Raw genomic sequence first — 72089 nt, 5'->3', positions numbered from 1 at the left:
ATTCACTCAATGAATCCTATTATGATATGTCTCCATTAAGTTACATGGAAGTTGATATTATCTTTTCATTCAGTTTTTGGACATCACATCTCACGTTTGTGGGCCTTAGCTATTGCATTGAATGGAAAAAAGAGCCGGCCAGCTGACCAATCAGAGCAGACTGGGCTCTGGTTTCAGACAGAGGGTGAAAAGAGGGGCTGAAGCACAGGCAGTATGAGAAAAATAAAGAGCTTTTTGAACATTAAAGCACGGAGACATGTCACAGTAGAGGTACAAAATACAAATACGGAAATTTCGAAGGTTACATAAGGTGAGTAATTGATATACACATGGCCATTTTGAGAGTGAAGTATTCCTTTAAACTTCTCTTAGGCAATCTGCGAAAATGAGATGAGACACCCAAAAGTGCCATGAAACATTTTCAACCGGAAATCAGAAAAGGAGGAAAAATAAGTAAAGATTGAGGAGAAGCAACCAAAACATCTTAAGAGAGCTTTAATCAAGAGTGTGAAACTAAACAGAAAAGCATAGACACATAACAATGAGCAGTGCAATTAATTCAGACAGCTCTGACACTGCTGCCATACATACCAACGTTTATCATAATGTACGCTGAATGCCTTTTCCAATTTATATTTTTGAATATAAGGGAAACAGTGTGATGAATCAGAAGAGATAACTGCATTTTCAAAAAACCACCCGTGCGAACAAATGCCAAACTTCATTGCATCTCATCAAAAGGTGTTAGTCTGGGGAATAACTGTCCTGATGCATTGAAATATTGTACAGGTCTATCTAAACTGAAAGTATTATTTAGGAGCCAAATCATGAATGGTTATGAACAGGACCTGTAAAATCCCATTTGTTATTTCTTGTAATTGTAAAAGTAATTTCTTTCTGATTGTTTTGTAAAAAACAGAAAACAAACAAACAAATTAACAAGACAAACATGTCGCTGATGACGATGACCTAATATTTTATTTATAAGGAAAATGTATGCTAGAGGGGGTAGGACCAGAAACGTTTTTTTAAGCTTCTTCTTGCCCCTGTTGAGCATGACAGACTATTTGAGAATAAATTTTTTTAATACTTTGTTATAATTATTATTATGAGTGAGGAAAAACAAAAAAGAATATATATTATTATTGTTGTATGTTTTGTTTCTGACATGTTCAATAAATTGACTAAAAAATAAATAAAAGATAAAACTATATTAAAATGACAGGACAGTGACTGATTGAATGTTAAGGATGTATGTTAAAGCATTATTTTGAAAAGTCACTGCTCATGGCATTGTTTTGTTAAATAACGTCATGAATCCTTTGCTAGATTCAACATAAAAATCCTCTCATAACAGTATCCTTGAATATGTTTTATCCATATACAGCATTTATCGATCAATGGTTTTTGTTTCTTCACCACAAACAACTTCCTTATAACAACATCAGTATTGATTGTGTTTTTCAGTCCCATTAAACCAGATCAGGTCTGTTGTTGTTTACTGATTCTGCTGCGGGTGTGATCTATCATTCCTGTTGACTTCTATTGGAAAACGATACATATTCATTTGAAAACACATCCTCACACTATCACCTTTCAATATCTTCACAACATAGAGGAAACCCGTGTGAGATAAGGTTATCACGCTGGCAGTGATGTATGGCTCTATCGGCTGATAAAGGGGAATGACAAATTACACTTGATCTCATTGGGCCGAGTAACTTTCTCTAAACTTTTAAACTAATTAAAACCAACATGTATTTTTGAGGATATCCATAGGCATTGATGCAGCGAGTGGTTAATTAACTTTGTATCATATCTGCTTAAAAATGAAAAGTAAAGTAGATATTTTTTTACTTCAAGATTGTATCCCCATTGCTAATGTATGTTAGCTTTATTGCCCTCTATTTGATTTAATAATAACAGTTATCCTGGATGGTACATTTTTTCAGTAAAGACAGAATAATACAAGTGCAATGATTAATTGAGTTTTGATTACTTGACCTGCAACTTTTTGATATTCAATGAATCGGAGACTTTTTATGCAAAAAAGGCAACAACAAAAACTGTGTTCAGCCTCTTCTACATTGAGATTTCCTTTTTTTTCTCAGTTATTTATAATGCCAAGAATAAATATGGGTTAAGAACTGACTTAAAAATACATTTGAAAGACATCACCTTGGAGTGATATGGAAATATTTCACTTACATGACACTGACATTTAGAACAAAAGTATTGTACACATCAATCAATCCATTTGTTTCTTTGTCAATGGTTTTAATGTTGCTATTCAAACATTACATTCATCAGTCAATGAGTCTGCATCATTAAAGCTTTTAAGTAACGACAAAAATACTCTTTATTAAACTTCAACTGCACTTATCCTTTAAAAAAAGGAGGAATAAAAGACACACCTCAGCTCACTGAGTGACTTTAAGGGCCTTGTTCTACCTGCACTATCGGTGAGCCATTTACCTTCAGACACTTTCATAACGTTTATATCAAAGTGAAATGTCACCATCACAATTTATAGCCATGGCCGAGGTGAAGGTTGTTTCTGAGGCTGTATTTAACTCGCTGCACTTTATTCTTCAGGAGCTACGTGTTGTGGTGTTCTCTTTCTAAACCACGTGTCAAATCGAAGGCCCGGGGGCCAAATCCGGCCCGTGGTGGATTTAATTTCGGCCCACAGGATCATTTCTAATTACTATTAGATCTGGCCCACCGGTATATTGCACGCACACCTTCACTCAATCCTGAGGGTTTCCTCAGCTCAGAGCCTGAGCCCAAACATTGATGAACTTGCACCCAAGATGAGATGCCAAGTATCTGACTTGAACTAGCATCACAGAGCAGCACACTGAGTTTAATGGATGTTTCCTTCTGCACTTTCTTTCTTGAGACAACAGGGCATGTTTGGTTTCTCTTTGAGGGAAATAGTTTCTTTGAAGCTGTTGTTGTCCTGTGGAAAAATGTACTCATAAGAAATGACTCCGGAAAAGCTGCAGATAGAGCCATAAGAAATGAATGCAACTGATTATTTAATGTTTAATGTTGTTTTTATAGGGAATAATTTAAGCTTTGTTAGTTCCAGGTTTAATATGTGCAATAAGTTCATTTCAATAAGTTCTGCAATAAACATTGAACCAGTCCGGCCCTCGACTAGTACCTATTTTTTTATTTTGGCCCACTGTGTATTTGAGTTTGACCCCCCTGATCTAAAGGTACAAGTTTAAAATGTCATGAAAGTCATGGCACTGATTTCACAAAGCTTTTTTAAAAAAAATGTAAATGGTGGATGTGAAATAAATTAAATATTGATTGATCTTTTCTTCTTCGCAGATAATAGAAGTAAATGCAACTAATTTAAAAGAGACATACATATGTTTTAAATACCTTAGAGAAAAACGTAATACCATTTTCAAACTATTAATACCAGTTATAGAAAGAACAAGGAATACAATTAACTAAAAACAAGGTCTAACAAATATTTGCACCACTTTTATAAACTGTGTCATATTTGATGTACATAGTTATGTGTACTCCCTTAAGAGAAGGATATAATATAACAGCTTAAGGCTATTTAGATTATTCTAAGACTATTTAAAAATGTCTCTCCAACAAAAAATGTACGACAAACTTTACGATAACTAAATACGAATAATAACAAAGCTTTATTTATATAGCACTTTTCATAAAGCACATGCAGCTCAAAGTGTTTTCATTTCATATCAAACCTTTATTTAACTAGGTGAATCCTGTGGTGTCTAGACAGTTGTGTTAAGTTAATTTATTTAGTTCAGTCCTTTTGTCTTTTGCCTTGTCTTGTGATTTCCTGTTTTATTTTGTAGTAACCTTTCCCTCTCGTTTCAGAGCATTCCTGCCCTGGTGTGTTTTTCCCACCAGTGTGATTGTCAGCCCCTCCCTTAATTGTTGCCACCTGTGTCCCCTTACCTAGTGTGTATATATAGTCTGCGTCTCCCTTTGTCTTGTGTCAGTTCGTCTTGTCTCGTCAAGCCTGCCAGTCATCCCTTGATCGTGTGAAGTATATTTTTGATAGTCATGTAGATGTTTTTTGGTTTAGAGTTTTTGATCCTCCAAGTGAGCGTTTTGTATTTGACCTTAATTAAAAGACCTTGTTAATTCTAATCTGTTTCTGGTGTTGTGCATTTGGGTCCTGAGCCTCGTGACATTCTTAACAAATCCCATTGAGATCATCGATCTCTTTTTCAAGGGAGACCTGCAGCTTTACAAAATGACACATCACAAGTTAAAAACAAAAATCAATAAATTCCCCTCAGATTATTTGTTGAGAACTTTAAAGGTACATGCAGCGAAATATAACATTTGATCAGGTTAATAGACACAAGGAGGTAAAATGTATTTTATTTATTTATTCATTTATTTAACAGGGACAGTGCACATTAATGAACATTTCTGTAAACGTGCCAGAGTTAGCCAAGAGGCTATTTTTCATCTGTAGTCCCTGGACAGATTTTAAAAGTCAACCTAAAACACATTTCATTTTAAACAAGTATATACAATACATTTAAAACATGCAACAATCATTACTTGGATACTTAAATAAAACTATTTAAAATACAGAACATTAAAACAAAACAAATAAAACAAAACAAAAGAACATGTTAAAACACAGGCGGTGGATTGTAAGGAGCAGAAGATTGGGTCAGTGTTGGCAGAGCTGATTCCTCACTAACCAGGTTTTGAGTTGGGATTTAAATAAAGTGAATGTGGTCTGGTCTCTGATTGGAGGTGGGATTGAGTTCCATTGCTGAGCAGCTTTAACAGAAAATGAAGACTGACTGAAAGAACTTTTTTTGAATGGAATAATGCAATCTCCTCTCGCTGCACCTCTTGTTACCCTAGTTGCAGTTTATGATAATAAAAATAAAATAAATAAATAATGGTTTCTCTCTGACAGATAAGACACTGAGTCGATGCAACAATATTAAATATAATTAAAAAAATTAAATATTAAGACATATAAAATAAATAAAACAATATAAAGTTAGGTGCATAATAAAGACTAAAATAATATTTAAAGTGGGGGGTTGCTAATAAAAAGCTAATCTAAAAAGATGAATACATTAAATCAATACATTTGATTTTTGGTTTAAGTTCCCTACAATTCCTATTGCTATTTTCTATGTCCCATGGCTTGTCATTTTACCTTTTGATAGTGTTAAAGGTTTGATTCAAGACGTTTAATTACAATTGAGGGGCTTATTGTTAGATTAATGAATTCAGTGCCTGTTTGAGACTTTTTAAGCATCAACAGGAACCCTGTTTGACCTAGAAAATGTAAAAGAAAATAGACAGTGAACTTAACACAGCAGTAGCTCCAGCACCAACCTTCACTGGCTTTTACCAACTGCATTATTTTCCAGTGGGAGCTGGTTAGGCTCCATTTTGAGCTCAGTAAGTATATTACTGTCATGACTGTGGCCTTGACTCTTTGTCCATAATCAGGTTACACAGTGTTCAACCTGGACGACCTGCAGTCGCTCAGCCTGTTGAGCACAGGAAGCTTATTCTGAAGACACAAACACTGCTATTGTTCTGAGTTTAACCGCATTGCATTGTGGACGCAGTAATAGTATCAACAGAGTTTGTCGTTGCTTTTGGTGACCTTTTTTACTTTGAGCTGGTGGGGATTGCTTCATTTGTTACGTAACTTTCTGCTCCAGAAACAAGAATATGTGATGCCCATGAATTATTAACAACAAGCTAATTTAACAAATCAAGATTAATTATTCAAAACTCGACACACAGGGATTTCTGTATCAGGATGTTCATTCTCTTAGAGCTCTCTTTCTCAGAGTGCATTTCGGGTGTCCTTCAATGTACAGTGTGTGTGTGTGTGTGTGTGTGTGTGTGTGTGTGTGTGTGTGTGTGTGTGTGTGTGTGTGTGTGTGTGTGTGTGTGTGTGTGTGTGTGTGTGTGTGTGTGTGTGTGTGTGTGTGTGTGTGTGTGTGTGTGTGTGTGTGTGTGTGTGTGTGTGTGTGTGTGTGTGTGTGTGTGTGTGTGTGTGTCACAACACAGCTGCTGTCACAACACTGGATCTGAGGAGACACGATGCGGATACCTGCATATCTGCTCAGTTCTCATTCATAACACTCCGTTCGATGTCTCACTATGGGATGCGCCTCAACGCATATGCAAACAGAAGCATCAATCTCATTACGCCAATCCTGATTGGCTGGTGATCTTGACGTCAACGTCAGGGAATCCACCCACCCTTTAAGTAGCTTGCGCTACGACGCAGCGTCTTTCAAACACCTCTTCTCGCTTCAGAGCACATCTCGATTTATCAGTAACCGGGCTAGCTTAACGGTCCACAGACTGAACCCAAAGCTAACATTCGGTCGACGGGCGCTTGCCGGTTACTTTTTTGCTTTGCAAGAAGATTGAGCAATATTAACACACCAGTTAATATTGTAATCTGCCTCGCCGTTCTTTCTGTCGAAATAACGGTAAGGTTTGATTTTGTCTTCAAGCTAGTAACATACCTGTTGCTAGTTTGTTCTTCCCTCCACACCGACACCACGGTAAAGAGGACGTTCTCTTTTCTCTCTCACACCAGAGGAGACAGAGATAAAAAAAAAAAAGGTATTAACACACCAGTTAATATTCTTTAAATAATAAAATCTACACCGTCGCCTTTTTTCCTTTCGGACTAACGGCAAGATTGGATTTTTTTCTCAGTAACGTACCTGTTACTAGCGCAGGGTTGCCAACTTTGGGTACCTGGCTGGAGTGAGATTTTGATATGGGTTTAATTACACATACGCTATCGTGTCAGTAGCGGGACCTTAGCATATTTATACAGGATATATCAATATATACAAATACACAATATTGGACACAGACTATAAAGGACACACAGTTTCATTCACTAATGAAAGTCAAACACATGTTTGTTTCCACTGTTTTATTGTGTGCCTGTCGCGATAAGCAATTAATTGACTTATCGTACGATAAATAAAAATGAACTCGATAAATTGCCATTTACATGAGGATGTGACTAGCAGTTTGAAAGGATGTACTTGAATTATTATTATATATTATTATGTCAGTGGTCTAAAATGGTCATACAACGGTGCCGACAATAATGTCCGGGAAAATGTATCCAACAAAATTAATTATCGTGAGAGGCCTATGAAACACACACACAAATCTACAGACTTACTCCAAACTGCCAAATATATTAATTAACACACTCTCACTCTCATATACTCTTTGACTCTATTTTGGCCTAGAACAATAAGCAGCAGACTTTTACTTTTTTATAATTTCTACTGGATCTTAGATCTGCGCATGCGCAATACGGGTCGGCAGTTGCGGCTCCAGAGTATTTTTGTTGAGTAATCTATGGTAGGGCTAACCCATACAGTGGTGGGGCTCAAATCAGTATTTGCAATGTAATTACACACTCCCCTTGACAGTGAAACGCCATGCGTGAAGGTTAGATTATTTCCCTGTCTCAATCCAAATTGAACTGTATGAAATAAAAAGGCACATTTAAATAAAAAGGGCGACCTGGAGCCAATCCTGCAATTTCCCAACAAGTGAAAGAGTTGACATGCTGAAAACCCAACCCCTGCAGGGGGATCTGGGTGGATTCTCCTCCAGGAGATTTTTTGAAATACTAACATAAAATACACATTCTGGTACTCTCTTGAGAAAAAAAATAAATACATCTATTACTACCCGACATATTAAAAAAAAAAAAATGAATGCCATTTTAATTTTGTGTTACTTTGTTCTGAAAGCTGAACCTGCTGATCCCAAGCCCCCAGGAAGTGCACCGGAGTCTGATGAGAATATTCGTTGTGGCCAAACGGCGGTACTACACTTCCTTTAGGTTGCTGGGCCCGGAAACACTTTTTCCCATTGACTTACATGGGGAAAGAGTGGTCTGTAACTCGTTGGATAATTTTTTTTAAACTAAATAAACAACCCAGTATGAACACTTGTATATCCCTTATTAAAAACATTCGTTCCTCAAGTTGTAAACATGTGCTAATAACGTTATTCTGAGAGTTATTTCCCTCTGCATTATGAACGTGCATCTAACCCACGGGACCGCGCCACCCGGCACGTTCAAGTTACGTGTTCAGCACCATAGATATATATAAACACTAGATGGCTCATGGGAGATTTTCCCATAGATATATATAAACACTAGATGACTCACCCGCGCTGCTGGCCAATGGAGACCGACGTTGCCACTTGGCCGCCATCTTGCTACAGGCAGTGCTCTCATGAATATATCTAAATAATATACCAACATATGCTATTGTCATTAGTTGTGTCCCTGTTCTTCAAGCTAAGGCATTGCTAAATTAACAACTCTTGGCTTACAGAGTGGTAACATGAGACCGATTTGTATATATAAAATATAAATATATTTTAATTTTATAATTTATTTATAATTTATTTTAAATATTAACAATATAATAAAATAAATGGAAATATATACACCGGCAAATATTTAATATAAATACCTTGTGTGTGTGTATAGCTATTGCTTTATCTGATTAATGTTAGTCCATGATTATAAGTATGCAGTATCATAACTACATCTTTGATGTTTATAAAAAACCAAACCGTTTGAAAATTGGTTGAAAATTGAGCAAGCTATGGTTATTTAAATAGTAAACCATAATGTTATGAATGAGAGCACTGCCTGTAGCAAGTTGGCGGCCAAGTGGCAACGTCGGTCTCCATTGGCCAGCAGAGCGGGTGAGTCATCTAGTGTTTACAGCCTATATATCTATGTTCAGCACTACATGCATTTGTCTTTATCCATGGATGCACAATAACAACGGACCCATATCGCCTTACTGCCCACGGAGCTGTAAAAATGGATATATTGCACATGTTTGCTGTAATTCATCATTTGTAAAATATTATACTTCATGGGCTGAATGATTAAATCTTGTACCGTAAATGTTGTATTAAATAAAGTTAATATTACCGACGTTAGATTAACGTCCCTGTAGCTTATTGCACTAAGAAGCTTATTGCACTGTGTATATATATATATATATATATATATATATATATATATATATATATATACAGTGCAATAATTATTTCATGCTAAATGAAGCTCTGTTGGATATCACTAGATCCTGTTACAGCGTAATATAAGTACATAACGATTGATGTTCACATTAGCATAATTACTAGCTAGCCGCTAGCTGCTAACTGCCGCCTCGTTAATATCAAATCCATCATAATAACAAGCTATTACCATGCTGTCATGAACGCACGGTGCTGTTACGTGTACGCAAATTGACGTGCTTGATGTGAACGAGCATTTTGGTTAAAGTTGCGCATGCGCTATGAGCGCACATACGGGTACTTCTCAGGCATGCCGGGTAATCTGTGACGTTTCGCTCTCTCAAAAGTTGGGCCATTTTATCATCATGCGCTAATGAGCAACTCTCATAGGAATGAATAAGGCCCCGCCTCCCACGCTGTATCCAGTTCTTATTATACATCCATGGCTGATCCTCACAGAGAGAAGAGGGAAGAGGCTGTGAATTACTTTACATTGTGGATAAGGGTGGATAGCCCCCATTGTTCTGTGTGCCTAAATGAAAGACAGCCCACACACCTATCAATCATCAAACCGTGGGGTCTTATTTCATAAATCAACATGTAATGTTGTATCGATGTATATAGAGATGTACTACAGCAAAAGTATTCTCCGTCGGGACTTCCTGCAACAACACCACGCCGTTATCTTGATTCTGATTGGCCAGAAGACATTATCAAAAATGTTCTATTGAGAAGACGATCACTACGTGACAAAAGTTTTCAAAACCGTTTCTAGTCTTCGGTATTCCTGTTTTTGGCGTGAGAATAGATTGGGCAGTGTGAGAGCGTGCGATTGAGAGTGAAAGCGTGTGTCACACGCCAGATGCGTGAGAGTTGGCAACCCTGTACTAGCGTGTCCACTCCACGCCGACACCCCGGCGATCGAAGATGGACCCTTCTCTCCCTCACACCAGAGGAGTCAGGGACTCGGAGGCTCGGCTATGCGGCTGCGGGTTTAAAATGTCAGGCACAGACTCGCACCAGGTCTGCTCGTCCTGCCTCGGGCTAGTACACGCCCGGGAGGCTATCGATAACCCCGGCTCGTGCGGGCATTGTACCCGCTTCACCATGAAGAGCCTCCGCCGACGGTTAGCACGCCAAGCTAGCTTGTCGGGACAGGACCCCCTCATGTCCGCTGATTCGCCGTCCGGCAATCAAGACATGGTGGCGTCCGCCGCAGAGATTGAGCCCCGCGCTGTGTCAGACTGGGGCTCAACGACAGCGACAGCCGCTGAACCGGAGCCCCACGCCGTTTCAGGCTGGCACCCGGTGGCGGCAAGAGCCGCGAGAGCGGAGCCCCGCGCTGTGTCAAGCTGGGGCTCCCAATTGGACCTCACTATGGTTCCACCCGCGGAGGATGTCCTGGAGTTGGACTACATGGAGGACGAAGAGGATACCTCTGAGTTCCTCCTGTCTGACTCGGATAGAGATGACATCTTCGTTTCATCGGCTCAGGCTGCAAAGCCGGGAGCGATGTCCTCTCCCCCGGGCGAGAGCACACCAGCTTCGCCCGTCCTAAGCATGGACTTGCAGGCCGTGTGTCACCGCGCTGCGTCCAGGCTGGACATCCCATGGCCTGAAGTGGCCAAGGAGACCTCCAGATCTCGCTACGAGGGGAAGAACTTGCCCCAAGTAGCGAGGACGAAGAGGCAGCTCCTTCCAGTCTTTCCGGAGATGCTAGACGAGGTGTCGGTCTTGTGGAGAGACCGTCCCTTCAGCAACAAGGCCCCAATCCAGGGTGCCTCCTCCCTGGACTGCAACGGTATGGAGAGGCTCGACCTGCTCCGCATGCTGCCCATGGAACCGCTGGTGGCAGCCCACCTCCAACCGAGGCTGGCTTCGACACCGAGCAGGAACCCCATGCTACCGGCAAAGGCAGACCGGTTCCAGTCAGCGATGACCGAACGGGCCTATAAAGTCGCAGCTTTGTCCGCCAGGGCTCTCAACGTCTCCTCGCTGCTGACCGCCTACCAGGCGGAGCTTTGCGAGGACATGTCGAGCAGACCTGAGCCTGCCGTGTGGGACGAGATCGCAGCGATCACGGACATTTGCCTTCGTGTGCAGCGCTGTGCAGTCCAAGCCACGGGCAAAGCACTGGGAATGATGGTGGTACAGGAGAGAGCCAGGTGGCTCAACCTGACCAACCTTCCAGACCGGGAAAAAGAGGATGTTCTGGACATGCCTAATGTTCCCGAGGGCATTTGGCTCCGCTCTAGCTTCAATGCAGCTGAGGTGCGAGTCAAAAAGGAAGGGAGACGAGGCTCTCCAGCTCTGTCTCCCCCGAAGGGTCCAGCCGTCACCTCCAATGGTCCCGCAGCAGGCCTTCACCCAAGCTGTCTCACGTCCTGCCCGGTTCTAAATACCGAAGTAGCAGAGACCGCAGCCCGTCCCGGGTCCCCAGCCCAGGCACGAGGTAAGAGGGAGCTGGCCAAGAAAATCTCCGGTCCCGGCAGCTGCCGCTCAGGCGCAGCCGACCCATGTTTTCAGCCTTCCAGGCGAGGAAGAAGAAGCGGGCGGCCTGACAGCCTCCTCTCCTCTCCTCGATGAAGGAGCTGGAAGTTCCCTGTTCCCCAGCTCCAGAGCACGTTCCAGTGTTGGATGCTCATGTGTTCTCGGGGTGTCACCATGCCCCCATCTTCCCGCCGCCTCGAGTGATGCCAGAACGTCATCCTCAATTTCACGCCATCAGGGAAATGGACTTAACATCAAAGACAGCAAGTTCTGCTGCCTGTTTAAGTCACACAAACACATGTCATCATTGTTGTTTCAAAATAAATCATTTTCCACTGTCGTTTCCAGGCTTGAAGCCAAGGGCGCAGTCAATAAAAATGAAAAGAAAAACAATAAAAACAATAAACAGTCTGTCGTCTGCCCCTCTTGTGAGAGCGGCTAAGGCCTCTCTCAAAAGGCGGACAATAGACGGGATTGTGAAGGCACCACCGCCACGCGCATGCACAGTGTCGGCCGGGGTTGTCATGGGGTACTACCGTGTTCAGACCATATTGACTGTATATATAGGTTCTCTGGGGAACAGCCGGGAAGCCAACGTACATGCCATGCCATGTCAGCTAACAGCAACTTGTCCACTCTGCTAGTCTACAACCATAGAGGCTACAACGTTAGTTAGTCATAGTACTGTAGCGACCCTGTATAGGATGCTGAGGGTGTCACTCAGGCATCCCCCGTCTCTCTGCCAATCATAGAGCTGCACAGTCATGCTGGTTGAGGTGGCCTGTGGTTGGGGGAGCAGACGGGGGAGGGCGGGAAGTTGTGAGGTAGACACTGTTATATATATGGGTATGTGTAGGAGTTAGTGTTAGTGTGAGGTTGAACCCACAAGCTGTTCCTGAACCTGTGATCATCTGTAAAGAAGAAGAGTTATTAAAGCCTAATAACTAGCAGCCTGTTTCCGACTCCCTTTGTGATCGTTACAGTACTGTACTTGACCCTTTAGCTTTAGCCGTGTTCGTGATGATTGTGCCTTTTAGGGAATATTGTTACAAATACCAGACAATTAAAATGTCGTGCTGTGCGCTTGAATGTACTAACAGAACTTCCAAGAAATCTAAAATGATAATATTATACATGTTAACCCCGTTCGCAGGTGTTTGTGTGCTTGGTAGCTTAGCTTGTTACTTATTAGCCAGCTAAGGAGTCGGACGTAACCCTTTATGCATACATATACATGTTAGTTTATGATTCAGCCTTGGGTAAGACTTTTATAGTCTATGGCTATGACGCCCATAATGCTAAACGGGAGCACATGTTAATAGGGGACCCAATTATCCCAGTGGTGGCCGCCGGAGCTAACGGAGCCGCAGGGGGCTAGCTCCAGCCGGCGTCCCGGAGCTAGCCCACTGCGGCTCCGTTAGGTCCGGGCGGTGGAGTCCGTCTTTTCTTAACGTGTGAATGACAAGCATTAAGAATAACAAAATATAGCTAATTCTCTTGCAGATTGTCTCATTTGATTATGAATGTAACGTTTATATAGGGGAACTACACTGTTAGCAGTAACTTGGTATGCATGTATTTCATGTTAGCTTAGCTTCTTAGCCTGAGCTAGCTCTGTTTACTTCCAGTTCGGAGGCAGCAGGTCCCGCCTCGGCTCCGCCTCTTTGCCCTTATTTGGAGCAGGCGGGATTAGACTCTGACGTCACAGTCGAGCCGTTAGTGGCCGACTCCGCCTACTAAGGGCTTCACGGCAACTCTGCAGAATCCTATGGGTGACGTCACGGACACTACGTCCATTTATATATACAGTCTATGGTTGAGACCATTGGCGGTTCTACGGGGTGGCACGGGGTGGCAGCTGCCACCTCAGAAAAATGCCTTGCCACCCCAGCTGCCACCCCAGTTGGCAGCTTTGTTTTGAAAAAAAAGTTGTGGCTCATCGGACATTTATGAGAGAAAATCTCTAATGTTCGAGTACAAGTGAATGCAGCACAAGACTCGAGCCTTGTAATCCCTCCCCCGGCCCTGGCGCGAGCGTGGAAATATGATTGGCGGCGATTTCATTTGAATCCCCCATTCAAACTTGACAGGCTCTTCTCCGAAATGCTTCTCGTTTTACGCTGTCCCCCCGACAGCGTAAAACGAGAAGCATTTCGGATCGAAGTAGACGGAAGGAATGAGGTATTTGCGGAACTGCGGTCTACAATGACAGAGAAGAGCCTGTCAAGTTTGGCTGTACTCAGCATTGAATCAAAACGCACCATAGCTTTAAATCTTAATACATTTGTGAGGCGTTTTGCTGATCAAGATGGTAATCGCCACATTCAGCTGTAATAGGCATGCCAACTTGATGCTCTGCTCACGGATGAGTCGATGAGAATAATAAACTGTTAAGATGATGACCTTACGTATGTATAATATTTTTCTTCTTTGTGGGGGTCTGCCCCCAAAAAACTGTTTCAAGTCCTGAGAAAGTCAAATAAGACGGTGTGTAAAACTTCACCCAAAAAAAAGCAACCACTTTGATTTAACTAGGCCAGTAGGTAAGGACTTTCCACTGGATAATAACTGCAGCGATGTATATGTTTTAGCTGAATACACGTTTTTTAACCCTAACTGATGCAGTTAGTCACTTCTTTAATGTGTGTTCTTTCTGATGTAAAGTCAAGGTTGTAACTGTTTGCAATGAAGTTGTGGGGCGCTGAACGGTTCTTTTTATTCTTTTGATTTATGATAGTAATTGCTTGTCTTTCAAATTTGAAGGAGGGTGAGCAAGCATCTTGAGGAATATTCATCATTAACTCCTCCAAAAAATATAGTTTATTTAATAATAACACTGAATATGTGAACCATAACAGTGATTGACAGCTGATAGGAATAATATGATTGTTAATATTATCATATTCATACAGACAAACATCGATGAGACAGTTAATTAATGTACTTATTGCAGCAGTCTGCATAGATTTGGTACCCCTGCTGGTCTAAGAGTGAAAAAAACTCATTCAGTTATTGTTCAGTTAAAATTCATTAAATGATGTCTGCCACCTTATATATTTATATTTAAGGCTTTACTGATGTGCCACAATAATGTCACCTAATGTTATTGAGTTAAAATATCAATATTGGTGCTTTCCAAGTTAACATTGATTGATATGACTGTGATTAAATTAGGGCTGCACGATTTTGGGAAAACATCTAATTGCGATTTTTCTGACAAATATTGCGATTGCGATTCGAATTGCGATATTTATTTTTAAGCGACCCAACGGAAGTTTATTGTAAAATGCGGCCATAACTCCGGCTAGGAAGGTCGTATCAACATACTCCCGTCTCTAGCCCCCCCGCAGCCCGAGCTACGAGTGAAAGAACTAACGGTACGTCCACATAGCAGCTTTAAACAAATCTTCCAACGCTTCTCTGCCCATTGACTTTGAATGGGGATGACGTCACTTTGCCTCGCTTTTCGCCGAACTGCATTGTGGGGGAGCGAAGCGAAGATTTCCAGGATTTTCAGGATTCAAAGGTTGAGCAATGTTCAACTTTTGGAGCTGGAAGCGTCAGCCAATCAAATCCCGTTTATGCAAATCTGACAGTAGAAGCGCTAGCCAATCAAACCGCGTGTAAGCAGGGAGAACCAGACCGCAGTTCATTTCCTCATATTCCAAACGAGAAATTACGGTAACAAATCACCCGGTTCTTTACGACCAGAACTATTAACGGGATACAAACCGGAGGAACCAGGCATGGTGGGAGGTGGCAGAGACAGTGGGTGAAACTGGTAGGTTTTCGTCTGTTTGGGGAGTTTATATATATATATATTGCTCGCATAAAATCCAGGGGTTTTTTGCTTTGTATGTCGGGGGCGGGAGATTCATGTGATTGGTTGTTGGTCGCGTTGCTCGCAAAAAATCCCCAAGCTTTCAGACACGCCCAGCTCCAAGATTTTCAAGATTTTTGAAAAGCTGCTGTGTGGACGTACCGTAAACTTACATGAAACTTCCGTTGGATTGCTTAAAAGTCAAGCTTCAGTTAAAGATTCACCCTTTTATATGTAGAACATGTGATGGAGCATTACTAACCTGACTCAGATGGTTTGTTTCACCAAACTATCTAGGAAAGCTCCATTGGAAGCCATTTGGAAAGGGCAGGCACTTTCAAAAGCACTTGGCAGGTGATTGGATCAATCTGTCTATCACCTTCTATCAGCCACTTCTGATTGATTAACAATGGCTGGTACATGTGGAGCACAGCACTTCTGATTGGTGTGGATGAATGACACACAAGAAGAAGAAAAAAAAATTGTAAAAACAAAAACAAAAAAATTGTAAAAAAAAAGTTTTAAAAAATCGCAGGCTTTGCGATTTGATAATCGCATCATCTCGAATCGCGATTTTGATTTAAAATCGATTAATCGTTCAGCCATAGATTAAATCAGCACATACTTCTGCCAGGGGATGCCACCCCTGAAATTCTCCTGCCACCCCATGAATATTTTTCTAGATCCGCCCCTGGTTGAGACAAAGTTCTACCTGTTAAGTTCTGGTTGTTTTGGTGATTTTCGAGATAAGCATGTCTAGCAATACGGGAGTTTCAATATCCCATATGTGAGACATCGAACGGAGTGTTATGAATGACAACTATAGGTTACTTACATAACCCCAGTTCTCAGAGTAACATGAAGTGAGATGTCTCACCGGCCCTTCTTGCTAAGGCGAAGCGAGAAGAGGTGCTTATTTTGAATGACGCTGCGTCGTAGCGCAAGCTACTTAAAGGGTGGGTGGATTCCCTGACGTTGACGTCAAGATCACCAACCAATCAGGATTGGCGTAATGAGATTGATGCTTCTGTTTGCATACGCGTTGAGGCGCATCCCATAGGCATAGTGAGACATCTCACTTCATGTTACTCTGAGAACTGGGGTTACGTAAGTAACCTATAGATTTATCTTCAGATGCATTGTGTCCATCGGCCGATATCCTTGCTTCATGTAGTTTTTGGGTTTTCTTTTAAATGTTATTTTTAAAAGGGCAGTATGAATTTTGATTTTTTGTAAAAATACAGCTTCTTTTTTTTTTAATATGTAAAACGTCTAACTGTGAATTTATGTGAAATGCTGTTTTGCATGTGATAACACACAAGTGCATATATACTGTATGTATATTTTTGTAAATAAATATTCCCATATATTCACAGAAGCAGAGAGTGCAAAGTGAAAAACAAAGTGCAAATAAACAAAATAATGTATTAAATTAAAGGTTATGAATAAGGTGCATAACCCAATGTAACAAATGACAGACAATCACGGAAAAAGGTAGTATTATGCTTTTACTAAATGATTATGTTATCCTTCCTTTTGGTTGCCTGTTTGGACAATGAAAGCCACATTTCCATCTTTCATGCAGCTTAACTTTCTGTATCTCTCTCTGGATACGTGTAACAAGCTAACCATGAAAACATAAGAAACACAAAATATAAAACATTAAACTAAAGAAAATGTGTCAGTGAAAGAATATTGTATCATGATCCCTGGTTCTGTCTATTACAAGGAACATTAGTCCAGAGCTCAATGGCGGGTGAAGGAGGTTTATGAGATGTTCCCTCTGGGGTAACTTGCAGCCATCGTGAGCCTCCTGACATTATGCAGTCGATTGTTCAGTGTGTGTGTCTTCTGAATTGACTTCCCTGAAAGAAGGGAGGGAGTGAAGGAAGTTGGAAATCTATAATAAAGGCAGTTTTCGAGCCACTCCATCATCTTTCACCCACACAGGGGGCGAAGCCTGCGAGCTAGTTCAGGCAGTCAACTCGAGCACTTATGCTGCATTCATATTGCCACTCTACAACCAACCAAACAAACACAGTCTCATTAATAAGCCGCTCTATTTAACCTGCCAGATATCACTCTATGCATTGCTTGCTGCTGCTATTGCTGCAGCTACTTCCACGTCGCTGCTGCTTGCCTGCCCCACCACCACCACCCCAGCTTCCACCTGTAGGCCCGGGGGGTTAGTCATCGTGCTATGTATATCTGTGGAGTGATGAGACCCGAGCCTACCTAGACGCCAAACTCAACTATATGCTGCTTCTAATAAACATGTTAAAGAACACGTGAGTTGTCTGACTGAACTGCCCTCATGTAATAAAAGTGTGTGTCCGCAGTGACCTCCAAATTGAACAACTACTGTGTGTTATTAGGCAGTGCCACAGCTGCTCTGTGATGGGTTTTAGTGTAACAGGCATGGCACCGTTCATCAAACATTCATATTAAGGGAGTCGATCTTGAGGCACTTAAGACATTTTTCATGATAATGCAGAATTCATTAGCAGCCTCTTGGCACCGCACTGCTCCAGTAAACACGGCGTTAGAGAACGCAGATTATGAATGATTTGTAAGAACAATCAGGGAAATGTTAACGTCACAGACAGAGGGACAAGGGTTGTTAAATAAAACGGTAGCTCTCTGCTGCCACCTGGTGCCTGGGAGAGGGACTACCACACTCATTGATCTTTAAAAGATTCCCATGTTGAAATATGCTGTCACTGAATCATTTAATATTATCTACGATTCTTCCTATAGGACAAATGTTCAGATAAATTAAAGAAAATTACATAAAATCATGTTCTTGTAATAGTTATTTTGAGTACATTGTTCTCACCACGTTCTAACAGGTACAAATAAAATAATTTGTTTTTGGTTTGAAAATAAAAATAAATCAGATTTTTTATTTTATTTCAGAAGGGCATACATGCAAATTATCAAAGGTCAGCTGTTACTACAGTTCCATCAAAGAATAGGACAAGTCAGGGAAACTGAGAAATAAGACTTTATTTTGCTCGTACAGGATAAATTGTCCAGTAAAATATTGGGAAGCAGTCAAAATAAACTCTTTAGATGAATGTATAGTCAGTGTGTCACAAATTGAACAGCAGCTGGTTGATTCTTAGATCTTGGACCGCAAATCAAAAAGATTTGTCCTCATGTCTCCACAAGTATTTGCATGGGTCTATTATACCATTCATCTTTACAACAAGAATAAAACAAATATTGATTATATTAGCAAGATATGGAAGTTGTCACTGTGACATCTCACATTAGAAACCTTGACTTAATCATTTTGGCCGTCAGCGTCTTCTTTTTTTTTCAACCATTTGCTGTCACACTAAAAAAGTCATCTTAAAATACAGAAAATCTAAACAGGCTACATTGGCTCTTTTAAAGTTTCATGTGTCTGGTTTTAAGTCAGTGCTATAAAAGCGTCTGGAGAGGAACAACTTTGTATTCAAAGGGGAGGCCGACTGCAGGTCAGTGATTCCCAGAGAGAGCAGGGTAGAGCTAGGTTGCAAAGCTGAAGGAAAAACACAATGCAAAGTCTTTACCTGCACAGAACAAAAGCAAAATTAGGTTGTTTACAAAAAAATACATGTTTCACATTATGACAAATCTTAAAATAATTTATAATTTCTTTATTTAAAAAGGCACAGTGTAGTCCAGCTCAGTGCTCCTGACTTGATTGTGATAAATATAGCAATGAAAACTAACTTTTTGTAAACAGTGTGTGGCACCACACTTTATGCATCAGCTCATCAATAGAGTGTGTCTAACAGCATTGTATTGACTAGGTATTGATTGTCTCTTTTAAGCAAAATGTGCCATTAAATAATGTTATATTAAGTGTAAGTAATGCAAAAGTATATGGTAATGTTTTGTGGTAATTATAATTTTGAAATTATTAAAAGTGCACAAAAAAGTACCTGTTGTTAATATTACTACTTAAAAAAGGCATTAATTACAAAGTTTTACATTTCAATTTCCTCAAGTGAACTTTAGATATGACTGAATATTAATAATATTACTGTGATCTATAGTTATTAGGAAGACTTATAGATTACCAAGTTTGTGCCCATAACAACTACATTAGGTATGTGTGTACAAACAAACGAAAAGTATCATTGTATAACAAGGTAAATAATAAACATGTAACTGTAACAGTACTTTGTTATTTATTGAAAAATGTTTTGAAATATTCAGAGTCTAACTGATCGGACATTTTACAATTGAAGATTAAACGTATCGTCATTGAACTCTAGTAGATAAACTCTGTAATGGTGACACTGTTAGAAAATGAGTCATTTCAGCACTCTGTGTTTGATGGCACTTTATTCCTAAATATACTTTCCCTGACTAAATTATATGAATAAAGTCTACATTTTTTAAATTTAAAATACTTTAACTTTAAAGCTATATATTAATTAAACTGGAAGATTTGAATGTCGAAGCAGTTCTATCTTTTTTTAGGTCATAGGCAGAGCTTAGATACTTAAGGCACTTTACAACATCAGCTGTTCAGTTGAAGGAACTCAACTAAACTCCCTTTCAGCAGCGTTCTCACTTTCTGGAAATACTCTGCAAAGTTTAGACGAGGCTCAACTTGAGGCGGATTATACAACCGTGCTGTGGTTGGTATTTTTGTGATATAATGGAGTCTTTTGCCGTTTCTTGAATTCGTCCGATTTATTTCTTCGTAGGCACTTACGAACAGAAGGTCTTGAATCCCGTTGTCTTTCAAGTTAGATATTTGTGATTTGTAGAAAACACCTCTATTTTACACCCTCAAATGTTTATTTTCTTCCGTGTTTTTGCAACAGTTTTATACCAACGTCATAAACACATACATTTGCAAGCTGTAAATCCTCCGGTCAATGAGCAGCTCCATTCACAATCGACATGACATAGTCTTACATGTTTCAGGGATCTTGCAGGTTAAAGTCAGTTCAATGTCCAGTCTGATATTCAGTTCTCTCACACAGTTCCTCCAGGTAATGTCATGTTTAGTTCAGGGTTTTCAGTGTATGGGTGAAAGGGCTTTAGATTCAGAGCCCACACTACTGATATAGTCCTCGAATGGTGAGCCAAACCAAAGTGGGCTGGAGGTAATCACTTTCAGACTAACATTCTTTGATGTCCTGCTTCAGCCACCGTGTCTTTAGAACTTCACCTTCCTGTCTGACCTTCTTGACATTGACACCAACATGTGCTCCCCCGCTATGCTAACCTTTTTGTTGCTGCGCTCCTTTATTACGGTGCGTCCTCTGTACGTGTCTCGCCTCCTCAGAGCTCCACGGTGCGCAGGTGTCCGCGGGGGGAAATCGCAGCTATCACGCTCTGAGGCAAACACTCCGACTGCTCCACGAAGCTGCTGCAACACGACCAGTGAGGCTTCCCCGGGTGTCCTTTGTGACCGTGACCGCAACCTTTAAATCCTCCTGCAGACACACAGACAGACAGGTGGAGACAGATATGAGTTTAAGAAAAAAAACTCCTGGGTTTGTACGTACATCCGGGCTCCAAGAGAGTGTTGATGACATACATGTAATCATTAAAGCACAGTTGTTCAATATCAGAGACATACAGTATTTGTCCTGTTTAAATAACAAGGAATCAGTATTATAAAAGGATATGCAGTTAGAAAGTAGACAGTAGGTGCCAAAACATCATCTTGTTAAAGTCTATGGTTAAAGTACATATTTCGTGTTATACTACTATATGACTTCATATCTATTGCACAGTGCAGTTTTTTCCATCCATTCAAATTGTGCATCCTTAGTCAAAATACAGCATGTCTACTGGCTGCACAATTCATACAAATACATAATAAACACGTGTGACACTGGTATGTGTGATTGTATCTTAAGCATCTCTGTTATGGAAGCACACAGAGAGTAAAATAATCAGATTACACCCATACTGAAAAAACCTGGACTCACACCTGACATGATGTCCAACTTCCGGCCCATCTCCAATCTCCCCTTCCTATCAAAACTACTTGAACGTGTTGTAGCCTCCCAACTGAAATCCCACCTTAGCTCCAATAACCCTTTGAACCCTTTCAATCAGGATTCCACTCAAAGCACAGCACAGAAACAGCCCTCCTCAGAATCACTAACGACCTCCTCCTCTCCTCAGACTCCGGCAATCTCAACATCCTCCTCGACCTCACAGCAGCGCTCGACACCATCAACCACACCATCCTGCTGTCCTGCCTGGAATCATCACTTAACATCACTGACACTGCACTCTCCTGGCTGAAATCATACCTCACCAACAGGCACCAGTTCATCCACATCAATAACTGCACTTCCTCCACTGCCCCTCTGTCCCAAGGCGTCCCCCAGGGTTCGGTGCTTGGTCCCCTCCTCTTCATCCTCTATATCAGGGGTGGCCAACCTGCGGCTCTCGAGCCGCATGCGGCTCTTTGCCTAGTTCCATGCGGCTCTTCAGTTCATATCGAATTGTGTGAGTTTGGGGGAGAGACACTGACTCCTGACAAGTGTTGCACGGTGTACCGATACTTGAAAGGTACCGCGATACCCTGCCGTTAAAAACGTTACGATTCCTCCGTTTCATTAGTATCGGTACTTTAAGAATGACGGGGAAAAGTACTCCGGTGAGAAAGCGCCGTTTTACTATAAGAGCCGTGTGTGTTCAGCTCTCTGCTTCCACTCCCTGCATTGCAGCCGTGCCTGCACTGCAGTCCTGCCCCTCTCAAGCACGCTCAAGTGCCTCCCCTCTCTCGTGCACGCGCTAGCTGCCAGAGCATGTGAGAAAACGAGAAGCATGGCTGCAAGTGGGAGTGCAGCTGCCGCTGCGCCTCAGCCTGTTGACAAAAAAGACTCCAGAAGCTACATTTGGATGTATTTGAGCTATATCTCTGACAGTGAGGGCAAGCCTACGGACACCACGAGGCCTGTCTGTGAGACATGTATTAATTGTATTTAATACGAATTCTTGTCATTTATTTTATGTATCGTTCTCATTGTTTAAAAGTTTGTGTTATGGTTCTGGTGTGAAATAAAGCACAACAATTACATTTAAGACTGTTTCCCTTTTTTAAAGAAAAGTATCGAAAAATAATCGGAATCGCAATTCTTGATCGAAACCAAAATGTTGGTATCGTGACAACACTAGCTACTCCTGACAGTTAAACCTGATATTTAGTAGGTCTGTTAAATATTGAATGCTGATAATTCTGACGTAATTTGGCCGGTCAAAGTTGTTTGGGCTCGGATAAAATCGCTCCGTTACTTTCGTCCCGTGTTACTTTCGTCCCGGCTCTCCCTATGTGTGTATGTGTGGTGTCAGGTGTCAGTATGAGAGGATGACAGCGCGTCTAATTTTCCTGCGATGCAGTGAACCAATCACCTTTGAGGGGGGGAAACCTATCGTTGATTAAACACTATCAATTCCCCTACCATTGTCTTGGAGGGGCGCTGCACCCCCCAACGGAGCCCTGCGCCCCCCTGAAATTCAAGGTGTTTAAAAAAAAAAATATATATATTTTTTTTTTAAATATATATATAGCACCAAATTGCAAATAATCTATAACTACTGTCACTTTTCACATTGAACATGTGCTCTTTTATTAAATAAACTAAACGCTTTCATTTTAAGTTGTGAGTTTAGTGTTTTTGACCCTAAGAAACACTGATGCATTAATCAATAACAATAATCCACAGCTCCTCTCTCTGCTCCAGAGGATTTAAAAAATATATATCCCAATGCCACAAAAATGCATCAGTGACGTGGTTGAAATCTTGTCTCCAGAAAACAAAAAACTGAAACAAGCGGTATCAGTGACTGTGTGTTTGATGTGGCTCTTTGCAGTAACATAGAAAAAATGTGGCTCTTAACCTCTGACTGGTTGGCCACCCCTGCTCTATATGCTCCCCCTTGGAAAAATCATCCGCCGCCACAACCTCCAGTATCACTGCTACGCGGATGACATCCAACTCTACATATCCACAAAAACCATCAATGCCACAACTCACTCCACACCAACTGTCTCTCAGAAATTAAATCCTGGATGCAAACAAACTACCTTAAACTGAACAGCGACAAATCAGATATCATCATAATCGGACTCACATCCCGCACCAACACCACCCAGAACTTCAACTTCACTCTTGACAACACCACTCTAACCCCCTCTCCTCACATTCGCAACCTTGGAGTAATCTTTGACAGCCAGCTCAAATTCGATAAACAAATAAACCATATCACCAGGACTGCCTTCTTCCATCTAAAAAACATTGCCCGCCTCCGCCCCTCACTCTCCTTCCCGGCTGCTGAAACCCTCATCCACACATTCATCACTTCAAGACTGGAGTACTGCAACAGCATCCTGTTTGGTTCATCATCCAACATTCTAAATAAACTACAATACATCCAGAACTGCGCTGCCCGCCTCCTCACCCACACCCGCTCCAGAGACCACATCACCCCCGTCCTTCAAAACCTGCACTGGCTCCCTGTCCGTCAACGAATACACTTCAAAATCCTCCTGCTAACACACAAAGTTCTCAATAACCAGCCCCCCCCCCCCCCCCCCCTCCCTATTTTTAGCCCTGGAGTGGTACTGAAACTGAAAATGTGAATGTGACTGAAAGATATTTTGTACTGTATTATAGTGCGAAACTAAAAAAATTAAGTTCTAAAAAAGTTATTCTGCTCAATAACAACAGATGGAAGTAATACATTGTTCTCTTTCCATTGCCTACTGAATGAAAAATGTGTATATTTTAGTTTGTTTATTGTGAAAACTGTCTTTTATACAGTAGCTTATACTTCCGGAGAGATGTCCTCTGTGTACCTGGCATGGTTCCTGCACAGCCGCAGCGAGCCTCTTTGGAGCCTCCGCCGGAGCAGAAGGAGCAGCAGTGGAAGGTCCCGACGTGATGCCTGAACTTCCTCTTCACATTCAGGGGAAACGGAGAGCCCTGCAGGGAGAGACAGAAGAGAGACGGGAGAGAGGAGAGAGACAGGAGAGAGAGACAGGAGAGAGACGGGAGAGAGACAGGAGAGAGACAGGAGAGGGAGAGGAGAGACAGGAAAGAGAGAGACAGGAGAGAGACAAGAGAGAGAGAGGAGAGACAGGAGAGAGAGAGACAGGAGAGAGAGACAGGAGAGAGACAGGAGAGAGACAGGAGAGACAGGAGAGAGAGAGACAGGAGAGAGACAGGAGAGAGACAGGAGAGAGACAGGAGAGGGACAGGAGAGGGACAGGAGAGAGAGAGACAGGAGAGAGACAGGAGAGAGACAGGAGAGAGACAGGAGAGAGACAGGAGAGAGAGAGGAGAGACAGGAGAGAGAGAGACAGGAGAGAGACAGGAGAGAGACAGGAGAGAGACAGGAGAGAGACAGGAGAGAGAGAGGAGAGACAGGAGAGAGAGAGACAGGAGAGAGACAGGAGAGAGACAGGAGAGGGAGAGGAGAGACAGGAAAGAGAGAGACAGGAGAGAGACAGGAGAGAGAGAGGAGAGACAGGAGAGAGAGAGACAGGAGAGAGACAGGAGAGAGACAGGAGAGAGACAGGAGAGAGACAGGAGAGAGAGAGGAGAGGACAGGAGAGAGAGAGACAGGAGAGAGACAGGAGAGAGACAGGAGAGGGACAGGAGAGACAGGAAAGAGAGAGACAGGAGAGAGACAGGAGAGAGACAGGAGAGAGACAGGAGAGAGACAGGAGAGAGACAGGAGAGGGACAGGAGAGAGACAGGAGAGGGACAGGAGAGAGACAGGAGAGAGAGAGGAGAGAGAAAGTGAGTCTCTGTCCGGGTCAAAACAAGCCAAATCAAAACTGAAAAGTGACAACACCTCAAACTGTCTTTCACTGATCAAGCATCCCAGACGATAAATGTTACATCTGAGGCATCCTGTTGAATTATGTTTTCCCTGAAGAACATTTAGTCCACGCTGATTTAATTTGTCAGGATGATGTTAGAAGCCCTGAGGCGGTACGCTGTGAGCTGCTGAGCCTCACTTCATATTCAAATATTCAAAACATGCCCTCTCCAGCTGCAACACATAATTAATAACTGTTTATACAGTTGTAATCGTGTGAAATGCCATTGCATTGATTTGAAACATTAATTGTTATTGGTTTATATGTTGTTGTGACATCTCATCGAGTCTGTTTCGTACGGAGCCCCCTAGGGGACATGGAGAACAAAAAAAAATGTATTTGAAAGAAATAATAATAATAATGTTTTGCGAGATATCGCAATACTTTTGCGAGATCTCGCAATACTTTTCATTTAGCTCAATGTACTTCCTGGTCAGTTCGGCTGCTACGGCAACACAGAAACCACAACAATGGAGCGGTTCATCGATTTTACTTTGAGCTTGGCCTTAAATATAATGATATAACATCAGTGCTTGGCAATAGGCACGGGTTTCACACATAAACTGTATATATAAAGGGTTTCACATAAGTGAAGACACCTCAAGAGAACACTCAGAGCGAGGGGACATGCACGTTCCTCTGAGCTGAGTTATTGACAGATTCGAATTTCGCGGATCAATAACTCATGAACATAACGTTGTAAAAATACAAACAACATGACTTTACAATCATAGCAAGGTAGACAACGAGCTACAGAGTCGTTTTTATCAGAACAGTTCGATACGCGCCGTCATCCGAGCTAAACATCAAGAATTGGTCACAATCCGCAGCTGGAGGAGGGAGAGGAGTGCTTAGGGACCGTCTACAAACTGCAACGGGGTTTTGCAAGATCTCGCAAAACATTTATTTTTTTCAAATAATTTTTTTTTTTCTTCTCCATGTCCCCTAGGGGGCTCTGTAGTTTCGTACCTTGACATGTTGAGCTTTGACACACACCCACACTGAGTAGGCTCCCATCTCTTCAGGTGTGTATGAAACACTGTAGGATCCATCGCTGTTGTCAACCACCGTGCTCTCCATTGTGCTGAAGGAAAGGAAAACACATCATCCTGTTAATACTACACAATATCATGGAGAACATTTTACAGATTTGTAATATTAAGAGCTCTGATTTCCTGCATTTTATCCCCTTTCATAAACTAAATCTTTGCTGAGATCTGATTCTGAATCAGCTGATTCTTAGATCAAGGGAGATTTTTGAAACAAGCTTTAGAAAAATTATTCTCCAACAATCAACCAGTGAACAACACATAGATTCATATATATATTGATATCCTATTTGCACAACAAATCAGCTAGTACATAATGCTTTTGATAAATTACAGTTCAAATGACTTAAACCGTTTTCACTGTCTCCAAATGTGCCGATTATTTTTACTCCAAAAAACGAGGCGCCTGGGATGAAACTGAGATGAAACCAAGTGTGACTGTGTGCTTGGCAGTAACAGCTTGGCACTGGTTGCAGTATATTTTGACTAAAGTAATCACAAGAGATGTTGTGTGAGTAATTGTGGTTTAATAATGCACGTCACTCATATTACACACTGTAGATGGAGCACATGGCTGTGTGAGAGTTAATAAACTAAAAGGGCAGGCAGTCATGCATGCAAGCTGTTGTGGATAACTGATGAGGGTAATAACCAGATATTGATCAGACAACCTGGCGTTACCACTAATGGAATCAAACAGCTTTTTCTCTCGTTGATGAATGTTTAATTAAAGTGAAACATGATCAACAGTTGTTATGTGCTTTTGGAGAGGCTGAAAGGGTGAAGCTCCTCCAACCAAAGTGATAAATATAGCACACTCCACAGGTGGGGGGTGTTTCGTTGACCTGCCCTGAGCAGCTGGGTGTCAAAAAAAACCTTCACACCAAAACTGCAGTGTGTGGCTGGAATGTCAACCAACCTCACTGTGTCCCATGAAAATACAACTCGCACAAATTGTAGCCGTCACTTCCTCCCGGACACTTCATGTCACAATAGTCTGCGTGGCACTAATACACACACCCCTCACCATATCTAACATTTCTGGTTGCTCTTTATTTTGGTTTCATTAACCCCATCACCGAACATCTGTATAAGCCATTTCCATACATGTATAATGTATTTTTAAAACAAGAAAGTGTATTTGCTCTCAATAATAATTAGAAAACGTATAATAATGATAATAATAATAATAATAATAAAATGCAAATAATAATAGTGATTCTATAAAAAGGTTTTTCCGATGTACCAGAAACTAACTAACAGTTGCTGAAAAATACATCTTTATAGTCTGGTGGAAAGAAAAACATTACTATTGGCCCTTAGTTCATGCTGTAGAGAATTCCACAGCAGAACATTTCTCAAAAAGCTGAAATGTCAGACTCTCAGACTCTCACCAGTTTTTCTTCTCCTTGTGAACGATGCTGACCAGGACATGCTCTCCTCCTCGAGCCAGCTGCTCCCCCACAGAGTCTCTGCACACCAACACGAAGAGACCCTGCTGCCCCTCAGTGCCCCTCTGCAGACCTGAGAGCAGTGAGGTGAGGTCAGAGGTCATGCACAGCTTGTAAACACAAGAGGCTGAAGGACAGATATACACAAACACTCCTATCATGGTTTAAAAGAGGCCCTATAACACTTTTGGGGGTTTTACCTTTCCTGTAGTGTGTTATAAAGGTTTGTGTGCATGTTAATGGTCTGCAAAGGCTAAAATCCCTGTGTTCCCACCAGAGGGAGTTTCTCTCACACACACTCCCCCAGCCTGAAAAGCTGGACTGAAAATGGACTCCTTTTATTACTTCAGGAACATAGTGACCTAACTATGTAACACTCTGTATTAGCCAGTGTTCTACGTCTACGCGATAGGCTAAGGGGCAGGACATCACATTAAAGCATGTTAACATGGGCCCCTTTAAATGTGATCCCACACACGTACTTCACAATAAAAGTGGCACTTCTGATACACCACAAAATGAGACACTTCAATATGTGTCTACAAACTACAGTGACAAACCATCTCACACAAAACAACCGCCCACTGCTTACTGAAGCGACATCCCCTTTAAACATGTGCTGTTTGCAGTCAGTGTAAGTGACTCCAGGCCCAGTTGAGCTTCAGTGCTGCTGACCGGAGTTTTTCCAAACCCTCACATCATTATTTAGTGTTTCATTAACTTGTACCGCTGTGCCCCAAGGACACACTCAGTGAGGATATTCATCAGCTGCTGTGGCGTTAAAGCAAACATCATTTGTGTTCCTATCGATGATTTATGTTGCTTTGCATTTTCTTGTCAGACTATTAGCCGCAGGATAACTAACGATGGTTCACTTTGTATTTGTGTTGTTATTCAGAGTTTTCCAGGAGCGTCTCTTTAGAAGCTGTAGGAGTTGCTAATGCTGCTTATGAAGCTACTAATTAAGTTTCTCCTCCGTCTATTTCTATAACAATACTCATGTTAATCTAGCTGTTTATGAAGCTGTGTTTGCTAATACTGCACTGTAACTACTACTGCTTGCATCAATGGTGCTAATTCTGCTCATCCGTTTTATAAGAACTTGTGTGAAACATGTTCATTTGTTTTATTAATATGAGAGGATTTAATCTAATCTAATGTCTGTTTTAAAGACATTAGATACTAAACATAGGATTTCATAAAGTATTTTTAAAATAGTTTATACATTATTCAAATATAGGAATAGTAGATAGGATTACTTAAAATATAGTACCTTATATTTAATCTTTTTTCCCTTTAGACCCTTGCGGTTTATTCTTAAAAACCCTTACCCACCCCCCATTTTCCCTCTGCTGGTCTATGGCCTTGTAGAGGGTAACGGGGTACAGAGTCGCTTAGATAAGCGGGGGAGTGCATCTGACGAAGAGATAGGTTGTTGTGCTCCCTATCTCTGTTTCTTATCTATATCTAATAGAACTGCTCGGGTCTTGATAGATTGAGTGGGGAAGTTCATGAGATCTTTCTAGAGGGTTATCAAGAATAACTTTGATCCAATGACCTTTTCCCTCTCTGTCTGTGTCTGTGTATTCTCTTGTTCCGATTAACCCAGCCAAATCTTTTTTCTTGTTTTGTATCTATATCTACGCCGGGATCCGGAGTCGAGGCTGATCCTCTTGCTGTAGTCCTGTGTCTTGGATCCTCTATCCTGAGTTCTGGATTAAGTCGTGGACTTCGGGTCGTGGCTGAACCTGTCTCTGCGGTCCTGCCTGGGGTCTCGTCATGCTGCTTCCCTGATGGCTTCCACAGGATTGTAGCTGACATCCTCGTGGATTCATCTTCTTATTACAGACACATGCATTTCCTAATATTCGGTCTATATGCTGTCAAATGTATTATCCCTTCGATTTACACACGGCATCTATTGCACGTCTGTCCGTCCTGGGAGAGGGATCCCTCCTCTGTTGCTCTCCCTGAGGTTTCTCCCATTTTTACCCCTTAAACCGTGGGGTTTTCTCTGGAAGTCTTTCCTTGTACGATGTGAGGGTCTAAGGATAGAGGGTGTTGTTTTTCTCATACTGATATTCTGAACAATCTGTGCTGTTGTATTTGCTGTAAAGTGTCTCTACTGTAGGCTATTTTTATTATATGTACAGCACTTTGGCTCGACCAAAAATCGTTTATAAATGTGCTATATAAATAAAACTTGATTTGATTTGATTAAAGAGGCCCAATTAAGCATTTTGTGGTTTTCTCTTTCCTGTTGTGTGTGATATATATCACAACAGAGACGGCCAGCTAACCAATCAGAGCAGACTGGGCTCTGGTTTCAGACAGAGGGTGAAAAGAGGGGCTGCAGCACAGACAGTATAAGAAAAATTAAGAGCTTTTAGAACATTATTTAAGTATCCCAGTAATGTATGTTGCATGTTTTAAATGTATTGTATTTACTTACTGAAATGTGTTTTAGGTTGACTTTTAAAATCTGTCCAGGGACTACAGATGAAAAATAGCCTCTTGGCTAACTCTGGCACATTTACAGAAATGTTCATTAAATGTGCACTGTCCCTAAAAAATTGAAGCATGGAAAACATGTAAAAATACAAATATAGACCTGAGAATGAGCGTAATAGGGCCCCTATAGGAAGAAACTGTGGCTGAATATTTAGCTGCAACTACATACATCTAAACATATAAAGGAGGATGTTCCTCTGCATTTTTGCTGCTATTAATCAAATATAGGATTGCTGGCAACAATTACAATCACTGCCTTTGCTAAAGCCTCTTGCGACGACTACAATTACTGTCACTTGGACCAGTGGCCGATTACTATTATCGCTGCTGCTGCTAATGGGCGGGAATTATCTGTGAATTTATGTGTGTGTGCCTGCTAAGCCGAGTACCCAGCAGCTGTCGTCGCAGCTGTTCTGGCCCACATTTCACCTGTGCTGCACTCCAAATCCACCACTTTAAGTCCACTTATCACACAGAGGGGATAATCACCAGTGAGCCTCAGTGATTTCTGCTTTCTAATAGTCAACATAGAAATCTGGCCCTTATCTGCCACCCTTAAATAAAAGAATCACACCAAGATGATGGGGGGTACAAACAACTTAAAGCTGGCTTAACTAATGTGATACCGTGGATTTATAAAGCACAATGCTACATAAAAAAAAAAAGTGTAGTTACGAAAAGAAAGTGTGGATCAATTGAAAGTTTTCCGCTTTATATAGCTTTACACACACAGTTTGTTACTGTCAAAAGCTAACACTTGACACAATACAGGGAGTGACATGTCGACGAACAATACACTTTGACAGACAGAGGACTGAAAATCCTTATTTGCTGAGATTTCCCACTTCCTACACAGGTAAACACTACTTAAAGTGTTCCATTGAGGCACGCTGTTACACGTCTGTGTGTGTGTGTGTGTGTGTGTGTGTGTGTGTGTGTGTGTGTGTGTGTGTTGTTCTTCTATTATGAAACCCTAGAGGTTGAACTTGTCTCTTGTTTTGAGAATAGGTCTTTCTTGCCAATGGAAGATGTCCTTTGTCCACTTGAAATAGTACTTTTGCTCCTTGCCCTCTTTCTTTTTCTCAGTGTGACTGTGTGTGTGTGTGTGTGTGTGTGTGTGTGTGTGTGTGTGTGTGTGTGTGTGTGTGTGTGTGCGTGTGTGTAAACATCCCCTCAGTGCTTTCAGGCTTGTTGAGTCACCTCTACATTCCTCAGTCCCACAGGGTCCTTTGAACTGAAGCACCCAGGAAGGTAACAATTTAACTTCTACAAGGAGCTCATGGGGGGGGGGGTCTACAACGACCCCCCCCCCCCATCCTGCTGCAAGTACTTCCACTGGGTGACTCCCACTAGAAATAGTTTGGGCATTCTTCCCTTCTGGCTAAATGGCCCCTGAGGAAAATAAATATCTAACATATTAGATGCTCTGAACAACAAAAGCATCCACAAAACTGAATGGATGATCCATGATTTAAAAAAATGTGAACTCTGTGATGACCAAGAGTGTATTACTAAGTGTATTAATAAGGATAAGTGTAATATTTATTTTTCTTATGGTTAAGTAATCACCAAATCACCTACTTTATAGAGCCTGTCGATACCAGCCTAAAGCCAAATGGATTTATATCAAATTCAATAAAATAGCTACTTACTGAAAATATTGGAAATATATGATTTTCATTTCAATGTAATATTAATATACTTTATTGTTATTTATTACTATGACCATTATGTGTATTTGTATGAACAGTATTCACTTTAATTCAAATGATGTCATGTTGACCGATGGACTTTATATTTAATCATCTATTTTAGCGTTGTCATGTACATTTTTCTGCTGTTGAGTTTCTGTTGTTGTGTTTTTTTTGTGTGTTATTTAATGTGGAAAACGAATAAATACAATGGTGAAAAAAAATAATAACGAAACACCTGTGGTGTACCATCATGCTGACATAACTGCATGCATTCATTTGGTTTACCTTCTCCTTCGATGGTGCACTTGCTGAGGTCCACCGTCTTGGCGTGGATCACCCCGACCACCGGGAAGCCCCCCACCTCCCCTGCCGGCTCCCAGGACAGGAAGCTGATGCTGCTGCCGTCGTCGGGGGCGACAGCCTCTGGGGGGGGGTCGTAGCTGCTCTCTGCCAGGCTGGTCAGTCTCCTCAGAGTCACTCCTTTAGCGCTCAGGATCTCAGCGTCTGACCCACAGCTCAGCAATCTCTCCGCAAACTCCACACTGCCGCCGACGTCCAGCAGAGCCTGCTGCAGCTGCGCCTGCTGCAGGTGGAGCAGGTTCCTGTCGGACAAACACTCAGTGAAGAACAAGCAGCTTCTGAACTGTGAACCAAGGGGGCATGTTGATATATATTAAAGTGAAAGACGCAGTACATTCTTCTATGAAAATACAGCATGCCTTATGTTTCTTGACATTTTCTAAACACCTTCTTACACAACCTTCCTTCTCACAATCCATTAATTTCTTGAAAGAAATATTAGTTTCTCATTAATTTTCTGAAAACTTCTCATAGGGTGTGGTTTTCAGAATGAATGCATTATCTCCAAGTCAATTCACAGAAGCACATTTTCATACTAGCATAACATTTTATATCTTTACATTAGAAATTAAAGTAATCGTTGCAGATTTAGACCCTGAGTTGAGATTGAAAGCAAGATGTATTGATATTATTACTACAGAACCACACTTACTTGTAAAGTAAGTGTGTCATTTACTTGCCATAATAATAATGTAATCATTCGTACCTGCGTTGGACTCGGAGCTCCTCCAGGCGGTGCAGCAGAGAGAGGCAGTGAGCCTCCACAGCGCTGGCGTAAGCTCGAGCAAACGCCCTCACTTCGTTCACTGTTGCATCCACCCGTTCCTTCAAAGCCTCCTGGGATATTTCCACCTGTAGCACAGTGGAAATAATGTCTTATTTTCTGTTTGTCTTGTGTTGCGTGCCAACTTGTTAAAGCACTTTGAGCTACATCCTGTGAATGAAAGAGGTATACAAACACAGCTTTATCATTACAGTTTGTTACTTGACAGCACTTAAAGGTGGCATAGGTGGTGATTCAGATAAAAGCCTGTTTATAAGTGTTTTATAAAGTGATTTAAAGATGAAACTGATTTTGCAAACTTCAAGAACTTTGTTCCACAGTAACAGAGAAAGTAAAATGTTAAGTCGTGAGCCTAGAGACAAGGCTCAGTGCACTTTCCCTTTTCTAAGCCCAAGTCTGAATGAACCCCACTCTGTTGCACCTTCAGCATGGAGTCCTTCAGGCGCTCCATGCGAGGTCGCAGGCGCACCGTGACCAGCTCTCGGATGCTGTCTCCATGGCGATTGATCACATTTTGAGTGGGGCAGCAGCGGTGGTCTCGGTGCAGCGTGGCGGCACACTCCAGACAGACGGGGAGGTCACAGGGCTGGCAGAAGAGCCGCAGCTCCTGACCCGGGTGCAGGCCGCAGAGGACGGGCCGGCTCAGAGACCCGCCGGACTTCAGGTCCTGCAGACTCTGGATGGAGTGAGACGCCGTCCGCTTCTGACGCCTTCAGACAGAGAGAGACAAACTCAGATGTGGTAGAAAATACAGCTGTAGGCCTACTTCCCCCAAACTTTCTTTACAACAAAAGGGGTTTAACAACAAGTGTCACACCCAAACAATAAACTAAAATTACAAGCAAAGATGGATTGGTGGAAGAAGTATGCAGATTGCTTTATTAGGTACCAATATATTAATTTCAAAATATTTCATTATGAGTAAAAGTCAAGATTCAAAAAGTTAACTTAAGAAAAAGTGCAGAAGTATTGTCAGCTAAACGTTACAATGAAATACTCATTCAGAAAAATGCTTCCATATGTGTAGGTTATTATTAGATTAGATTGTAAATATTGGGGCCACAAGTATAATTGTACTGTTCTGTTACACAAACTATGTTTGGGACTTTCTTTCTTAACTTTTTATAAAGTAATAGATATTTTTCCTTTTTCTACCTCAAACTGTTAATCCATTGGTTTCATCTTTAGAGATGCAAAATGTTTAAGTTTAACACATGCCTTTTTTAATGCAACATTTGAATCTGAATAGTAAAAAAATATATTTAAGTCATTCTTTCCCAATAATATGTAGGGGTATAAAGTTGCATCAAATGGAAATATAGTCAAGTTAAGTAAAATACAAGGAATTCAAAATCTCCTTATTTACTTCTAACCACTGCCAAGAAGAAGTTTGGCAGCAGATACTAAACTACAACCTCGATTACCGAGCATGAAAACAGTAAAGGGTAACATAACATACTTAATAACAGAATACATAGTGGTGTGACACTCCTACCTGTGCGCCTGGCAGCAGAACTCGCACAGGTTGAAGCAGCAGACTTCGCAGCGGCTCTCCGCGCCTCCTTCGCCGCACAGGTCGCACCCCAGCGGGCCGTCCGTCACCAGGGTCTCCAGGAACACTTCGTCCAGAGCCAGGTGGTCGGTGCTCAGCCCGGCCGGTCCCGACGGGGGGAGATCCACCTCGGAGTCGCAGTCGGGACAGAGAACCGTGACGGTGACGGCGGCGTGCTCCTGCCGCTCCGCCGTGTCGCCCTCGCGTTTTTCCGCACTGCGCGAAGACAACGAGAAGGGCTCCAACTGAGCGATACAGTCCGAGCAGAAGGTGTGCAGGCACGGGAGGATTTTAGGGTCCCGGTACAACCGTTTACACACGTTACAAACCGCCTTCGGGTTCACTAATTGTTCATGCTCCGAGTTTAATGTTTGCTGCTCCGGGCTTTCTGTCTGCTCGGGCTGAGACATTGTGTTTCTGGAAAGTGGTGGAGCAGCAAACAAACCACTGAACACCACCAGAGACCCACCGAGTTACACAAACCCGTCAGGACCGAACATAAACTTCAGGCTGCATAACGTATGAAACTGACACTAAACATTGTCTACACTGGGATAACAAACATGGTTTAATTCCCCTCACTGATTTAAATCCCACCGGACGGACCAACTTTTCTTCAGTAAAAGTTAGGCTGCGTTCAATGCACCCTGGGACATTTGACACCTCATTGACTGACAGACCAATAGGAAGCCTCTCACAAATTATGGGGTGGTCCAAACACTTTCAGGACTCTTTACTCTCTGTCTGGGACTCTGACTGTCCCCATCTACTGGCAGGACACGGCGATACGTTTTCAATAGGATGGAGATTGTTAACCGAAGGCTGCTGTAATAAAAAAGGTGTTTCAATTTGGGATTAATAAAGTACATGTAATGTATTGATGTTTGCAAGAAGCTGTTCTGTTGCCAGATATAATCAAACTGTTTCCACTAATGCTTGGTTCAAGTTTTGCAAAAAACAAACAAACAGCTAAAACACTGTATTGATAATTAGTATTAATTGTTAAGAAATTGCTGAGTTTTTAAAAAAGGCTGCAAAATCTCCTAGACATTTTACATTTAGAAAGAACATCAGCCATGTCAAACATATTTTCGTTGCTGAATTTATTAATGATTTTAGCAAAACTAACAATAGGTTATTCAATTAATAGAAGAAAAACCTTTCTATGGTTCTAGGTCATCATATAAACTGACCTTTTATACATTGTTTCACTAATTTATTATTTTTCTGGAGTTTCTCTACATGATCTAATCCCATTTTACAGATGGTGAAAAAGCAACTCAAGATAATGGGAATAGAAATGTTTACTGACAAATAATACATGACAATTTCACTTTAAACATTTACATAGATCTGAGAAAATGTTGCTTGAGAAAATGTACCACAAGAATGACATTCTGTTACACGGTAACAACACCCACATCAATAAAGAAAACAAAAACAAATAGCATCATCTTTAGAAATGACGGATTATATGTGTTTTGAATTTTTCCCTAATATCTGTATTTACTTGTTATGGGGATGGATTCAGAGGTCTAAACACAAACCATTTTGAATTAATACTTTCGTTGAGTTCTCTCACTGAATGCAACACTCACACACAAGGAGAATCACACCGAGATGGAGTGTGTGTGTGTGTGTGTGTGTGTGTGTGTGTGTGTGTGTGTGTGTGTGTGTGTGTGTGTGTGTGTGTGTGTGTATTTAGGTGATAGAATACATGCAAAGGACAGTGGTCATAATGCTCAGATAAGTTGAAGCAAATGGCATTGATGCTGTGCTGTAGATAAAGTATGTGTCCCCTGAAACATCAGAATCTGGAAATGAATAAAGGAGATTCAGTTAATAATCAATATATATAATGATTTTTTGTATTTTCATGTAATGTTGTCTTAAGATGTTGCCTTTGCTTCACTACTATTACAACAAATTAGCATACATCAGTGAATGTATTATAACTTTTGTGCACACATTTTTCTTAGATTTAATTAATCAGTGTTTCTCTTCCATGAAGTTAAAGGACTCGCTAGAGACACAATGATATAAGAAAATGGTCAAAACTAAAGCAGGGGCTGAACAATTCTGACTTCAGTCCCTAAGAAAGTTCAGAAAAGGACTTTCAAATCCTACATTTCCCATAATGCAACTCATTAAAGTCCTATTATTACAAACTCCCAGCCTAGTAATTGCTCTCAAACTCCACACTAAAATGTTTTAAACAGCCTCTTTGTCACAGAAGACATGTGTATAATCAGCGTGTTACGGCTTTAAGTGTCCCTAGCAGAGTGAACAAATATAATTTTTTTGACATGGGAACTTTTAGTGACATTTTCCCCTAATGTTCGATTTTTTGAGGCGTTTACATACACAATCAAACTCTTTTTTTAACTCCCTTTATTGATTTGTGGGACAAATGTCTTGGGAGCGATTATTCCCTTGCCCCAGAAATGATTTCTGACTCTAAATATCTAGCATAATCAGACATTTCTGTAAAAACATGGCATGAGGTGATAATGTCAGATTACCTGTAGCAGTGGCAGTAGAGACGGCGGTCACTAGGTCGTTCTGGATGCTGCAGGTGTAGGTCTGGCTGACGTTGACTGGCTGCAGCGTGCTGACTAAGCTGAAAATCCCTGCAGAGTTTTCTTCGAAGTTTGTGATTCCACTCAGGACCTGTCCGTCAATGTGAGACCACGTCACATTGGGTTTAGGGAGCCACCTGCTCGCCTCAGCAGTCAGGACGCCGTTTGAGAATTTAAATGAGGGGGCTGAAAATGCTGAGACAAAAATTGTTTTATCCATGCTGCAATGAGCATTTTCCAAGGTGTGTTAATAGTTTACAGTTAACAAGGTTTTAAATTACCAAAAAAGAAAGAAAATCAAGTATAATTAAAAATGTTAAATTTAAAACACTCAAATATAATATTTCACTGCCATATTTAGTAAGTAGGGCAGTGGGTTGGTAGATAAACACTTTATAAAAAGTAGAAAATACACTTTAATTTATGCTAACGAGAGTTCTGTTCAGTTATTAATCAACAACTGTTACACGCAATGACAATATGAGAAAAGTGGTTGTTACTGTACATCAATTAACACTTAAGATAAGATATGATAAGATAAATTAAGGTAAGATAAGATAAGACAAGATAAGATAAGATAAGGTAAAATAAGATAAGATAAGGTAAAATAAGATAAGATAGGTAAAATAAGATAAGGTAAAATAAGAAAATATATGATAAGATTAGATGAGATATGGTAAGGTGAAATAAGATAAGATATTCTTTACTGATCACAAATTAGGTGGTTGTTTTGTCACAGCAGCAGGCAAACAAGGCATTGCAACCTGTATTTAAGGCACTTAATAAAAAGGGAGATGGAGCAGGATTTGGCGGCTTCTAGCATGGACAACAAAACTTATTTTCTGCTGCCGTCTATTAAAGTGTGATACAAACTATCAAAAGTGGACAAACTATCAAAAGTGGACATACTGCTTATAAATGCTAAAAAACGTACCTTAAGGTTAGGTGTTTCCAATGTTGTCAGAGAGATCTATTTGAAAAGTAAACACTCATTGAAACCAGAAAGACGAGTCCTCTTACCTCCGGTTCTCAGGTTGATGTCGACCTTCCCCCCTCCCACAGAGGAGCTGATGCTGCAGGAGTACTCCCCCGCGTCACTGCCTCTCACCCTCCTCAGCAGCAGGGAGGCGTTCCCCGAGAGTAAAGCATCGGGGAAGAGTTGAGTCCTCCCTTTAAACTGGGAGTTCTGGTCACTGAGTTTTGGAGCTCCGTCCTCATACTGGTACACAAGTCCCGTCACCCCCGTCTTCTGCCAGCTCACTGACACACCCTTCTGCTGGGCGTTCTGACTGTCTGTGTTCATATAGCAGCTGAGGAGGGCATCTTCCCCGAGGTTGGCGATGGCCATCTTGTCTTTGCTCAGAACCTCCGAAGACCCAACTGAACCACAGACACATTATAGAGAATATCCTGATTATTAGTTTATTTAAAGGTCTCCTATTTTGCTATTTTTAGGCATATATTATGGGTCTCAGATATATACAAATATATAAAAAACATGTCTATGATGTGTTTTGCTCAAAATACCAAACAGATCATGTATTTAATACTTCCCACATATCCCTCTATTCCAGCCCTGTTAGAGAACTGCTGATCTGGGTCCTTAACTTGAAACAAACAAACAAGGGGGATCTTGTGCCTGCTCAGAATTCTACGAGATACTCAGTTAAATAATGCCGTGATTAAATGAATCCTTCCTGGCATTCGGAAAAACGAAGAATGGGACAGGCTAGCAAGTGTGCAGGTGTGTGTCATATGAGAGGCCCCGCCTTAAATTTTCCGCCACAGATTTTGGGAAATTGGTCCGTGCGCAAAGCATTGTGGGGCTTTTAAGACAGCGGAGGATACACATGTGTAGCCTTGAAATTTCTCGCTACGAAGGACGCCGGGCTCGGTAGAATTCCAAGGAGCCTGGACATTGGAACAGTCCTTCGGCGGGACACGATGACGTAGCATCCTTGAAATAGTGGCTCTGGAGCATCCTTCCTTGACATTGAGAAAAAACCCCTCTCTCCAGTACAGGTTAGCTCTGAGTGTTAGCGATGCCTGCTAATGTAAACAAAGACCATATTACAGTCGGGCATTGTTTCTGATAGCAACGTTTCTGATAGTGCCGTGGGTCCACATTTCCAATATTACGTCATATCGCCCGCAAATCTGGATCTGCTCCGTTGTAGCCCCGTTTTTAGAGATTTGGGTACGGAGGAAAAGAGAGAGAGTTTTATTTTCTGACTCTTTGTTAGTTCCCTGACACACCGGGGACACATATCTATATAAAAGACATCAAAAAGTGCATTTTGGGTAGAAATCTCAGGTTTTTAAAGGATTTCTTAAAGGTTAGGAGCTCAGTCTTTGAAATCCGTCATAAAACAATATTCACTCAGAAGCTAATTTATTGATCACTATGACAGGTTATTTTCTCTGTCCAAACTGGCTGTGAATTGCTCTTCCACAAGGGATTTTAATGTAAAACCTATGAACAAATCATGAAAAGGACAACCTCAAAAAGTACAATAGGGCCCCTTTTAAAAAACGCAAATCAGCCATAGTTAAAAGGAAGTGATTTAAATATGTTTTGTTGTGAGTTTAATGTGGAAAAAGCTCTATATAAAACCTGAGCCTTAAGAATCATCACAACATATGGTGCAATTGCTTATTAGCAAATATCTACACTGAAATATTAAAACTTCTTCTTCATTCTGCTTTTGCTTCTGTGTTGATAACCTGATAATCAGTAACATATTTATTAATCTTTTGCAGGGGTTGTAACAATACCCTTCAACTGGAAATCCAAACGTTACCCAATCCATTTTGTGGCCAAAACTTTATAAAACCATGTCTACATTGAATACAAAAAAGGAAGTGAAAAGGAACAAGCCACGTGTTTTCATCTCCCATGAGCATAAGTTCCCATGGCTGTCTCGACAAATAAGGTCTTAGATTGAAATTCAGCTTCACTTGAATGCACACACAGAGAGTTTTAAACACAGCATGAACACACCCATGTATCAGGTCAGGTGTGAGGATACATTAATAAATGATAAGAGGATCTCCTAATGAACAGTCTTACCTGTCAAGGCCAGGGCTAAAATGAGGATGATGACAGCCATGAATAAAATGATGAGGGTAACCATACTGCAAGAGAAACAAAAACACAGGAAAGAGTAAGAAGAAGTTATAATGCAACCTTGAGCTAAAATCAATTTAACAATAATTTTAACCTGTTAAGCCCCAAAGCCTCCCTCGGCGGGGGCTTCTTTTTTTTTTTTCACGACACTGTGTCTCAGGGCATCTTAATATTTAAGAACCTATTCATGTGTTATACCAGATTAACGGGAAGAATCTCAGCTAACTGACGATACAAACAATTTTTACCAAAACAAAACACAAGTCTCATAAGAAGCATCTAAATGACCCCTGAACACTTTGGCACAGAACTCAAGATAAAAGATACCCTTATTACTTATCGTAGCTGCACATACAAGATATCCGATTAAAGCTGAGGTTCCACAGATTATCTCGGTTTATATATCATCACTGAGTGATCCGAACTCGTGACAGGGGAAGCAAACACAGACATCACAACACGTACCTTTACGTAGCTTTTACGGGAGATCGTCTCACCGTAGCTTTCAATCTGATCAAAAGACTTGTTCAATGGCATTAAAACGAGAAAAAACGCGGCTGAATCGGTTAATCCATAGGTTGATAATGTTTCTGTGAAACAATTTGTTTTAATTTATAATCCATAATTCCATTTTTATGGAGAGTAAAAGTTAGCTGCTAATGGTAGCCACCAGAGTTATCGCAGCTTCCGGTTTTGGCTATGCGTCAGTCTCACACACACACATTACCAAATAAGGAGTATGAGGGAGTTCCCCTCGATTCCATTGGCTCTGACGGTTAGAAAGAGTCTCTTTCTAACTCCACCCTCATATAACGCCCATGGAAAGAGATGTCAATCAGCAAAATCGAGCAAGGGGGGGCCAGAGATAGGTCAAATCCACCCAAATGACCCCAGAAGTCGTTTTTCTTTGCTAAATCTGTCTAAAAAGGTCAAATTTCCCTTTTTTTGCATCAATCTAGATACAGGGTACTTATTATATGTTGTAGTTTGGATTCCTAAAGCTTTTAGTCTACCATCCCATCATTCAAGAGTGGTTTTCACTAGTAATTTTTTTTTGGACGGACACAATAATTTACATTTTTTTTATGTGTTCAATCTGAATTTACTTTAAAATAAAAACATCTATATTGATTCTGACACTTCTACATCCAACTCACAGGTGTAACCTTGCTTTGAGAAAACAGATTATTAATGTAACCCTTTTAGAAGGGAAGATATGGTCATTTGTTCTGGGCATGTCATTTTCGAGCCTGAGACCTGAAAAACAGGCTCGGGGCTTAACAGAAGTTTATATGTGTATCAGTAAAATGCATTCAAAGCGTCAACGGTAAAAAAAGTATTCATCCTGCAGAGAAATTACATATATATATATATATATATATATTACCCTGTGACTGGCGGAATTATTTTAAATCTAAAGTATGCTAGTACGGGGTCACAAAATGGGGTTATGAAAAGATGATTTTTTTAGTCTAGAAGGAACTGTTGGTTGAAAAAGCCGAAAATTTTAAGAACCACCTATTTAATATCAAACAAACCTATTTAATGAAATAATATGGATTAGAAGGAGAGGTAAATAATGAATAAAATACAAGTACATAGCACTCCAGTACAAACTTTGAGTAAATATACTTGACACTGTAACTAATTAAATGTTTCCAGTATTGAATCAACATCAATAAAGAAAAGTGGTGGTATGTAAGTACCTTTATTCTAGTATTGTTCTTAAATACCATACATTTTAAGCTACAATATACTTCTACTCCACTACATTGTAGGAGGAATAAAGTGCACTTTACTATTTATTTAATAACCATAGTGATACACTTGTACGTACAATAACACATGATAGACGTGATGCAGTACTCTATCTACACATTCAAGTTATTATAAGTGGCTCAACATTGACATACAAGATCAAAATGCTCTTAAATGCATTGGCTAGTGATAAAAACAAAATAATGTAATATTCTTTTATCATGTAATACTGTGAGGAGACATCCTGCATAATGAGTACTTTTTCTTTTGATACTATAAGTACAATTGACTGATTATATTTAGTTTTTGTGCTTTAGATCCAATTCAGGATTCTTTGTTTCATGAAGTATTTTGCAACCCTATAATTTCTACCACAAGAAAAGGATCTGATACTTTCCATAAGTGGTAAAGAGCACCTTTAAAACCTAAGTCCACACCTGTAGAAAATGATCTGCCCAAGGGAAGCCATGTCTGCTGAAGAAACGTCTCGAGAAGAACTCAAAATTAAATCCTGGTGTTAAGTCAAAAGTCAAGTCATAACCTTCCTCCTAAATATCCTCCATTCCTGAAAAATAATCCACACACACTTCTGCCAAACAGAGTTGTTCTACTTCCACAGAGTGACAGTCTGCTGTTTGGCCTTCCTCGCATCACTTTAAAGAAAACACCATGAGTAAATATTACCTTTAAGGCGTGGGCTGTCGTCACGGCAGCTCATTTATCTCATTAAAACGAAGGTGCATGCTACTTATTACCAAGCGAAGCCACCATCGATTCCGTAGCTTGTTTCCCAGAGTGATGTTTTGTTGAATATGTTGTAAACATTTAAAAGGTTTACTGTATGACGTGGATTACGTTCTTATTGGCTGCTGCTGGCTGCCATTTTGTCAAGATAATCAGCATGCACAATCGCTAAAGAATGATAAGTACCCTGGGTGTCCTCCAATAATTTACTCAAGGTGGAGAAAATGTCAGTGTGTCACGGTGAAAATGAGTCATACTGTAGATGACCACCAGCAGGTATGACATTCAAACTATTCAATGAAAGCATGAACACATGTAATTATTCTAAGTTTAACAGCTTTTCTATGGAAACGTTACCGCCATATAAAGCATTAACCCAATAAACAAGTGAATAAATTAACATCTATTTTTGTTGGATCCCTTGAGATTGGAATACTTACTTCACACAGAGATGTCATGGTAAACAAAATGAAAGGCATACTATAATATCATATTTCTAAGCAAAACCAACTTAAGAGTTTTGGATTTTTTTTTACAAAATAAACTATTTAAAACAGGGATCAATTCTCGTGTTTAAAACAACCTGGTTTGATTGCAAATATGCTGATGCTGCAGGGAGAGAAATAAACAAACATAATCAGCATTGGAAAGCACTGAAAACATGGATGGAATACCCCATTGACCACTGAATATGTTTGCCAACCATCAAGTCTGCATGTGACAGATGTTGTGAAATATGCCCTCAATGCAATAAAGCGATGGGAAACAAGAAGTGGCATTAATTAAAATAAACTCTCAGACAAGAAGCTCATTTCCAACAAAGAGAGCAGTCACAGAAGCTGATTGTTATAGTTTCTGAACCCTCACCCTTTTTGATTTTAACTAAATGTTCCAAACATTTATTGTGAGAGAGTGCTATCATCGTTAAATTACCCATAATGATTAACCAATCAGGACACAGGATACTTCAATGTTGACCCCTATTTAATCTAAACCTAAAGACACAGCCACCATTTAGGAAACTTAAACACAACAGTTTTCTGATCATTGGAAAACTGTCAAACAAGGTTACCCACACTAATACTGGTCTTAAAATAAATGCTAATTTGGTGATTTCCCCCCCCCTTAAAACCTTCCTTTGGGCCAGGGGCATGAAGTGTGTGTGTGTGTGTGTGTGTGTGTGTGTGTGTGTGTGTGTGGGTGTGTATGTGTGTATGTGTGTATGTGTGTGTGTGCGGTTGTGAGGCATGCCCTACTTCACTAAGCACGATGGTTAGCAAGCGGCTAATCATCACATAGCGGTCTATAGCCAATTAAAAATGAATGTTTTATGTCATCACCACTAATTCCACGTTTTGACCCAGATGTCCCATCTATGTGATTATTTTGTATTATGTGTGTTGTCATTTTACTGTTGTTCCATCATTGTGCGTTCGATAACATCTTTATTTTGACATGGCAATCGACACAACCCCCATTGGCTACAAACATGGCAACATTTATGTTTAAAGCAATATTTCAGGAATTCTGCCAACATGCTTTCTTTTTGAAGGTCAAATTACAAAGTTGACAACCCTGTGCATGAACTTCCACAACATGTTAAACTACTCCTTCAGTGATGTAAATAGTACCTTAAGAAAATGTATATTAAAAAAGATAAAATCACCCATGTATTATATTTGTTTTAACATAATTGTAAAATTAACAGCGAAAATAGCAGAACAAATGAGGATGTCGTGGGTCTGGGAAAAGTGCTGAGGGCTGGCACTTTGTGGTTAACATTTCTCATCCAAAAGTATTTAAAGGCAACATGTAATGCAGAAATTCTGGTTGACTCCTTTGTTAGAGCAAACCTGTTAGAGCAAATCTATTGTTATTAAGAAATAGAAGATAACTCAACTGCAGCTGACCCAACATATCTTACAACTGAGCAACTATCTTTCAGCCAGCATGTCTCTTCATTATCCTCAGAACCTTTTGGATCTGATAACCAAAGCTGTGAGTACTTTCCTGGTGATAGTTGTCTTTTTTACCCTGCAGTACATACTAGACATGAATTTTGTGTGCTCATGCAGCCACACCACAAGTATCCATTGTAACGGTGTACTCTACATGGTGGCCCCTCCTGTGATCCTCACCTGGGCTGTCAATAAGATTCAGTCTCTCCAGCCAAGGCAGGTTTTTTCAAGAAAGCAAATACTTATTCACAACAAGTGCTGCAGATGTTGTGTTAGGCTGCTGTTCAGCTTTTTCATTCTGAATGGTGTATGGGCAGCTACTGTTCTGATTGATGGAGATTGGTACTTTTGCCTGATGACGAACCGCAATGAATCTCAGGTTGGAATTCCTTGCAAAGAAAAGCTGGACTATGACGAGAGACGAATTGAGGCCCATTATAAGTCTCAATCCATGGTAAGTAACAGCACACAGCACTCAAATATGTAAAATTATACCAAAGGTTTTTGGAAAATGGAAATGTCTTACGTCAATCTTCATGCTAATGTAATTTATTTTACACATTTGGTCATATATTATGTTAAGACAATGTAAAGTATTTCGCATGTATGTTTTATTTGCTGATGTTGCCATGTAGCTGTCAAACAAATTGTATAAAACCACAGAAGAATCATATTTTCTCGAAAAGTTAAACTTTCGATAATAATAATAATTACTAAGGATGTTTATTATTGCACATAATAGGCTACTTAAGTAAGTCATACCCAAGTTTTTGTCAAATTCAAGTTTGAATGAAACAACAAAATTAAACTTCTGTTAAATTTGAACTTTTTCTATTTTCTAGGATTATGGATATTGTGTATTCTTCGGTGTCATTTTTTTTGGGATTATTGTTGAATTCATGACAATTAATTGTGGAAGAAACAAGATGGATTGCTGTTGTGGCCTCTTCAAGCTGTGTAACACACCTTTCTACAAAATGGTTTATAGATACCTTCTGAAAGAGCAAGTCAATAGCTATTTACAAAAAGAGCTAAACGACCTAGCAAAAGAACGAGCAGAAGCAATCTGTAAGCCCCTCATTAAAACAATTCACCTTAAAGAGAGTGAATCCAATAGAACAAGTAATGACACTTTAAGCATCAACATCACAGAATCAGAAGCCTGGTGGACCATATCAAAATTATATTTGGACTCGGTGGAACCTGAGGAACAACCGGATTTAGAAGCAAGACCACAGACGACAAACCAGGAACAATCATCAGGAAGCACAGAGTTGGCTGGCCCCTCAAACCAGGAACAATCACCAGGAAGCACGGAGTTGGCTGGCCCCTCAAACCAGGAACAATCACCAGGAAGCACGGAGTTGGCTGGCCCCTCAAACCAGGAACAATCACCAGGAAGCACGGAGTTGGCTGGCCCCTCAAACCAGGAACAATCACCAGGAAGCACGGAGTTGGCTGGCCCCTCAAACCAGGAACAATCACCAGGAAGCACGGAGTTGGCTGGCCCCTCAAACCAGGAACAATCACCAGGAAGCACGGAGTTGGCTGGCCCCTCAAACCAGGAACAATCACCAGGAAGCACGGAGTTGGCTGGCCCCTCAAACCAGGAACAATCACCAGGAAGCACGGAGTTGGTTGGCCCCTCAAACCAGGAACAATCACCAGGAAGCACGGAGTTGGTTGGCCCCTCAAACCAGGAACAATCACCAGGAAGCACGGAGTTGGCTGGCCCCTCAAACCAGGAACAGTCACCAGGAAGCACAGAGTTGGCTGGCCCCTCAAACCAGGAACAATCACCAGGAAGCACAGAGTTGGCTGGCCCCTCAAACCAGGAACAATCACCAGGAAGCACGGAGTTGGCTGATCAAGTAGCTTCAATATCAGGAAAGGAAATCAACTAAGTACATTCCCTTAAGTGTAAAATGTTGAGGTACTTCAGGTAGTTAAGTTGTGTATTTTCGTTTTCTGATTATTTATAAGGAAATCATTATAATTTTGATTTAAAGGTCCCATGTTTTGGCCATTTCTACTGATCATAATTCCATTGTTGAGGAAGAATAGATTTACATTGTTCAATGTTCCAAACTCACATTGGTTTCTCATACAGCATCTCTTATGTTGTTGTAATATGTTAGTAACCAGAAAATGACACCAGCAGTAATGACAAACAGATGAGAATGCTGCGTGGGGTCTGGGTGCCGTGTTGGCGGGACGTTGCGGGGCTCGCTGCTCCGCCCTTTGAGGCTCGAGGAGCGGACAGTGTGAGCTGGATTACTGCGTGGGGTCTGTGTGCCATGTTACACGGGAGACTCCTGAGCAGCTCGGGAGTCCGCCCTGGCAGAGGGTGTGGCTGTTGTTCTATAGCTGTGTGCCAATTGGTCCAGACTTAGTGACGTCAATAGGCCCCGGAAGAAAAAACGGAAAAAGAGAAATCTCCAACGAGGCGTTCTGGGGCAGCATAGACAGGTACTTTGAGGGTTTGTGACTCTGCAGACCGTTTACATGCAGACAAATCTTCATAACACAAGGGGACGGGTAATAACCAGAAAAGCATATGATGGGACCTTTAAACACTTTTAATGAATTAATTACTTATTTTACCACTGCAAATTATAAAGTAAGCCATGATTTTTATATAATACAACTTTCACAATGTGATTTCCTCTTCCAATCTACAACAAAAAGGGTTATTATTATGCGACAGATGGTAAAACCTTCTCACAGATCCATTGCAGACTTGTGTTACAAGACAAATCATTCCAGTTCTTAGAATTCTGCCCTCCAGTTATGATATGTGCACAGTCCTCATCCCGAGCTCTTTATATCCTCCACCGTTATCGGGTTGAGTCGACCGCCAGTACCTATCAGGGGGAAGACTTTGTTAATGTTTGACATGAACAGAACTTCTCAATCATGCATTAATCATCATGAGCTGCCTTTTTGTATTTAGTATTTAAATTCATCAACCTTTTGGTTTTGTCTTTGGTTCCTCAGCTTCTGTTTCCAATAGGATTAAGCTCATTGTTTGCAGTTACTAAACCAACTGAACTCTGCCCGCCCTGCAGAAAACAGCAGAGGGTTAAAGTTAGCATCCAGCTGGTGAAGATCATGGAACATTGAGCTACATTTAAGTGTAGTTTAAATGTTTAATGACATACATGCATCTTTGCAATTGAAATTAATGTTACATTTATAATGCAGGAACAAACACAACTCCAATCAAGGATGCAAATATGGCTTTGTGTCAGCTGGAAGTTTATATACCAAAAATGTATGCTAACATGTTTTCCATACCAGCTATTTAAGATGAAAGCTAAGTGTTGTGTTTTCAGCTTGCGCTACGGTGGCCACAAATCCTCAATAAATCAAATCAGATCCAAGTAAATCAAATCAAAGTAACTACATGTTGACTTCTGACACTCAAGGTCCTTGTTTCTTATTATTGTGATACCTCCTCCTGATAGTACACCATATTCTAGACTGTCATTTTTTTTTTTGGAAATCAAGCTTTTGAATGTTACAAGTAATGATCACTTCAGGTGTAATCTATTGGGATGTCCTAAAACTGCTGTGAATTTGTATATCCACAGTGTGTGTCTGTAAGGGTTCAAGCTAGAATGGTCAGAAATGAAAAAAGAAAAAAAAATATTTGTTCACATCATTCTGTTCAAGGACATCTCTAAAGCTGTGCTGTTCAAAATGTATTATCTGTGCTTTATATTGTTCATCTGAATATGTCTATATCACTGGCTTCTGATATGAGATAGTAGGTAGACGTCTGATTTAAAGAACCATTAAAACCATTGGTTGGTAGGTTAAATATATTTCACTGATGGTCTAATTGTCGGATTTCTTAAATGTACTGTTTCATGTGATTTAAAACATGGTCTATTACACTTCTGTTATTTCTGATTCCAATGATTTACAAATGCCGACCTAAAATACATAACTTACAGTTATGTAATTATTTTTTGTTTGAATTCAACCTAATTGCAACCCATGTCTGCCGTACTGTACAGTCAGTGGAGCTCCATCTATCCACAGCCAGCTCTTCTCCTGGACTCTGTCAGTCAAACCGATCCAAGCCTTAATCTCTCCCTCAGTGAAGTTAGAGAGGAACATATGTGCAACAAAATATAAAGTCACAGTAATACTTTTGTGATTTTCATAAAATATATATTATACATTACAAGACACATTAAAAACAACTTTGATTATCTAATAATGTAACATGCAAAATGCTTGTTTTGCTCTGTGTTGTTTTAAAATGTAGATTTCATTAAAAAACGATATACCAGTTGAGGGATCTTTAAATAGTTTGGTTCAAACTGCACGGCTGTTTTCTGTTTCTCTGATGTTGTATCAAGATTTTGAATGTTTTGAATTAAACTTTTTGGATTCCTTAAGATTATTTGTTAGCGTAAAAAAACCCGTTTACTATTATTATTATTTAGTTTTGTTGTAATTCATCATTAACAGCAGAACATCTCACTTCTGTAACATGACATCACTATGTAACACTTGCGCTTCTATTGGCTAACGCTCCAACACATTGAACGTGATAGGCAAAGGGGCGGGACATCTCTAAGCGGTTGACCAATCACAACAGAGCCGGCCAGCTGGCCAATCAGAGCAGACTGGGCTCTGGTTTCAGACAGAGGGTGAAAAGATGTGCTGCAGCACAGGCAGTATGAGAAAAATAAAGAGCTTTTTGAACATTAGAACATGGAGACATGTCACAGTAGAGACACTACATACAAATATGAACCTGAAAATGAACACATTATATCCTCTTTAAAAATAATGTAATTCATTGATTACATACAATGTATACACTTGCTTTAAGTGGCATTTTGCTTAACAACAAAATCATTGTCTTACTTATGTAATTTCCAGATAATAGTCTGGCACGTATTACATTTATTTATTACAATCTTTTTTTTAACATTTATATTTTATCAAACATTTTCAAAAGACAAAAACACACGGACAAGGACATGGCTCACACACATCACAAGTAGGACATGACATAACATGAAGGGTGGGGGGTAGGGGGATTACAGTGTCTGTTACATTTGATGTATTTATATGGCGTTGTATTTATACATGATTTGCTTCATAATATAGATATACTTCATTGTATAAATAGATAAATAGTCAAATAAATAAATACATATGTACATCAGGGTTTCCGTTAGCCGGTAATTACCGTTTTTTAGCTGGTAACATTTATTAAAAACCGGTAAATTCAAAACCTGTCGGTCAAAATGTCCGATGCTCCGATCGATTGGCCGCCGGTCATTATTCGCCGATATTCACTCTTAATAGTTTGATCGGTGCTCTCTATAAAGGCCGATCAGGAGAGCTGGATCTGATCGATATGGACATAAACGCGAGTGAAGTGTAACCGGACGAGAGGGAGAGATCAGATCAGCTGCTGAGTCTGACCGAGACAAGCAGCTCTGATCACCTGAAGCCCCGCCCACTGTTTAGCTGCATGAGAGGGAGGGAGAAAGGGAAAGAGAGGATCCGTTTCTCCCGTGTTATTATTATTCAAAGTTAATTTAAACTTATAATGTACTTCATCTACTATAAGTAGTTTGTTTGAATGTAATAATTATGTTGTTTGTTGTTTGTGGAATCATTTATTGAAAAATGAATCTGAATTTTTCGATCTGTTACGATTATAAACTGAAGCAATATAAAAATGACTCATTAACTGAGTTTTAAACATCAGCATATCCGGTCATAGTCCGGTAATTACCTGCTAACGGAAACTCTGCTGCACAATTCTTATTATTATGATTGAAACATGACCGGTATTTCAAATTTGTCCGGTAAAATAAATTCTGTCCGGACATTTGACCGGCGAGAAAAAATCCTAGCGGAAACCCTGATGTACATATGCACACATATGTACATATAGACACACACATCTCTTCCTTTTATGATTAATTCACCTATTCATCCATTTCCCATTTAATTTAACTTCTTTCATTATTATTACCGTTATTTTTCTGTTTCTTCATAGCTCATTTCTCTTTATTTATATTTATTTATTAATACATATTATTATATTTATAATTGGCAGCCGAGATGGTTTGAGTCCAGGAAAGCCCTTATCTCATCCCAGAGCCTGTTGTCTGGCTTAACCAAATATAACAGGGAGAAAGCAGCTTCTTCCATATTGAAGATGTTTAGGAAGTCCTCCAGCCATCTATTTAAATTGAAGCAGTTGGGCTTTTGGGTATTTATTACAATCTAATTGTCCAACTACATACACTATACATAGATTTTATCTTAGAAAACTAGTATGTAGCTGTTCTTCAGCGCTGCCTATGACCACCAGGTCTGCTCCTGAGTCCCTCGCTTTAGAAAGGTGATAACAGGCAGAACTGAACATCCTCCGTCCTGCAGGACAAGATCTCCCTGAAAGAAACGATGACAGTTTATGAATCACTAAAGAGTTATTGCCAAAGGCCCAGTATTCAGAATTATACAGCCATATTTTGTACGCAGCATAAGGGAGTTTCCAATAAATACATTCACATTTCTAGATGTGGCTGCTTTGAGTTTAACGGTGAGTCTCTTTAACCTCACCATCTCACCCTTATCTTGTACACAGGAACTGGGGTTGTTAAGACGGTATGAACATGTTGTTGGTTTCATGTCATCCTGTCTGTAAATAAAGAAAAAAAAGACTTACTACTGTGCTGTTGTCTTTTTCCCTTTCGTTTTACGGTTGACCCTTTGAATATAGTTTGGCAGATAGTATTTTAATTTGCAGACATTAAGAGGGTGATGCCAAATCGTGATGCTGCTTTTGTTCACCTAACTGATCATTATGTGTACATGAGATAACAAGAACATTTAGAATTATTATAAATCAGTCTTCAGAACAAGAAATATACAAATATATAAAGAACTCATGAAAAGAAGGTGTCACAACTGTTGTTGAAAGTGTGAGTGCAAACCTGTTTAATATAGTGCAAACAACATGCCTGCTGCTTTAAAATCTACTCCCTTGATTCTTCCTGCATGCAAATCATTAGAGAAACAATGTCAGGAATCTGGTTATTTAGTATTTACGGTAGGTGACAAACATTTGGACCAAACTGAAATATGAAGACTTCAACACAAAGAGGCATTATCAAACACATGCGTATTTAAGACAAACAATACTCTATTTATATATTAGTGCAAATCAGACTAAATTCTTTATTGTTTTGCTTTTGGCACCAATATGTCATAAACTAAACCGTTACTGTTACGGCGATACCAGTCGGAGTACGGGCTGCGAACAGAATTAGGTTACACATTTGACAACAAAGCTGCTGATTGGAGATTCAAATTGCAGAACTGAAATTAATCATTACAATACAATACAATACAGCTTTATTTATAAAGCACTTTAAACCTCCAGACCAAAGTGCTGTACAGTCATATAAACAAAACAAAACATACACAAAAATAACACAGCACAGCTCACACACCATAAAACAAGTACAAGTAAAAACAATAGATCGTTTTTTCTGTCCTTTAAGTAGGATTCAAACCAATTAAGAACTGTTGCCGAAAGTCCCAACCAGTTTTCCAGTCGGTCTAGTAATATGTTGTGGTCAACAGTGTCAAATGCAGCACTGAGATCACATACAATAACACTTTTAAAGGCGTAAAACAAGTGCAGTGTAAAAGTATTAACAAATGTATTGGTAATTGAATGCATTTTATATAGCGCTTATCCAGTCTTCATAACTCCTTAAAGCATACTGTATATATATCTAGCATTCACACATATTCATACGCAGAGGCAGCCAAACAAAGTGCCATCTGCTTAACATTCTTTTAACATCATCTTGAAATTGATATTTAACGTGCCTGATTTCAAATAATAATAATTAGAATAATAACAATAATAGCAATGATAGTGATACTTATTATTTATTATATTTAAAATAATAATAACAACAAGGTTGCAGCTAGAAATTAGGCGGACAACGGTTCTCTTTCTTCACTCGTCACAACTTTATGGTGTTGTTCCACAACGAGTAAACCTAGAAGAAACACTTATTCTCTTGCCTACACTGCTCTGCTGATTCGTTCAATTGTACTACCGTTTCTTCTCTTGTTTACTCACACCCTGTGGCGAACACTAGCAACAACAACAACATTTCCAAATGAATAAAGCTTAGAACACAATGCTTTTTGCTTGATGTATGTTTCATGTGTTGTTTTAATAGAAAAGTGTGTTGGGACTAGCTTAATTGTAATTATGCACTGATTGATTGATAGATAATAATTTCATAATATTTTCTAAATTGTGTGTGAGAAATCTGCTTTCCTCCTAAATCGATAAGCAATATCTGTTTATTGAAATGCAATAACAACATATGTAAACTCAGCCATATTCATAAAAACAGCCATGCAGTGTCTGCTAATTAGAGAATATATATAGCATATGCTTTGTTTTGTGTAGAGAAGGTCGTTTGTGTTCAATATAAAAACATGTCAGTTATACTACATTTGTAGCTTACCTGAATGATGCCCATGAAACAGAACTGAAGTACACTTTTGTCCAAAAATGCACCGTCGAATAGACCCCGGTGCTTCAGATCTGTAAACATACAGATGTAGAACTCCATTGACTCCCTCCGGAGGAAACCCCACCAACTTTCCGATGTAACTGTCAATAGCAGAGCCGTCCTGTATATTGCGTCGGACAAAACGCTGAAAGTCCCTGACTTTAACGTTTTCTGTTCCCTTGTCGCCTCTCACAATCCTCGGACAACCTCCCAATTTCTCGACAGCCTCAATGTAGTAACCTCCAACGATTTTCGGTTCGCTGCTTGTGGTGAATGCATTCATCCAAATGATTTTTCTTGAAAATCCGTCAATGCAGCCGTTTATACAGATTCCAAATGGCTTCAATTTATCGTAGGAGTCTAAGTGCCAAATATAATTCGGTCCTTTGGCAAAATAGCTTCGGCGATGGAGACGTCTGGATGCTCTGAGTTCATCAACACCCCTTGGATCTAGTTCTTTGAGAATTAAACGTAGGCCTACATCTTCTTTTCTGACGAGTAATCCATACTCCTTGCATTTTGTGAACATCCACATATACCCATGAAGTTGGCCAGATGTTTGTAATTGTTCAGAGATGAAAGTAATTACTGTCTCAAAACTGGAGTATTTCTTGCGCCGGGACAGACGACTAGACTTCAAAATCCGTTTTAAATGCCGTTCGGAAAGAATGTAACGGTGACGACGTGCAAGCAGGAACGTAATGTCCTTATAAGGAAGTCCGAGATTAAAATATACTTGAATTAAACTTTCCACTGTCATTTCAAAACGTATACATACAAGTCTGCATTGAAATGTTGGTCTACTGTGTGCTGCACTTCCTCCTTGGCGCACTGGTTAATAGGAAGTGGATTCAAAAATAAAGTCAGGATAACGGATTAGTTTCGCGTAAGCACGAGAAAGGAACCCGTTTTCTTGACTTTATTTTTTTTCTCATATATTTTTTTTCTGTCCCTTAAACCGTTATCCTGACTTTTTTTAAAGATACTTTCTCGTGCGCACGCGAAACATTCGCTTGCGCACGAGATACAAACCCGTTATCCTGACTTTTTTTTTTCTCTCCCTGTTTTTATTTCTTTCTTCCCATGTCCCTTTAGGGGCTCCGTAGATGTTTCATTTGTATAAGCACTTTTTTAATTGGGTTGCTTAGGCCATTAACTATTAGTGAAATTATATTAATGTTCATAGTTTAAATCTGGTGAAACACTGGAAGCAGCTAAATCAGACACAAATGCTTTACTGTGTTGTAACAACTCTCCTTTATACATAGTTCTCCAACCACTTCTCAAAAATGCACCTTGTAGAGCTTCTAAACCTGTGTACATAATTTGTATCTCCTTTCTTGTGTTTTCCAACAGTGTATCCATACTCAACCCTGTACGGGTAAACTCAAAATAATGATAACACATATGACAACAGAAAAAGAGAAAAAAGAGTGCGACATGGATCCTAGGGTCTGCTAAGACCCAGAGCGGCAAGGTCTTAAAAACAGCCGTATACAATTATTTCCTCTAGACAGTTTGAAATATGTATAGTCCTAGCAACTGTACCAGATAATTATCTATCTATCTATCTCAAAGATATAAGGACATGTTTGTTTTTTTCTCACGCTGAGAGTCAAGACAAATTCAAATAAGCTTTATTGACATGCCCACATTTAAAACATACAAAGCAAATTGACAATACAGATTTAAGACTGAAACAAGTGAGATAATCAAGTCCATTGTGTTCAATAGAGACATATCATCTTACAAAGTCATACAGATGATTAACATTCTGAATGTATTGATCCTGGATAGATCTGTTTTACTGGTCAATAAAAAGAGAATAGCATGACATTGTTGTGAAAGCAGAGATCTTCATTTTAAATGCTGATAAACACAAATGTCTGTCCTCTGAAGTACTCTGTCTGCCGCTGATCATAAATATAAAAAGTGCACATCATTTCAAAGATAACTTTCAGGGAGGAGTTGATCACTTTGAGAAAAAAAGGTGAAGTGGTAAAGCTGCTTTTTATCTGATAACAGCAATTTGTTGAAGTGGAAGAGCTTTATCTTGTAACACACCCACAATATACTTTTACGGTTTTTATCTTTGTATGCATGCTCAAAGAAAGTTCCATTTCCTGATCTAGCTAAATCTAATTTGCCCATTTACTAAAGTTCTGTAATTAACTTCAAATAAAAGGCAGTTTACTTTTTAAATGAAACATGAGCAAATCCTGATGTTAAAGTCCCAGATTATTATTGTGATAAACATACATACATGTTTGTATTTATTTACAGCACTAGTTCTTACTGTATGTACAAAGTGGCTGGTACCTATGAATGTTAAATACCTGCAATAGATTTGTACTCACATGGCCACAAGATGTCTGTTAGGAAACATACTGTATAAACACACGTTAGACCAATGCTGAGACTAGAGCATTGCTGTGTCTGAATTATTCATTAATGTTTGACAGTTTCTTATTTGTATCATATTCTGCTCAATAAGGCACCTTCAATATTATAACTTTCAGGAACTGTGGGCTTCCAAGCAGATGTTTTTAATAAGCTGTTTTTTGTTGATATGTAAAATGATTAATACAATTACTAATTCAATTGAGGCAAACAAAAGTTGGCCAAAACAAATTAAATGACTATTTATTTATAACTGATTGTAATCAACAACAAAAAAACACTAAAAAAAAATGTGATTTACCAATTCGAGCAAAGTCATTCTTATTCATGAAATCAGACATTGTGTATAGTTTTAAATAACTCGATTTAAACTCAATTGTAAAAGCATGATTGCATGTTTAGTATCCAAACAGACACCAATGTTAAGCTTCTTTCTCACAGATCCAAAGCAGATCGAACTCACAGGACCGGTCGTTCCACCTTTTGGTGTAAACAATACGTATTTCTGCACAGTCCTCTTCGCCTGGATACCCTCCTCTATTATCAGGCTGTCCAGTGCTCCAAAACCTAACAGGTATTACAGGAAAACAAGATTAACTAAAAGATGGACATCAAATACAAATAACTATAAGTAATAGAGCCATGTTCTTTTCTTAATACCCAAATGAGTCTTCTGGTGAAATGGGCAGACACCCTACGTTTAAATGCATCCTGTGTGTTGTGTGAACTCCCATCACAGAAACATGTGAAACATTTAGAAAGGTCAAAACATAAACCAGCGTCTGTATTTAAAACCAAAGTAAAGCCTTACGTCAGATTCAGTGGAGATCCATCCACCCATTTCCAGGTCCCCTCCTTTTCTGTGTCATTCAAACCAATCCAAGTGTCTTCCTTGATCACGCTATTGATGAATTCCTGTTCACATATTAAAAATGCAGTTTACTGGGATGGACATCAACATTCAGATAACTTTTCCCTTTTTACTAGCTCAGAAATATGTAATTAACACCATTGTTGTGACGTAATCATTATAGCTGATAGACAGATTTGCTAGTATATGTACAATACAAACGTTATTGATTGATAAAAGCAGGGGGTTTTACAATCACAAGTGTTAAAGCAGCACACATTACCTGTTCTTCATAACTGTCTACGATCACCAGATCTGTTCCTCCGGCTCTGCAGTTTTGTCTGCTTTGTTGCCAAGAAGCTTTCTCCGTAGAGAGGAGATAAAAGGAACAACCAAACTTCCTCCATCCTGCAGGACACGTTTTAAGATCTTGTTGATTTACTGCTTTAACTGCTGAAATATGGAACTCTTGAGTGCATTATATGTCATTTTTGTAATAATAATGAAAAAACATATGTATTAAGCATTTTTAGAGCGATCAAAAGAGATCACACATTTCATTGCAGAACAACTACTTCTCTTTTTTTGGGATTTAAATAACTGTTTCGATGTGATCTAGTCAGGCACCACAGCACTGAGATTGATCTTGTTAAAGTCTTCAATGACATCCACTTAAACACAGACAGTGGCAACATTTCGGTGTTAGTTACTAGACGGACTGGAATACTGGGTCTGACTTTCGGCAACAGTTCTAAATTGGTTTGAAACCTTGTTATCCTTTATTATTATTATGCTGCAAATATCTGGAACAAACTACCTCTAAGTTCTTCTTCCTATTGCTTATATTAAAAGTAATTTAGACAAGGAAAATGGCCATAAGCATAGTTTACAGAGAAATATAAATATTGTGGTCTACACAAGTGTATGGGGCATGATGGTGGGTGAATAAAAATAAAACAAACTATAAATCAAATCCTTAGACTATCAATATCGTGGTATTTTGTAAAAAATATTATGATAATATTTATCTTACAGTACATACACCGAGCCCTATGCAAACCCCCACATGAAGCACTCACCCTTGCCCATCAAACACTGAAGCTTGTCCACCTCTCTGGTCTTTTCAGTGAGGTTGGCCTTCAGCTGGTTGATCAGCTGATCGCTGGCCTGGAGATGCTCAGTCAGGTTTGCTTTGACAGTGGAGAGATCTGCAGCTGCACCACCTACTGAGTTATGGTCTGAAATGAAAATAGATGTTTCTTAAATGACCTGATGCAATCATACTGACACAAACCAAAGTCAATGTTTTCCTAATTTGGCCCTTTGAGAAAAGTAGAAAACGATGTTTTGGTCAAATGTGCATCTTTCAGAGCAGAATATTGCTCTTGAAAATCACACGTTCAAAATGACATTATTAAACGTATTAAAAGAAAGACTCACAGTGGACGGCGAGGCCGATGAGTCCAGCCAGCAGGAAAACACTCAGCAGCCCCAGACCGAGAACAGAAGCTCTGAGAAATCTCCTGGGACCTGAACACAGAGAAGACCAGTGAGTATAATACATCCAAAATCCACAGTGCACTCTGACTGACTGACCCTCTTACCATCTTGTATTGTTGATGATCTTGAAATAAGGCAGTGGTTCTCAAAGTGGGGGGCGCGCACCCCCTGGGGGGCGCAGAGGCATGCCAGGGGGGGCACGAGAGACCAGGAGGAAAAATGGTTATACATTTTTTTTTTTATATCATAATTTGAAAAATTATTGATTCGAAAATAATATGATACAGTACTATTACGTCTGGGTCTCTGTGTTTCATTGAAGCTCGGCTCTGTGTGTGTGTGGAACGAGCCATTTTGTGTGCGTGCGCGAGAGAGAGAGAGAGCGCACCGGTACCGGAGATCGTTGTTGTTAGCTTCTGGTGCTAGCGAGCTACGCTAACGGATATAAGGAGTTTTTTCAACAACAAGGTGGAGGAGAGTCCTCTCCTGTCAGACTGAGAGGCTCAGTGAGCTAAAGGACTCTCAGTGTTATCTCAGTGGGTCTCAAATGTTTTGGTCACCATTAATGTAAACAATTATTTCTGAGGCACACATTTATATGATCATTATAGTTATAAAAGAATAAATTAAAAACAGCTATGACACACTATATGACAGTAAAACAATAATAAAGTTTAAAAGGGTGATTTGTAAAATATCCATAAAGAAAAAGTAAATCTGTTTACAGTTCTGTTTCAAATGGGTGTTGAGAGATGTATCCATAGATCTCTTCATTTTGCTCTCAAAGTGCACCAGATTGATGCATTTAACTTCAAGATTGAAATAAAGATCTTCCCGGGGGAGCTTGCCCCCGGACCCCCATATGTTAGGTCCACACACCACCTATAAAAATAGCACTTTACCCCTGCTTACACCTATATGCCGTGAGCTGATTATCGAGCCTTCATTGTAACAGTTGCGGGAACACTGTGTATATGCGTGTGGGGAGTGTTGCAGTAGAAAGTTCCACTGTAGCGCCCGGTACATTAATGGGAAACCCTAAATGTTTGAGCACCCTCTATGAAACGTCAAGCTACCCCACAGCACCCCCAAAATAAATCTCTGGCGCCGCCACTGAGCCTGACTATTTGTGTTGGGGGGGCCCAACTTTTTTTTTTCTCCAAAGAAAAAGTTTGAGAACCACTGAGCTAAGGGGTTTGATATCGTCAACATTGACATAGATTTCCTCCATTACTCATGGGAATGCCAACAATTTCCTAGAAGGTCAGCTCTGCAGCAATTATCCTGAAGTATATGACGGGGGAAAGTGTGGTTGCTGGTTTAAATTTCTAAATGCTTTATCTTTTTGAGGAAGTCACACATAATTTGAGGAAGTCACACATCATTTTCATATCCATCCAAAAAAAAACAAGACTATAAGGAAATACTGTTTATTTCTCAAACTGAGAGTCAAGACAAATTCACATACGCTTTATTGATATGACTATATAAAAAACATACTATTGCCAAAGCACATTGACAATACAGATTTAAGACTGAAACAATTGTGATAATCATGTCCATTGTGTTAAATAGAGACATATAATCTTACAATTTAAGATTACCATTACCATGGATTACCATCCATTAAAATGAATAATATTCAAAATATTCTGTTCCTGTAAAGATCTATTTTACTGGTTAATAAAAAGAGAATAGCATGTCATCATTGTGAAAGCAGCTACAAATGTTTCTTGGCATGAAAATCTGGCTCTCTTGATGGCACAAGGCACAAGACGAACCGGCACAAGACAAAGGGAGACGAGGACTGTATATACACACGAGGTAATGGGACAAAGGTGGCAACAATCAAGGGAGGGGCTGACAATAACACGGGGAGGAAGACACACAAGTGCAGGAGAGCTCTGAAACGAGTACAAAAGAAAACAGGAAGTGCAATGACAGGACTAGACAGGTGAACAAAGAGACTTGACTAAACATAAATCTAACCTGGGCTATGAACTAAACATGAAACATATAACATGAACCTGATTTACTAACTTAACATGAATACATTAGCAGACATGACGGGATGTTACAGTCTGACTGACACACTTACCTTCTTGTTTTGCAGATGATCTTCTTGAGTTTAGGGGTTTGACACCTTCAACATTGACATAGATTTCCTCCATCACTCATGGGAATGTCAAGTATTTCCTAGAAGGTCAGCTCTACAGCAGTTACACTGAAGTATGTGACCAAGGAAGACTTGTTGTTTTCATTTCTTAACACTTTATCTTTTTGAGGAAGTCACTCCCCCACTAAGGGTTACAATTAGCTTCTTAAGAATCCTGTACCAGACAATGATCACACACACCATATTAAAGTAACAGTATATCTATCCATCTATCCATCTATCCATCTATCCATCTATCCATCTATCCATCTATCTATCTATCTATCTATAATTCCTTTTAAAATTTTAAACTACTTTGACGTAGATTAGTAATACAGTACGTACAATTTATCAATTGTGCAGAAAGGTTCTTTTCACAGTAGTAAAAACGTCAAGTCATTTGGTTACTTGTCCCTTTTTTTTTTAACATAGGAAGTTACAAGTATCAGAGTGCGTGAATATATCCTCTACAAAACCCATCCACCAATTCATGTCTAAAAGGGGCCTGGGCTGTTATGCTTGTTGGGGTTTCCCTTCCCTAGTGTGTTATATAGGTTTTTATGCATGTAAATTGACTCAAAGGCTAACATCCCAATGTTCCTTCCAGAGTGAGTTTCTTTATCAAACAGCCCCCCAGCAGTACAATAAGTAGCTTTCTTTAATTGCATATGATGGTCATGAGCACGTGTAAAGCACATCAATAAAGATACGTGCTGTTACGTGCCAGGCAGGCTGTACTTGTGTGGTTTTCCTTCCCTCCTGTGTTTCTCTCTTCTCCCTGTATTCTGCACAGCTAATCAGCAGCTGATCGGTATCTGCCTGTGCACCTGAGTCTGATGGCTCATGGAAGCACGGCATTCGTTTGTGTCGGCTGCCCTTAAAGGCAATGTGAGCGTCCATTCCCATTGGATAACGGAGAATTGTACACCCGGAAGTAAGTATTCCACTTACTGTCGATTGATTTTACAGTGATATCTGCACTACTCATCGACTAAAAAACACAAGATTATCCTTGTTAATTACACAACATTCATTGGTTTAAATTGTGTACAATGCTTTTGTATTTTTCCTCTTCGATTCGGAGAAACAAATATTTTTTCTGAGTAAAGGATGGCAGAAGACACTACACTACCCAGAATCCCCAGCTATCGTTTGGACTACACCATGTGGTCTGTTTGACAAACCCCGTTTTTTTTCACCATTCATTTCCAATGGCTGGCGTCTATGTCACGTGATCTTCAAATTTCTCCCTGCAGAAAAGAAAACATGGCCGAACTTCGTTTTATTCTCGATGGAAAATGCCTATTTTAAAGTTAGTTTGGCCATTAAAATGCGTTTTGATGTAATTTGATGCGAGAAATATGAGTTGTTATTTCAGATTATGTGTGCAGTGGATGTCCATGATCTTTAGTTTGCTAGTTATTACGAAGATTACTTCAGGAAATCGCGACGTTTTCATTGTTACCAAGGTGGTTGCTAGGGACGCTGCTATCGATATTATTTCTGTTATGTTGTGTAACTGTTTAATAGTGTTATCTTTATTGCTACCCCCTTCCCCGTCAATGTATAGTGTTGGTCCACAGCGCAAACATATTAGTTTAACAAAATCCGCATCTAAAGATAACCTACGTTATTTTCCCCTGTGCAATTCCAGTCTCACATCTCACAGCACATCGTCATTAACAAATGCCGGAAACAGACCGAAAACATTTAAAAAAAATAAAAATAATACTTTATTCCGAGTGTGCTTGCTTTTCTCTTTGAAAGTCATCACATAACGGCATTGTAATACACGGTTCGGCTGCATTAAATATTACATATCTGCTGTAGTTCTGTATTTATAGAGCCCTGATGAGAAGACTTCTAGACAAACATGAGGAACTGAAAACGTGACGTGGATCATAAATATATCAGCCATTAACCTGTTAAGCCCGAAGGTCCCCGCCGGCGGGGACCCTGGGTCTTTTTTTCACGATACTGTGTCTCAGGGGATCTTAATATTTAAGAACCTATTAATGTGTTATACCAGATTAACGGAAATAATCTCAGCTAACTGCCGATACAAACCATGTTTACCAAAACAAAACACAAGTCTCACAAGAAGCATCTAAATTACCCCTGAGCGAAAAATGCTAACGGACATTGGCACAGAACTCAAGATAAAAGTACCCTTATTACTTATCATAGCTGCACATACAATATATCCGATTAAAGCTGAGACTCCATAGATTATGTAGGTATATAGTATCATCACTGAGTGATCCGGACTCGCGACAGAGCAAATACAGTCATCACAACACGTACCTTTACGAAGCTTCTAGGGAGATCGTCTCACAAGCAGGGGCGGCGCCAGGGGGTGCTGAAGCACCCCCCAGGATTGCCAAAGCACCCCCTAAGCACCCCCAAGAAATATGTGTTTTTTTCTTTTTTCGAAAATTATTATTATTATTTTTATTAAATTAAATTAGAAATATTATTGATTACATCAATGCATATGTGAAACAAACACATTTTTTACCAAAAACATAAAGCCAACACAGGTGATATGATTAGGCCAATGGCCAGCACCCATTCGATTTTTGACCTACCCATAGGTTAAATTACTTTGTGACACTTGGGTGACTTCCTGATAGCTAGAGCGCCAAATGATTTGCTAACAGCAAAGTGAAAAAATGATCGTTTTTTAGTCCTTAAACGTCCACGTGTGGACACTCAATCAAAACTAACTGAAAGCGAGAGGGATTCTGCACATAATAGGCCTCGTGAGTACAAGTAGCTTACTTCTGGGTCTCTGTGTTTCATTCAAGCCCTGCTCTGTGTGTGTGTGTGTCAGAGTCCTGCACGGGTCTGATTTCCAAGACCCGCTCCCGCCCCGCACCCGCGACGTGCAATACCGAACCCGCCCCGCTACCCGCACCTATTGCCAATTAGTTCCGCAACCCGACCCGACCCGTCGGCACAAGATCCCCGACCCGAACCCGCATACTGTATGAGCAGTGAAAACGTGCAATTATTAACACACGCAGGTGCATATTTGTCGCAAAAAGCGTGGGATGTTGGTTATTTTCTCCATCTAGGAACCAAAAGCCTCCCAGACGTTGGATTTCGCTCTTGAGGAAGTGTTATTGAAAATGCTGTATTCTCCGCTAGAGAGCTTCACCTGAGCCATTTCGAATGTGGCGCGCACAGCAGCAGATTGATGCGCTGCAGAGGTTATGATTATGCGCGGTCCCGCGGGGGAGAGGTCTGAGGATTTAAACATTAAACTAAATAATTATTATTTAAATATATTTAGGCCTACTATGCAACACCCGCGACCCGACCCGCATCATCTTTGTTTTACCCAGAACCGAACCCGGAAAAAAGCGTTTGAAAAAATACCACCCGCGAATCGCCTTTTTTGCGGGTCACCCATCGAATACCCGCGGGTACCCGACCCGATGCAGGACTCTGGTGTGTGTGTGTGTGTGTGTGTGGCACGAGCCATTTTGTGTGCGTGCGTGCGCGAGCGAGCGAGAGAGCTCGCCTCGCGCACCAGTGGGTATCTAAATTATAAAAGTATTAACACATGTATTGGTAAATTAATAGCATTTTATATAAAGCAGTCTATACTAGTATTCGGCAGGGTCAGCCAAACAAAGAGCCACCTGCTCAAGGAGGCTAACATTCACACATTGGCCATGGGTGCAATTTGGGGTTAAGTGGGATACAGCGACATGTTGATGGCAGGAGCTGGGGTTGAACCCACAACCTTCCCATTTGAAGACAAACCCACTGCCTCACAGCCATACCCAGAAACTAAGCCTTTTTTTCACAGATCCATTGCAGAAAGGTAGTACACTGCAGATCACTCCAGTTGTTTCTGGTTTCCCTTCCATTTACAATAATTGCACAGTCCTCTTCACCCCACTGTAGATCTCCACCACCATTAACAGGGGGATCCCTAATAAGAAAAGTCATTTTCAGGGTCCCCCCCCATACTTTTGACTTCACCTGTCAGTGGTCATGATGTTATGGTTGATCGGTGTAAGTATCCCTTGTCTCTAATGAACTTTGCCTTTGACTCCCTATTCCACCATTTTCACGAAACTTGATCTCCGAAATGCAAAGCACCCAGTCCGGATCCGCAAAGAAGACGAGTGGAAGACGGCTTTCAACACCCCTCTGGGCCATTTTGAATACCTGGTGATGCCTTTTGGACTCACACATGCCCCTGCTATATTCCAAAACCTGGTAAATGTTGTCCTTGGGCACATGCTTAACCATATTGTTTTCATATATACCTTAATGACATTCAGATTTGTTTTTTAAATGAACAAAATGAGCATGTGAAGCACAACTGTTTTGGAAAATCGCATGTTCGTTAAAGCAGAGTAGTGAGTTTCATGCTTCTGCAGTCTCTTTTCGCAGCTACATCATGGCCAAAGGACAAGTAAGAATGGACCCGGCCAAGGTGAAAGCAGTCCATGACAGGCCCAGTTTGGAAAGATGTAAGCAACTACAAAAGTTCCTGGGTTTTGCTAACTTGTACAGAAGGTTTATTTGCAACTGTAGCCACATTGAAGCCCCTCTAACAACTCTCACTTCCCCTTCCCGAATGTGTAGGTGGATACCTGAAAGAGTCTTTTGCTGAGTTAAAACAATTAGAGACAGTTTAAGACCGACTGGCAATGAAATCTATTCTGTTAAATAGAGATCCATAAAGGTAAATCATATTGGCAGTTCTTGATTCACTATTTTTGATAGTTTTTATTTTTTGTAACAGGTAGATAAATGTAACATCTGGATTTCAACAACATTTCAAAAATACTTACATTGGTTCATGATTACATAAATACACAAATAAACTATAAATGACCTCCTTAACAAAAACAATTGACACTTGATGAAGCCAAATACCAAACATCAGTTGTGTGCTTTTTACTTTTTGTAATTTATTTCCTCTGAAGCATTGTGTCTGCTGCTGATCATAAACATACAACGTTTAGATGTATTCACGTTGAAAAACATAGGAGGTGGTCGAGTCACTTTTTTATCTGATGACACCAATTGGTTGAAGTGCAAGAGCTTTATCTTGTCAAATCACATTCAGTACACCTGCAGTATTTATTTTTGTTGAGGTGTTTATCTTGGTATGCATGTCAAAAAAAAGTTGCCATTGCCTCATCTAGTTATATCAAATTTGAACATTTACTTTAAATGCATCCTGTGTGTTGTGTTGACTCCCATTACAGAATCATGTGACTTTATGCCCTCAGTGTAAATGAAGTTAGAAAAGTCACAACATAAACCAGTGTCTGTATTTAAACCAAAGTAAAGCCTTACGTCAGATTCAGTGGAGATCCATCCACCCATTTCCAGGTCGCTTCCTCTTCTGTCACTCAAACCAATATTTGCATTAATTGAATAATGTTCAGGTGACAACAGAACAAGAGTTGAGAGTCAAGACAAATTCAAATGAGCTTTATTGACATGCCCACATTAAAAACATACTATTGCACATTGACAATACAGATTTAAGACTGAAACAAGTGTGATAATCAAGTGCATTGTGTTCAATAGAGACATATCATCTTACAAAGCCATAAAGATGAATAATATTCAAAATGTATTGATCCTGGATAGATCTGTTTTACTGGTTAATAAAAAGAGAATAGCATGACATTGTTGTGAAAGCAGGGATCTTCATTTTAAATGCTGATAAACACAAATGTCTGTCCTCTGAAGTACTCTGTCTGCCGCTGATCATAAATATAAAAAGTGCACATCATTTCAAAGATAACTTTCAGGGAGGAGTTGATCACTTTGAGAAAAAAAGGTGAAGTGGTAAAGCTGCTTTTTATGTGATAACAGCAATTTGTTAAAGTGGAAGAGCTTTATCTTGTCAGAGAACATGTAATACACCCCCAATAGTTACCATGGAGATCTAGCCCGCTAAGAAGTGAACCAGCGTCGTAGGACCGGAAACCCAGAGTTTTCCCTGAAGTTAGCTCGCTAAGTGAAAATCCGGCTTCGTAGTACAGGCCTTTGGAAAGCCCTTATCTTATCCCAGAGCCTGTTTTCTGGCTTAACCAAATATAACAGGGAGAAAGCAGCTTCTTCCATACTGAAGATGTTTAGGAAGTCCTCCAGCCATCTATTTAAATTGAAGCAGTTGGGCTTTCTGACTTTCCAGTTCATAAGAACGTTACATAAGAACGTTACATAAGATTTGTAAAAGGATTAATACAAACACTAATTTAATTGAGGCAAACAAAAGTTGGCATAAACTAATTAAATTACTATTTATTTATTACTGATATTAATCTTAAACAAAAACACTAAATAAATGTGATTTATCAAGTAATTCTTATTCATGAAATCAGGCATTTTGTATAGTTTTAAATAACTTAATTTAAACTAAATTGTAAAAGCATGATTGCATGTTTAGTATCCAAACAGACACCAATATTAAGCTTTCTCACAGATCCAATGCAGATCGGTCTTTCAGGACAGGTCGTTCCACCTTTTGGTGTAAGGATGGATGTGTGCACAGTCCTCTTTGCCATAATAGGATTTCCCTCCTCCATTATCAGGCTGTATATCCTGCCAAATCCTAACAGGTATTACAGGAAAACAAGATGAACAAAAAGATTGGACATCAAATACAAATAACTATAAGTAATACAGCCATGTCAGTACTTTTGACAGATGTGTTTCATGCATAAATACAATATCTCCACCTTGATGTTTCATTTGTGTAAGGCAAGGCATTTTATTTATATAGCACTTTTCAACACAAGGCAATTCAAAGTGCTTTACAAAAAATGAAAGACATTAAGAAAATGGCATTTAAAATCAGTCATTAAAAAGAAAAGCTAATAAAATAAACATTAAAAGAAAAAGTACATGGATAAAAGTTACAGTGCAGTCTAAGATATGAATAGTTCAATTAAAAGCAGCGACAAAAAGAAAAGTCTTCAGCCTGGATTTAAAAGTAGTCAGAGTTGCAGCGGACCTGCAGGTTTCTGGGAGTTTGTTCCAGATATTTGGAGCATAATAACTGAACGCTGCTTCTCCATGTTTAGTTCTGACTCTGGGGACAGAAAGCTGACCAGTCCCTGAAGACCTGAGAGATCTGGATGGTTCATAATTTAGCAGGAGGTCAGAAATGTATTTTGGGCCTAAACCATTCAGTGCTTTATAAACCAGCAGCAGTATTTTGAAATCTATTCTTTGACACACAGGAAGCCAGTGTAAAGACTTCAGAACAGGAGTGATGTGATCCACTTTCTTAGTGTTAGTGAGGACTCGAGCAGCAGCGTTCTGAATCAGCTGCAGCTTTCTAATAGATTTTTTAGTGAGACCTGTGAAGACACCATTGCAGTAGTCGAGTCTACTGAAGATAAAAGCATGGACAAGTTTTTCCAAATCCTGCTGTGACATTAGTCTTTTAATCCTAGATATATTCTTTAGGTGATAGTAGGCTGATTTAGTAACTGTTTTAATGTGATTGTTGAAACTCAGGTCAGAGTTCATGACTACACCTAGATTTCTGGCTTTATCTGTTGTTTTGAACATTGCAGACTGAAGCTCAGCGCTAACTTTTATACGTTCGTAAGCACTTTTTTAAAATGTTGTTGCTTAGGCCATTAACTGTTAGTGACATTATATTAATGTTCATAGTTTAAATTCTTGTGTTTTCTGTGTTGTAACAACTCTCCTTTACACATAGATCTCCAATCACTTCTCATAAATGCACCTTGTAGAGCTTCTAAACCTGTGTACATAATTTGTATCTCCTTTCTTGTATTTTCCAACAGTGTATCCATACTCAACCCTGTACGGGCAAACTCAAAATAATGATAACACATGTGACAACAGAAAAAGAGAAAAAAGAGTGCGACTTCCATTTGTGTTACCAAGCACCTAAGGTAGCTGTCCAACGTTTTACATGCATGGAACTGAGCATGGATCCTAGGGTCTGCTAAGACCCACGGCGGCAAGGTCTTAAAAACAGCCCTATAACATATTTTCATCTGGATAGTTTGAAATATGATGCCTGGGAAAATGGCAATAGCGCAAATGATAAAACAAAACAGCATCAATACGTCACACCTCTTAAGTGCTAAAGGTAGTCCTAGCAACTGTACCAGATAATTATCTATCTCAAAGATATAAGGAAATTGTTTGTTTTTTCTCACGCTGAGAGTCAAGACAAATTCAAATAAGCTTTATTGACGTGCCCACATTTAAAACATACAAAGCAAATTGACAATACAGATTTAAGACTGAAACAAGTGAGATAATCAAGTGCATTGTGTTCAATAGAGACATATCATCTTACAAAGTCATACAGATGATTAACATTCTGAATGTATTGATCCTGGATAGATCTGTTTTACTGGTCAATAAAAAGAGAATAGCATGACATTGTTGTGAAAGCAGGGATCTTCATTTTAAATGCTGATAAACACAAATGTCTGTCCTCTGAAGTACTCTGTCTGCCGCTGATCATAAATATAAAAAGTGCACATCATTTCAAAGATAACTTTCAGGGAGGAGTTGATCACTTTGAGAAAAAAAGGTGAAGTGGTAAAGCTGCTTTTTATCTGATAACAGCAATTTGTTGAAGTGGAAGAGCTTTATCTTGTAACACACCCACAATATACTTTTACGGTTTTTATCTTTGTATGCATGCTCAAAGAAAGTTCCATTTCCTGATCTAGCTAAATCTAATTTGCCCATTTACTAAAGTTCTGTAATTAACTTCAAATAAAAGGCAGTTTACTTTTTAAATGAAACATGAGCAAATCCTGACGTTAAAGTCCCAGATTATTATTGTGATAAACATACATACATGTTTGTATTTATTTACAGCACTAGTTCTTACTGTATGTACAAAGTGGCTGGTACCTATGAATGTTAAATACCTGCAATAGATTTGTACTCACATGGCCACAAGATGTCATTGTTATAAAACATACTGTATAAACACACGTTAGACCAATGCTGAGACTAGAGCATTGCTGTGTCTGAATTATTCATTAATGTTTGACAGTTTCTTATTTGTATCATATTCTGCTCAATAAGGCACCTTCAATATTATAACTTTCAGGAACTGTGGGCTTCCAAGCAGATGTTTTTAATAAGCTGTTTTTATGTTGATATGTAAAAAGATTTAACATTTATATTTTATTAGATATTTTCAAAGACAAAAACACAAGGACAAAGACACGGCTCAAACACATCACAAGCAGAACAGGACAATAACATGAAGGGTGGGTGGGGGTAGGGGGATTACATTGTCAGTTACATGTTATGTATTCATATGGCGTTGTATTTATACATGATTTGCTTCATAATATAGATATACTTCATTGTTTTCTCATTATTATAAAACAAAAAATGTATAATAGATAAATGAATAAATAAATAGATAAATAGTCAAATAAATACATTTCCCATTTAATTTCACTTCTTTCATTAATATTACCATTATTTTTCTGTTTCTTCATAGCTTATTTCTCTTTATTTATTTATTAATATTATTATAATTATAATTGGCAGCCGAGATGGTTTGAGTCCAGGAAAGCCCTTATCTCATCCCCCAGAGCCTGTTTTCTGGCTTAACCAAATATAACAGGGAGAAAGCAGCTTCTTCCATATTGAAGATGTTTAGGAAGTCCTCCAGCCATCTATTTAAATTGAAGCAGTTGGGCTTTCTGACTTTCCAGTTCATAAGAATGTTACATAAGATTTGTAAAAGGATTAATACAAATTTAATTGAGGCAAACAAAAGTTGGCAAAAACTAATTAAATGACTATTTATTTATTACTGTTATTAATCTTAAACAAAAAACTAAATAAATGTGATTTATTAATTTGAGCAAAGTCATTCTTATTCATGAAATCAGGCATTTTGTATAGTTTTAAATAACTTGATTTAACTTGACTAAATTGTAAAAGCATGATTGCATGTTTAGTATCCAAACAGACACCAATGTTAAGCTTTTTTCTCACAGATCCAATGCAGATTTCTCCAACAGGGCAGGTCTTCCCACCAGGTGGAGGGATTGATGTATACACAGTCCTCTTCCAACTTCCCTCCTCCATTATCAGGCTGTCCAGTGCTCCAAAATAGATTCTGGTTACTGTAACAGGTTTTACAGGAAAACAAGATGAACTAAAAGATCAACATCAAATACAAATAACTATAAGTAATAGAGCCATGTTCTTTTCTTAACACCCAAATGAATCTTTGGTGAAATGGGCAGACACCCTACGTTTAAATGCATCCTGTGTGTTGTGTGAACTCCCATCACAGAAACATGTGAAACATTTAAAAAGGTCAAAACATAAACCAGCGTCTGTATTTAAAACCAAAGTAAAGCCTTACGTCAGATTCAGTGGAGATCCATCCACCCATTTCCAGGTCCCCTCCTTTTCTGTGTCATTCAAACCAATCCAAGTGTTTTCATAGATTCTATCGATGAATTCCTGTTCATAGATCATGCTAGAGTTGATTTGGCTTTTCTTGATCATCGATTCAAGGAAAATCTGTTCACATATTAAAAATGTAGTTTACTGGGATGGACATCAACATTCAGATAACTTTTCCCTTTTTACTAGCTCAGAAATATGTAATTAACACCATTGTTGTGACGTAATCATTATAGCTGATAGACAGATTTGCTAGTATATGTACAATAAAAACATTATTGATTGATAAAAGCAGGGGGTTTTACAATCACAAGTGTTAAAGCAGCACACATTACCTGTTCTTCAAAACTGTCTACGATCACCAGATCTGCTCTTCTGGCTCTGCAGTTTTGTCTGCTTTGTTGCCAAGAAGCTTTCTCAGTAGAGAGGAGATAACAGGAACAACCAAACTTCCTCCATCCTGCAGGACACGGTTTCTCTGTAAAAGTTGTAAGATAATGTTGATTTACTGCTTTAACTGCTGAAATATGGAACTCTTGAGTGCATTATATGTCACTTTTGTAATAATAAGGAAAAAACATATGTATTAAGCATTTTTAGAGCGATCAAAAGAGATCACACATTTCATTGCAGAACAACTACTTCTCTTGTTTGGGATTTAAATAACTGTTTCGATGTGATCTAGTCAGGCACCACAGCACTGAGATTGATCTTGTTAAAGTCTTCAATGACATCCACTTAAACACAGACAGTGGCAACATTTCGGTGTTAGTTACTAGACGGACTGGAATACTGGGTCTGACTTTCGGCAACAGTTCTAAATTGGTTTGAAACCTTGTTATCCTTTATTATTATTATGCTGCAAATATCTGGAACAAACTACCTCTAAGTTCTTCTTCCTATTGCTTATATTAAAAGTAATTTAGACAAGGAAAATGGCCATAAGCATAGTTTACAGAGAAATATAAATACAGTATGATGGGTGAAGAAAAATAAAACAAACTATAAATCAAATCACTCACAACTAAGTCATTAAAAACGAATTCTTAATTATCATTAATGAAAAGTGTCATTCTGTAACTATTTTATGTAAGGATCAATAGTCAGCCTTAGAATATCAATATTGAGGTATTTTGCAAAACATATGATAATTGATATCTTACACATACCGAGCCCTATGCAAACCCCCCCACATGAAGCACTCACGAAAACACTGAAGCCTGTCCACCTCTCTGGTCTTTTCAGTGAGGTTGGCCTTCAGCTGGTTGATCAGCTGATCGTTGGCCTGGAGACGGTCAGTCAGGTTGTCTCTCTCTTCAGTCACTGAGGACAGGTTTGCAGCTGCACCACCTAC

The 72089-nt window shown here is 39.6% G+C and overlaps 4 protein-coding genes across 6 annotated transcripts in view; all 4 read right to left on the bottom strand.

Annotated features, from left to right (window-relative positions):
• Positions 1–20181: 20181 nt before the first annotated feature.
• trim45 (tripartite motif containing 45) lies at positions 20182–35861 on the bottom strand. Of its 2 annotated transcripts, none has more exons than XM_034198013.1 (8): positions 34601–35861; positions 33527–33815; positions 33028–33173; positions 32247–32563; positions 27700–27829; positions 26253–26340; positions 24228–24354; positions 20182–20844 (listed from the first exon to the last, which is right to left on the bottom strand). In XM_034198013.1, exons 1-8 carry the CDS (start codon positions 35065–35067, stop codon positions 20690–20692), a joined length of 1719 nt encoding a protein of 572 aa, XP_034053904.1. In that variant the 5' UTR covers positions 35068–35861; the 3' UTR covers positions 20182–20689. The 2 variants fall into 2 exon arrangements, with proteins under 2 accessions (XP_034053904.1, XP_034053903.1); XM_034198012.1 differs by having other exon boundaries at positions 26226–26340; positions 34601–35858.
• An 82-nt stretch (positions 35862–35943) lies between these two features.
• vtcn1 (V-set domain containing T cell activation inhibitor 1) lies at positions 35944–42927 on the bottom strand. Of its 2 annotated transcripts, none has more exons than XM_034198015.1 (5): positions 42806–42927; positions 40307–40371; positions 38257–38616; positions 37180–37431; positions 35944–36471 (listed from the first exon to the last, which is right to left on the bottom strand). In XM_034198015.1, exons 2-5 carry the CDS (start codon positions 40368–40370, stop codon positions 36359–36361), a joined length of 789 nt encoding a protein of 262 aa, XP_034053906.1. In that variant the 5' UTR covers position 40371; positions 42806–42927; the 3' UTR covers positions 35944–36358. The 2 variants fall into 2 exon arrangements, with proteins under 2 accessions (XP_034053906.1, XP_034053905.1); XM_034198014.1 differs by lacking the exon at positions 42806–42927 and adding an exon at positions 42559–42771.
• A 12918-nt stretch (positions 42928–55845) lies between these two features.
• On the bottom strand, positions 55846–57940 carry LOC117533975 (CD209 antigen-like protein E). The gene is made up of 5 exons (XM_034198004.1): positions 57928–57940; positions 57738–57881; positions 56942–57066; positions 56620–56723; positions 55846–56375 (listed from the first exon to the last, which is right to left on the bottom strand). The coding sequence occupies exons 1-5, from the start codon at positions 57938–57940 to the stop codon at positions 56231–56233; spliced, it is 531 nt and encodes a 176-aa protein (XP_034053895.1). The 3' UTR covers positions 55846–56230.
• Positions 57941–69562: 11622 nt separating this feature from the next.
• LOC117533970 (CD209 antigen-like protein E) overlaps positions 69563–72089 on the bottom strand; it is a 3037-nt gene continuing 510 nt past the window's right edge. Inside the window, exons 3-6 of the mRNA XM_034197998.1 lie at positions 71942–72089; positions 71071–71213; positions 70692–70852; positions 69563–70446 (exon numbers count right to left, since the gene is read on the bottom strand). The exon at positions 71942–72089 is cut by the window's right edge and continues 11 nt beyond it. Coding sequence (XP_034053889.1) covers positions 70299–70446; positions 70692–70852; positions 71071–71213; positions 71942–72089 — 600 coding nt within the window. The 3' untranslated portion in view covers positions 69563–70298. The remainder of the gene's footprint in view (positions 70447–70691; positions 70853–71070; positions 71214–71941) is intronic.

This window comes from Gymnodraco acuticeps, unplaced genomic scaffold (assembly GCF_902827175.1).
Source record: "Gymnodraco acuticeps unplaced genomic scaffold, fGymAcu1.1, whole genome shotgun sequence".
In the NCBI taxonomy this organism is placed as follows: Eukaryota; Metazoa; Chordata; class Actinopteri; order Perciformes; family Bathydraconidae; genus Gymnodraco; species Gymnodraco acuticeps.
The sequence above is the reverse complement of the archived record's forward strand: the minus strand, read 5'-3'. Positions and strand labels throughout refer to the sequence as shown.

What these genes read in the sequence shown, in the direction of transcription:
- trim45 (XM_034198012.1), bottom strand. Translation starts at nt 35,067, where the DNA reads ATGTCTCAGCCCGAGCAGACAGAAAGCCCGGAGCAGCAAACATTAAAC. An exon ending in TGAAGGACTCCATGCTGAAG is followed by an intron (nt 33,174 to 33,526) that starts GTGCAACAGAGT and finishes ACTGTGCTACAG; the next exon opens with GTGGAAATATCCCAGGAGGC. An exon ending in CACAAGGAGAAGAAAAACTG is followed by an intron (nt 26,341 to 27,699) that starts GTGAGAGTCTGA and finishes CCTTTCCTTCAG; the next exon opens with CACAATGGAGAGCACGGTGG.
- vtcn1 (XM_034198014.1), bottom strand. Translation starts at nt 42,590, where the DNA reads ATGGCTTCCCTTGGGCAGATCATTTTCTACAG. An exon ending in GGGCAGATCATTTTCTACAG is followed by an intron (nt 40,372 to 42,558) that starts GTGTGGACTTAG and finishes TTTCTCTTGCAG; the next exon opens with TATGGTTACCCTCATCATTT. An exon ending in CATCAACCTGAGAACCGGAG is followed by an intron (nt 37,432 to 38,256) that starts GTAAGAGGACTC and finishes TTTTTGTCTCAG; the next exon opens with CATTTTCAGCCCCCTCATTT.
- LOC117533975 (XM_034198004.1), bottom strand. An exon ending in TAGACAGTTATGAAGAACAG is followed by an intron (nt 56,724 to 56,941) that starts GTAATGTGTGCT and finishes ATATGTGAACAG; the next exon opens with GAATTCATCAATAGCGTGAT. An exon ending in GGATCTCCACTGAATCTGAC is followed by an intron (nt 56,376 to 56,619) that starts GTAAGGCTTTAC and finishes AATACCTGTTAG; the next exon opens with GTTTTGGAGCACTGGACAGC.